Genomic DNA, 72,089 nt, shown 5'->3' on the forward strand with positions numbered 1-72,089 from the left:
AGTAACAAAGAAAATAAGACCTGTGGGCAGATGGTTTCTGAAATTATATGTTTTTCCGTGAGGCATTAGCTGTTTTAAAAGCATTAATGCTGATCTTTCTTCTGGGATGTGGGTGTATAATTTAAGATAAAACACCTTCCTTGCACAATGCAAAGTTTACCTTGCCAAGTACTTAATTTATAATGAATTTTTTTCTGTTAAAATATTTCCTCAAATAATTTTTAGTAATTTTTCATGGAGTGCCGGGTGTTCTAGAAAGACTCTTTCAGGACTGAAATAAGCTTGAAAGGATTATCCAGAGCGGAATGGAATACATTTTATTAAAGAATTCCTCCTTAAAAGGAAATTCTATAACTTCTCTTATGGACCCTTTCTCAAGTTTATCAGCTGCTCTTTCAGAAAGTTAATTTTCGTTTTTCATCTAAATATCTCATGTTGTACATCCAAGCTGTTATTTTATTTTTCCTAAAATGAAGAAGAGCCAGGAACCACATTCTGGGTAAGGCCTTTCATGGGTGTTATATGGCCAGCTACAATTCTCTCAACATGAATGGAAGCATTTCTTTTCTGACAGGCATGTTATAATAACAACTTGCTATGGGACTTTGATTCTAGTGGTAAATAACCCGCTTGTCAATGCAGGAGACATAGGAGCCCCCAATTTGATCCCTGGGTTGGGAAGATCCCCAGAGGAGGGCATGGCAACCCACTCCAATGTTCTTGCCTAGAGAATCCCCATGGGCAGAGGAGCCTGGCAGACTACAGTCCACCAGGTCACAAAGAGTCAGACATGACTGAAGTGACTTTTAGCACGCACTCACGCTAGCTCTGGCAAAAGGGCCCAAACAGCCACGGGAGGCCTTTGCAAGCAGTTGCTGGGCCACCCCGTGTTAGGACTTCCCGGGCGAAAAATGCCAGTTTGGGCCCCTAGGCCCAGGCTCCAGGTGGGCGCCCAGGGTCTTCTGCCCATCTTCCTATCCCCCTATTTCTTCTAAGTGGTGGAGATGGAAGTGGACACATTATGGAACAGAGAGAATTCCTGGGCTCATGCTCAGGGCAGGATTCCTGTTCTTGTGATTGATTTTTAGATCATAGTGACATGATGTTGAGAAGTCAATTTGCCATCCAGGCTGCCCTCTACGTGGGTTTCTTCTCTCGATGGCCCTGTCCCCGCACATGAGGCCATCTGGCTGGTTGCCCACACAGTGGGTCAGTGAGGGTGGGCTGGCCTCAACAGGCTGCCAGTGAGAGGTACCTGTATGGACGCCCAGCCCTCCCGCACTATCCTGCGTCTGTCGCCAAATTAATTGCTTCACAGAAAATCACCACTGTCTTTGGCAAAGCTGTTTCACTTGTGAAGGACTATGAACGGTGCTTCCAAGTTGGAGCGTCAGTTCGCTCTCATCTTATATGTGTAGAACACCAATTTCTTTCGCTCAGATGTGCTACTCTTTTGGTATCCTCTCTTGAATATTAGACTGGTTTTGACCACTTTTTAATAAGTGCATCTCCATATGACAAAATTCTCAAACCCTCTTAAGATAGATGTCAACTGCACATTGAGGGCCTGTGGTCTTTATTTTACTACCGAGGCCAAGAGACACAAGAACCTAGATTTGCCTCTCGTTTTGCTCTCAACGGTTGATAATGCTCATTAAGAATGAAGAGTTATCCATCTTCTTGTGTGCTGTGTAAATTTATCCTATTGACTTGAGTCTAGGTCTAGACTATGCTAGCCCCACTTCTGTTTTAAATTTTCTTCCTCTTCTCTCTCTCTTTTTTTTTTTTGATGAGAATACCATATGGCACAGGATTAGAATTCTTGCTAAGATGCTAAGGTTGGGACATTGCATTTATCTCTTCCTCTGGATCCAAGCAATCTCTTATTTTTTATCTTATAAAATTAGGTGAGTCTGATGAGAACTGGTCCATACAGATGATGCAGTCTGATACCTTTTAAGTATCTGTGAATTTATTGTGTAATGGTTTCTTCTAGCAGTTTTCTAGCCTGGCACATAGACTTGAAATATCTAGAAATACCTTTTATTTTTTCAAATATAGTTACTCTCTCTCTGCTTGTTTTTAAAAATGGAAATATTGAAAATATAGAGAAAAACATAAAAAATCTAATAAGAAAATATTATTCCAGTTTAGCTACATAACAATTTTACAATCCCAGTCTTATGCTGATAGGTGTATGGGTTATTTTCAATATTTTGTTTTTATAAATAGGAGTATAAAGAACATTGTATACAGGTCTCTGTAGCTATTCTCCCCCTCCCCCCAGAAAAAAAAAGTTTCTCTAGAGTATATACCTGGGAGTGAAATCGCTGAGATGAAAAAGTCTGCTTGTTTTCAATTTTATTAGATATTGTCAAATTTTTCTCAAAGGACATGCCAATTTATAACTCCATCAGCTATTTATGAGAGTTCACTGGTCCATATTTTTGTCAGCACCTGGGACTGTCAGACTTTAAATTTATTTGTGAATTTGATGAGTATAAAATGGTCTTGCATTGAGGTTTTAACTTGCCTTTTCCAGATTATTGGTTAGGAGGAACAGTTTTCATTTATTCGTTAGTCAATCTTGTTACTTTCTCTTTGACTTGTCTCTTTATATCCTTTGGCTATTTTTCTATTGAACTTTTTTTTTTTCCTTATTTTTCAGAATTCTTGGTAAATTCTGGATTCCATCTGTATTTTCTTCTGGTCTGCGGCTTGTCTTTTCATGTCAAGTTGTCTTTTGTTGTATTTTAGTTTTATTATTTAAATACGGTCAGTAGTAGAGGTATTTTCTTCATTGTTTATACTTTTGATTCCTTGTTTCAGAAAGCTTTTCTATCCTGTACACATAAAGGTTGTTACTCCTTCTTATACATGCTGTAAACTTTTGTTTTTCATTTTTTGATCTTCTAAACCACAATCTTTGTACATGGTGGCCTGATTTATTTCCCACATGTCTAAATAATTATCTGTCCCATGATTGTTTATTGAATAGTTTTTTGTGTGTGATTTTTATTCTTGTTGTTTACTCACCCAGTCATGTCCGACTCTTTGTGGCCCCATGGACAGAAGCCCCCCAGGCTCCTCTGTGCATGGGCTTTCCCAGGCAAGAATCCTGGAGTAGGTTGCCAGTTTTTTCTTCAGGGTATCTTCCCAACCCAGAGATTGAATCCGGTCTCCTACCTGTGTCTCCCGCCCGTGTCTCCTGCATTGCAGGTGGATTCTTTACTGTTGAGCCACAGGGGAAGCCCTTTGTTCTTTACCACTGGGTTATTTTGCCAAGATCCCATTATCTTAATTATTAGAGTTTTGTGATACAATTGCTTTCTTGCTGCTCTGTTAAGTTACTCCAGCTTCTTCTTTGTTTCCAAAACTCTTAGATTTTATTATTCTAAGTAAAATTTAGGATCAATATTTCGATTTCCACAAAAATCTCTGTTGGACTTTTGATTGGAATTACATTAATTAATGTATGAAATTCAACAAAATAAAAATCTTTTAGTTTTACTCTTTATATCCATGAACATCATGTATTTTTTCTTTCCATTTTTGCCATCCTTTTCTGCCTTTCAATAATGTTTTGAAAGTTTTCTCCATATAAATGCAACCCAACTTTAAAATTTTAAAGTCTTTAAAAATGGTATTTCTGTGTATCTTTAATGTGTGTTACTGTTATAAATGAAGTCTTTTAAAAACTGCATTTTATAATTGTTGCTGGTGTGTGGGAATACTATAAACTTTATATATTGCTTTTTTCACCTTCTAAGTCTGCTGTACTTTCTTATTATAATTTGTCTATAGATTCTCTTAGAGTTCTCTGGGTGAAAAATCATGTTATTTCAAAGCACTTATGCTTACTCTTTTTCAGTTCTGAAATCTTTTGTTTTATTTAATTTTGCTGCATTGGTTAAGACTTCCAGGATGTGGCTGAGTAGAATTAATAATAGTGATATCCTTATCTTAAAGATAAGGAATGCCTCAGGCTTCCCGTTAGTAAGTATAACAGTCACTCTAAGTTTTGGGGGTATATCCTTTTTATGTTAATAAAATGTATTTTGCCAAGAGGTTTTTTGTTATTGTTGTTGTTGTCATAGGTAGGATGAATATTATCTAATGCTTTTCCCTTCTACCTACTGAGATAATCAGGTAAATTTCCTCTTTTAATGTATTACTGTGATCAATTACATAAACATATATTTGTCACACAATCATTCTTAAGTAAATAAAACATGGGTTTTTTTTTAAACACTGCTGTATTTGGACTGATAATATTATGTTTAGGATTTTATGTCTATACTCATAAGTGATATTAAACTGTAATTTCTATTTTAAAATATCTTGGTTTTGATTTCAAGGTTATTGTTAGCTTCATTAAAAGAGTTGAATACCAGCACCATGTCACTTTATAAATTAGTGAAATAATTTGTATAAGACTGTGTGTTTTCTGAATGTTTGGTGGAACTTATCTCTTCCAACTTACTTCTTGCCATGGAACCTAGGGTTATATTTTTCATGAATGAACTTCTTTTAATAGATACTGTTACATATATTAACATCCCTGAACTTAAATTTTTGTTACAGAGAATTATTTGTGCATGTGAAGATGAAAATGCACCAATCTATAACACATGTATAACACACAAATAAAAAGATATATAATGTCATGCATATTATTTATGACAAATATCTAACCAGGAGTATAGTTTTAAATTCTAAGCCCCAACATAAATCCTGAACCCCTTCAGTTCAGTTCAGTTCAGTTGCTCAGTCGTGTCTGACTCTTTGCGACCCCATGAATCGCAGCACGCCAGGCCTCCCTGTTCATCACCAACTCCTGGAGTTCACTGAGACTCACATCCATTGAGTCAGTGATGCCATCCAGCCATCTCATCCTCTGTCGTCCCCTTCTCCTCCTGCCCCCAATCCGTCCCAGCATCAGAGTCTTTTCCAATGAGTCAACTCTTTGCATGAGGTGGCCAAAGTACTGGAGTTTCAGCTTTAGCATCATTCCCTCCAAAGAAATCCCAGGGCTGATCTCCTTCAGAATGGACTGGTTGGATCTCCTTGCAGTCCAAGGGACTCTCAAGAGTCTTCTTCAACACCACAGTTCAAAAGCATCAATTCTTCGGCGCTCAGCCTTCTTCACAGTCCAACTCTCACATCCATACATGACTACTGGAAAAACCATTAGCTTTTCGAATTTTTTATAATCCAAACAAATAAGCTGTGGTATGTTGATGGTATGATAAAACAAGTAAGATTTGTTTGGTAAATATTCTGTATCAGGAAGTGTACCTATGCTTATATTTTTATTGGAGAGATGGCTAATCCTATTAGACATGAGTAAGACCTAGGGCTGGATAACTTGTACAAAATTTCATGGATAGTGAGTGGGAGATTTGAGATATAAACTAAATGAAGAAGAGCTCTTGTCCTTTTAACAGTATTTTACTGGGAAATGGATGACAAAGACTGAGAATCAGTTTTGGTAATAAGTAAATTTTATTGCTGTTACTTTTGGAAACACGTAGATGATATAGGTCTCTGGAAAAATCTGACAGTGTAAAATGTAAATACTGCCAAGATGTTCATGTACTGTCAAATAGCCTAATAGTATCAATCCAAATTCAGCAGTGTATTTAAAGAACTCATGTTTGGTGTACAACAGGAACACAAGAATGATTGTGTATAATTGATCACATCAATAGATTAAAAGAGGAAATGTATGTGATTACTCAATAGGCAGAGGGAAAAGCACTAGATAACATTCTTCCTACCCATGACAACAAAAATCTCTCAGCAAAATTGTGCTAGGACAATACTTTATTAACCTGAAGAGGATATACCCTCACTCCAGGAAGTACCATTTATATGGGCCCCAAATCAATGATGCTTCTCTGGATTTATGCAGTATGATGACATTTAATGCTGCAAATAGCTACCAGCATTGCAAAGTTTTGAGGGAAAAAAGAAAGCATTCTAATGCAGATACGCTTCCTTTACGATTAATGAGAGGAACCGCATTGTTGGGCTTCGTTTCGGGATTCCTTTTAGTACATAAAATAGGACTCATTAAGCTTGCATTTTAGGAAACTTGTGATATGTTTTTTCTCAGTGTATTACTTCATGAAAAAAAAAGAGAATGTGTATCAGATACTGCTGCTAGATAAGGGCAGCTAATTAACTTCCAAATGTTCAGTAGGGCATTGGCTATAATATTCAAGAAAAAAGTTTAGGAAGGAAACTCAAGGCTTGATGATTTGCTTATGAAAGAATTCTTGCAATGCCTTGGAAAAAGGAAGAAAATGTGTGTGTTTTTTTTTAAAAGAAGTCCAGACTGTGTTCCCATTTAATTATTTTTCCTTAATGAAATGCAACCTGGAGTATTCAATTTAAGAATATGTGACTCAAGGTTAAGAATAAATAAATTTGACAATTATTTAATTTTGATACTAGATTTGGAAATAATGAGTAAACTAATAAATAAAATTTCATAATATGAACATATTTTATGGGCACTGAAAGAAATCTTTTTTTTTTTGAGAGTTTATTTCTGACCAATATGGTGCCCATTATATTAAATGTTTTGAAGGCAAAACTTTTGTAGTATTTCTGATTTCCCCTGACCCATGCATTCTTCTATCTTGTTTCTCTATTTTCCATTCCGCTTATACTTCCTTACCCAAGATAAATTTTTTCCTTCTAAGTCCTTTCTTCACAGCAGTATCCATTCTCCCTGCTGGCTGTTGGTTCTTTTTCTCCTCTCAAAGTCATTTCAGTCATATTTCTTTATGCCTCTCAGAGGAATAAAAGAAAGGGCTGATCTGTGAATTATTATTTCTCTTTCAAGCAAGGAGAATGCAGAGTGTGGTAAAAATCACTTTAATTTAATAGACTCCCAAAATGTGAATCTAGTTTTTTTTCCTCTCTTGCCATTAAAAACTGTATTTACCCTGTCATCTAGACTTTGTAATATATCCTCAAAACTGGAAACATTTAAAATGACATGAACACTTGGCACTTTTCTTTTTATACTGAGCTCTAGGCAATGTATAAAAACAGCATTTCACTAATTGTGGTCAGATCTTTGATTTCTCAAAGCAAATGTGTTAATATTTCTGAGTGAAGAGAAGCTAAAAACATTAGCACATTAGCTTCCCCCTGCCCCCGCCAGCCCCTGACCCTCCTTAAATTTTCAAAAACCTTTGCATGTATTCCCAGGGAAAATCTTGAAGTCTTTCTTATGTATTACACACACATGCACATATGCATGCCTCAACCAACTTGCACCTTCTGGAAGTTAAAGTGTTGGCTCATTGACTAGGATATGGAATGCATTTCCCCATAATAACCATAAAGTGGGTGGTGGGTATGTTCTGTTAAAGCTCATTTGGCCCTAATGTCAGTATTATATCTCTGTGTCTAACATTCATTGATAATATTTCTTTTTTTTGGATAGCGTTTCTTATATGAGCATCAATTCTGATATCTGGCAGTGATGATGGTTATGGAGGTGGGGTAGGCAAGGCCTGTCATTGACATGTCCCTGCAGAATGACCTTGGACTCCAATGTGAAAGGATCGTGGTGAAGACATGCTCGAGCCAAATCTCAGTTGGTCACAGCTAGCTACATATAACATTGAGGTGATTTTCCTTGTTGTGTATACAGAATACAAAGTATCATGTATCCTGGGGAAGTAGGATAATCTGAGAAAACCAAAGCCAAATAGGAGCCTCTAGTTATAGTGAAAATTAAAAGAGAGCATAAAGGTTCTCAGACATACCATAAGCAAATACATAGGTGTATTAACATAATTCAATGCAATATAATTAAGATTCCCTGAGTAAAATACTTCTATTTTTAACATTGACCATAAATGCTCCTTTAACTTCTCTTTATAGTCAAAATGTAACATTGAACTAAACTTTCACTGCCTGATTCATAAAAAATCTGCGAGGGTAAAGGATGAATGGAGCCGCAGTCTTTTCCGTCTTTTCCATTTTCCAGCTTGCCTTTCTCTTGGTCCAGTTAATGCGCCCAGTGTTCCTTGTGGAGTCTAAAGTGTATTTGTATATAGGCTTCGGATCATAATTTTACCTCCTACAATTTCCTTTCTCCCCTGCTCTTCTTTTTTCTCCTCTCCTCTCTTGGCATTTTCTGCTATATTTAATCATATTTAGTTCTCAAATTTGATAATCTAGATATTGTGCCTGTATACAATTTCATTAGATGTATCCACTTTTATTTTGTGAATTAGAGTTAGGGATATGTGATCTTAACATAAGCTATGTATAAAACTTTGTGCAAATGTAATTAATTTTTTTCCTGGACATCTAAGACCAATAGTAGCTGAATTTTTGAAAGTAATTATAACAATGGTACCAGGAATTCCTTTCTTTGTAGAGCTGGCTTTGATCTGCATGGAAAGTTTAGCCTTGATTCTCAATCTAAATTATATATTTCTGGATAAAACCTGCCCTTTACCCAAGAGTCTACATCCTACTTAAAATGAAATCCAAAAAATAGTAGTTAAAATTATTATTATCACTGTAGTAATGTTTTATGAGGGAAAGACCAATGACAAATTATTAGCAGAGGCTTATTCAATACAATTAAGAATGCCATTGGGGCAGTAGTGAAATTCACTCAGTTGCATCTGACTCTTTGTGACTCCATGGACTGTACAGTCCATGGAATTTCCAGACCAGAATACTGAAATGGGTAGCCTTTCCCTTCTCCAGAGGATCTTCCCAACTCAGTGATTAAACCCAGGTCTCCTCCATTGCAGGTGGATTTTTTACCAGCTGACCCACAAAGGAAGCCCAAGAATACTGGAGTGGGTAGCCTATCCCTTCTCCAGCAGATCTTCCCAACCCAGGAATCGAACCAGGATTTCCTGCATTGCAGGCAGATTCTTTACCAACTGAGCTATGAGGAAAGTCCAGGAGCAGTAGAGTTTCATCTTTTTATTCTCATATACTGATTTGATGAAAAGATTTGAAACCCAATTTCTATCAAGTCATTTGGGGTGAAGGGAGGACCCAAGAAGATACGAAAATCAAGAGAAAAACAGAACTAGATGTCAGCCCAGAATCCCAGGCAGCTCCAAAGATTTGGACAATAGGAATTTATTGATTTTGAGTCAAGGGTTCTATTGTTAACATGATTCAGTTGCTTTTCACGTCTGCTCCATTCTCCTCACTCTGTTTACTATATTCATCACCCTCTACTCTCTGTGTATCTTTTCTTTACGTTCTGCCTTCTGCTTAGTCATAATTTTGATTTACTTGTAATTTTGGCTGTCACAATTTTCTTTACCCTATATTTTCCCATTAACCTTCCCTGGGTTTCTCTGACAAATCTTTGTGTGTGTGTGTGTGTGTGTGTGCGCCCGCGCATGCGTGCGTGCTCAGTGGCTTCAGTGGTGTCCGACTCTTTGCGACTTTATGGACAGTTGCCCGCCAGGCTCCTCTGTCGTGGGATTCTCTAGGCAAGAATACTGGAGTGGTCCCATGCCCTCCTCCAGGGGATCTTCCCAACGCAGGGATCGAACCCACATCTCTTAAGTCTCCTGTATTGGCAGGTAGGTCTTTACCCACTGAGACACAAGCCCTGTGTGTTGGACCAAAGTGATCATTTATACACAGATGTGTAATTTTAGAAAATAAATTTAAATTTCCTAAAGTAGATGATTTTTTCATGTCAAAGCACATGATAGATTGCTGGCTACACTCTGAATTGGCTTCTTAAGGAGCAAAATGATCACTTTGGTCCAACCAGCAGACGCTGCCCTAACTTTGAAATCGAGCTACCTTGAGTTGCCACTGTTAAGAAGCTGTAGGAATGGGAAGTTTCCACTTGAATGGGCTGCAGGTATGGCCGACACCATGATTGACCAGATGAGTTAGTCTAGAATCTCTAATTCCTTGTTTATGAGTAATTTAATGGTCACTGCTTTCGTAACAATGACAGAGAAGCACAAGATTTTGAAGTTCTTCAACATCCAGAAAACAATTAAATTATGTTCAGTGGAGTTTTGGTGTTAAGTGTATTTTTCTGTATTCTATTAGTTTGAAAGTTGATGAATTACTCCATGTCATTATGCTGTAATTTTTACTTACTCCAAACCACTTCTATTAGTTAGGACATACCAATTTCCAACAGAAAGCAATTATTTCTATACTGAGAAATCTTGGCGTTTTTAGAAATAAGTTTTCCCCCTCTCAGCTGTGAAATAACGGATGGCAAAAAGCTGCTGCATGTTGCCTTGTGGATCCTTACTGTATATATACATTTTCCTTTAAGTTACTAGTCAGAGCCAATTACAATTTCTATTGCTCTGATATTAATTGTTCCTCATTATTTATCAGGAAGTAAAAGCTTGCCAGAAAGTGCTTTATCTATTAAAGAATGATAAACTTCATCTCAGAAATAAAGTCATATAAGTAGGGGTGATGCACAGGAAGAATATCTGGAATATTCTTACCTCAATTCAGTAATGACTCATCAGTGTGCAATAATTTGATTAAAATGTGATTGAAATTCTAGGAGTAAATACACTGCAATTCTTACTATTATGAATCACACTTGGCTTTTTAACCCTAATTAAAACTTGTCCTGCCATGATTGTTGATTAGCAGAATGGGGAGAATAGTTGACTATAGCTGTGATACAGAAATGAAGCTATTTTTTCCAGTAGGATACTTAGCTCTGTTTCTATGCTATCTCAGAGAAACTCAGTCATTTCTAACCCTAATTTACATTCTAGATTCTATGGAGTGTAATATGCAAGAAACCACAGCATAAGGAAGTTAAAGCTCAGTTGCCTTTAGGAAAATGAAGTAAAGAATCGTAATAATCCACTGGTTTTGGAGCAAAGGCTCTTAAATTGTTATCATATAACCTAGGTTAATTAGAATTAACCCCTTGAGGCTAAATTAGCTGGTCACTGTACAGTTAAATTTTATTTTACTTTGTAAAAGTATGATTAATTATTAGTTTTACCTTGTTTTTTTCCTAATGTTTTATTTTAGAACAAGTTTCCAGTGACCATTCAATAAAGCAGTCTATATTTTCCAATGTTGTGCTTAATCATAGAAATTCAGAGCAATGAGGCACCATAGGAAATCATGTGGTCACTAGCTTTCAAACTGATTAATTGCCTTAGGCAATGATATTTAGCTCCGATTTGGTAATCCTCCTTGGTGAGCCCAATAATCTAAAAATTACTGAAACAAAATTTTGAAAGTAAAGGTATTGACTATTGAGTTGGCAGATCTAAAAAATAAATCAACTTGAACTCTCATTAATAGAATACACATCTAAACAATCGCAGAATATGCATTCTTTCCGAGTGCACATAGAAATTCTGTAAGACATATCATTTGCTTGACTATAAAACAGTTCTGAACTACTTTTTAAAGGAGACAACATGCTCTAAAAAAGCACATGGGTCTGAGAAGAAAAAACAAGGGAAATTAGAAAGTAGAACTGAATGTTAAAGGACATATAATACATCAAAATGTATGAAATGCAGCTAAAAGAAGGCTTAGCGATATATTTGTATCTTTAAATGCTTATATTAGAAAATAAGAGCTGTTTAAATTCGGTGATCTCTGCGTCCACAGTAAGAAGTTAGAAAAAGAACAAAACAAAGTAAACAGAAGGAAGAAAATAAGAGAAGAAATCAGTGAGATAAGGATCAGACAAATGTTAGACAAAAATCAAAGGCTGGTCCTTTGAAAAAACTAATGCAATTGATAAACCTCTGACCTGACTGCTGCTAAGTCACTCCAGTCGTGTCCGACTCTGTGCGACCCCATAGACAGCAGCCCACCAGGCTCCCCCGTCCCTGGGATTCTCCAGGCAAGAACACTGGAGTGGGTTGCCATTTCCTTCTCCAGTGCATGAAAGTGAAAAGTGAAAGCAAAGTCGCTCAGTCGTATCCGACTCCCAGCGACCCCATGGACTGCAGCCTACCAGGCTCCTCCGTCCATAGGATTTTCCAGGCAAGAGTACTGGAGTGGGATGCCATTGCCTTCTCCTCTGACCTGACTAATCATGAAAAAATGAAATAAATCACCAATATTAAGGTCAGAAGACAAGATATCACTACAGATCCTTTGAGAAGATAGTAGAGGGTATTTATGGACAACTTAATGCCAATCAATACCAAAATGAAGTAAAAAAAAAATAGAAAGTCAAAATAGACCTATATCTATATTTATTAATGTGAATTCATAAATAGAAACCTTGGTTTAAAGGAAGCTTTAGGCCCAGATAGTTTTACTGGTGAATTCTATAAAACATACAGGAAAGAAATATTCCTGACCTTACAAACTCATCCAGAAAACAAAGGAGGAGGCTAAATTTATTTTATGAGGCCAACGTAACTTTATTACAGGAAAAACCTACAGGTCAATATTTTTCATGAATATAGAATACTTAAAATATTGTATATATGAACACAAAAATACTTCCAATGTTAACAAATATGTAATATGTTAGAGTGGAATCCCTGGTGGCTGAGATGGTAAAGAATCTGCCTGCAATGGGGGAGACCGAGGTTCAATCCCTGGGTCTGGAAGATCCCCTGGAGAAGGGAATGGCAACCCATTCCAGTATTCTTGCCTGGGGAATTCCCATGGACAGAAGAGTCTGGCTTCCCCGGTGGCACTAATGGTAAAGAACCTGCCTGCCAGTCCAGGAAACATGAGTCGCAATTTCAATCCCTGGGTCGGGAAGATCCCTTAGAGGAGGAAATGGCAACCTACTCCCGTATTCTTGCCTGGAAAATCCCATGGACAGAGGAGCCTGGCGGCTACGTTTCATTGAGTCATAGAGTCAGACATGGCTGAATTGACTTAGCACAACATAGCAAAATATGTTAGAATAACTAAGTGGGTTTAAACCAGAAATGCTTATTTTAGTTACATCCAACCTAGCTAAATGAGATATTTAAATTGATGTAAAACTTAAAAAAAAACCCTGCTAAATTTAAAATGGCTTACTCTAAAATATATCTACAGGTTTAAAGTTTAACAACACAATTCTTGCTTAATTACTTCTCAATCTATGTGATATATTTCTTGTCCTTTTTTTTTTTCTAGAATCTTCCCATTAGCATTGGTATTATGCCCTACTTATACAAAATTTTCATAACTGAGGAGGAGAAAAACAAAGGCGAGTAAAAAAAATTTTTTAGTCCTGCTTTTCTGGCCTAAAGTAATTTTTTTACCTTGAAGCCACACACTGAACAAATATAAATCTTTTGGAATTGAAAGTACAGTATCTCTTACTGTACAAAATGTATGAAACATAAATAAGCAAGTTCTATGCATGGAGAAAAGTATTATTAAGCAGTTAATAAAACATTTCCACTATGTTTGATTTAATAGATATATAGATGGCAAGGGAATCAGACAGAATCGATACCTTATGGATTTTAATTGGAATAAAATGGCTGTAGGACAATGAGCAAGTAACTTAATATCTTTGGGCCTCAGTTTTCTCATCTATAGAATATTTGTATAGTCCAAAAATTGGAAGAGACAATAAAGAATGTCTGATCAGTCACAGAAGTACTTTGCTGTACATCTGAAATGAATACAATGTTGTATTCATAATAAACTGTATACATAATAAACATAATGCAATAAACTATACTTCAATAACAAAGAAAAAAAAAAAACAAAAACCCCAAACCACCCCAAAATATGCAATTCTAAAGTAAGTTTCCTGACTCTTGAAGGCATAGAAATAAAAGTAACCCACACTAAACAGAAGGTGGCAGTGGTGTTGAAGAAAAGGCCTAGATTCCAATCCCAGTAAATGCAGGTGAATTGCTATACAAGGTGTTTGTACTTTGACAAAATTAATGCTGTAGCAAATTAGTGACAAACCACGAATTTAGCAGGATTAAGATATCCTGTTACAACAGTTCCATTTTTTTCTGAGTTGGTAACATCATTATATATGACATTGCTTTACTGTGAAATGAGACAGAATCAAATGTGATCACCTAAAGCTCACACAAATATAGAAAGTCACGCTAAGCTCAGAGCTTTCAAGTGAATGATAATTATTGTTATATTGGTTTCAGGTATTTTAAAAGCGTTTGCCTGGCTTCTATTAACTGACACCTTCCCCATACATATTTGCAGTTTGGCATGGTTATTTTTAGTGAGGCGAAGTTTTTCATTTTTTGTTTTCCAACTTTTTGAAATGAAGGGGCATTCAAGCATATATATTTTAATGGGCTTTAGCAGCTTATCTTTAACACTTGTTAATGGAATTTAAAAATTTGGTCTTTGTTCTCTATCTTAAAATATTTAGTAAGAGTTCAATGCTTACAGTGGGATTAAATATGAAATTTAAATTCACGATTCATTGTTTATCAGAACATACTAGAGGAATACTGTTCAATAAAGTAACTTCTTGTAAAGGCATTTGTTAAATCAAGGTTTTGTTTAGACAGTTTTTTATATATTTTGTTAATACTTGGGTCAGGTACGGCTCTCCCCAGGGCCCCTTAGTTCCCTAGATTAGGTATGGTGCTTTTTATTGGAATACTGTCCCCCTCAGCATCTTTAGGAAGTTCTACTATATGAGACAGACAAACTGACACCCTAAATTGTCATTGTGTCCCTTCGCAAAAATTTTAGGGAATATTAAACTAGCAGGGAAAATATAACCAGCCATAGCAAAGATGTCAGACACGACTAAAGCGACTTAGCAGCAGCAGCAGCAGCACAGATGAAGCATGCGGATTGCAGATTAATGCTAGCACCCTGATAAAGCCCTGTTTGATTGGCGTTTGTGTCGTTTCCACAACAGGCAGCAGGGAGAAACGAGTGTGTGTGTGTGTGTGTGTGTGTGTGAGGGGAGGCTCCAGGCATCGCAGAGATGGGCCAATGGCTTTCACGTGTGTTGACTGGCTCCCCAGTTGGTATGGCTCTTCCAGGAAGAAGGCTGGAGTTTCATTTTATGTAAGACCCTCCCCTCTCCCTTGTGAGGCCAGTTCCTCTCTTTGGCTATTATTTTCTGGAAAGAGTCACTCCATATCACTGCGCCTGGGTTTCCCTACCCCCGTCCCATCATTCCAGACCATGTATTCCCCTATCCGTGGTGACGTGCCAGGGACTCCCTCCCTCTGCCTCCAATCCTCAGTGGCAGCGGCAGTCACAGTGATCTCTCTGCCCTTCCTCAATTACCTGTTCCCATCCCAGGATTTTTAAAAAAATGTTTATTTATTGATTTGGCTGTGCTGGGTCTTACTTGTGTCAAACAGGATAGTCAGCCTTCATTGTGGCATGTGGACTGTTAGTTGTGACATGTGGGATCTAGTTCCCTGACCAGGGATCAAACTTGGTGCCCCCTGTTTTGGGATCACAAAATGTTAGCCGCTGGACCAGCAGGCAAGTTGCTTTTTTTTTTTTTTTTTAGTTACATTGAAGTATAGTTCATTTGCAATGTTTCAGGTGTACAGCAAAATGGTTCAGAGTTTTACATAAATATGCATGTATATCTATTCTTTTTCAGATTCTTTTCCTTTGTAGGTTATTACAAGATATTGAATGTAGTTTCCAGAGCTATCCTGGTGGTGCTAGTGGTAAAGAAGAGGCAGGAGACTCACAAGACATGGGTTTGATTCTGGGTTGGGGAGATTCCCTGGAGTGGGAAATAGCAACCAGCTCCAGTATTCTTGCCTGGAAAATTCCATGGACAGAGGAGCCAGGCAGGTGACAGTCCATAGGATCACAAAGAGTCGGACACGACTGAGTGACTGAGTAAGCTCACACACTACGCAGTAGGTCCCTGTTGTTCATCTTTTTATGTGTAGTAGTGTGTATCTGCCGTCTATGGGGTCGCACAGAGGTGGACATGACTGAAGCGACTTAGCAGCAGCAGCAGCAGTGTGTGTCTGTTAGTCCCAGATCCCTAGTTTACCCCTTCCCATACTTCCCCTTTGGTAACCGAAGTTTGTTTTCTAGATCTGTGAGTCTGTTTCTGTTTTGTAATTAAGTTCCTTTGTATCATTTTTCTGGATTCCACATATAAGTGATATCATATGGTATCTGTCCTTTCCTCACCTCATGGTTTTTATAGTGACATTTCCCTCTGTCTAAAGCATTGATCCTCGTGATGATTACATGACTAATTTGTTTAGTGCTCCCAAAGCTTTTTATTCTAATATTGCTTTATCTGTGAGGACATTCCAGACCATCCGATCTGAAACTGCTATTCCCTCCACTTCCACAGTGTCTCAGCATCCCCTTCCTGTTTACCATTTTATTTTTCACCATGGCACTTACTGGCTTCTAATAACTATATGCCTTACTTATTAATTTTGTTTATTGCTTGTTTCCCTATCCTAGGATGTAAACCTCATAAGGGCAGGGGTTTTTTTTTGTCAGTTTTGTTCATTATTGTATTTCCAGTGCCTAGAAAAAGTGCCTGGCCAAAAGGAAATGTGCAATCAATATTTGTTGAATGAAGATATAATCAAATTTCCTCAATTTTCCAAGTAATAATAAAATTTTTTTTTTCATTTTCTTTGAAATAGTGGAAGGAACACAAATTCAGTGAGGCAACATATATGACTTTAAAGCTTCCAGGCTGTATATTATCACCCTGCTTATTCAACTTATATGCAGAGTATATTATGAGAAATGCTGGGCTGGAAGAAGTACAAGCTGGAATCAAGATTGCCAGAAGAAATATCAGTAACCTCAGATATGCAGATGACACCACCCTTATGGTAGAAAGTGAAGAGGAACTCAAAAGCCTCTTGATGAAAGTGAAGGAGGAGAGTGAAAAGTTGGCTTAAAGCTCAACATTCAGAAAATGAAGATCATGGCATCTGGTCCCATCACTTCATGGGAAATAGATGGGGAAACAGCAGAAATAGTGTCAGACTTTATTTTTTTGGGCTCCAAAATCACTGCAGATGGTGACTGCAGCCATGAAATTAAAAGATGCTTACTCCTTGGAAGGAAAATTTTGTCCAACCTAGATAGCATATTGAAAAGCAGAGACATTACTTTGCTAACAAAGGTCTGTCTAGTCAAGGCTATGGTTTTTCCTGTGGTCATGTATGGATGTGAGAGTTGGACTGTGAAGAAAGCTGAGTGCCAAAGAATTGATGCTTTTGAAGTGTGGTGTTGGAGAAAACTCTTGAGAGTCCCTTGGACTGCAAGGAGATCCAACCAGTCCATCCTAAAGGAGATCAGTCCTGGGTGTTCATTGGAAGGACTGATGCTGAAGCTGAAACTCAAATATTTTGGCCACCTGATGCGAAGAGTTGACTCACTGGAAAAGACTGATGCTGGGAGGGATTGAGGGTAGGAGGAGAAGGGAGGACAGAGGATGAGATGGCTGGATGGCATCACCGACTTGATGGACATGAGTTTGGGTAAACTCCGGGTGTTGGTGATGTCAGGGAGGCCTGGCGTGCTGTGATTCATGGGGTCGCAAAGAGTCAGACACGACCAAGCAACTGAACTAAACTGAGATGTTTAAAGACACTTTACATGGTGGGAGGGAGGCTCAAGATGGAGGGGATATGTGTATATATATATCTATAACTTACTCACTTTGCTGTGCAGCAGAAATTAACACAACACTGTAAAACAATAAAAATGCTTTATAAAAATCTTTGTATTCATAATGTAACCAAAGAAATTTACAGAAAAATATGTAACCAGATAAGAGTTAAATTCATCTTCTACTCTATAGGCTTAATAACAGCATCATTTTGAAATACAGATTGTGTTAGTCGCTCAGTCTATAGATCACTAGTCAAGCTTCCTCTGAGGTGCTTGCCCAAGTTTTGTGCTTAAGAGTTATGTAAGTTAAAAACTGTTCTTGAAGATATTCTGATAGCAGTTTTTCAGACACTCTGAACTCTAACCTAACTGGAAAACCTTCTTTTCTTCATCAGTTCAATTCAGTCGCTCAGTTGTGCCTGACTCTGCAACCCCAGAGACTGCAGCATGCCAGGCTTCCCTGTCCGTCACCAACTCCTGGAGCTTGCTCAAACTCATGTCCATCAAGTTGGTGATGCCATCCAACCATCTCATCCTCTGTCATCCCCTTCTCCTCCTGCCTTCAGTCTTTCCCAGCATCAGGTCTTTTCCACATAAATGCCATATATAAGTAAGCCTTATTCCAAGAATCCCCCTTCTCATCAGCAGGGCTTTTCTGTCTTCATACTTTCCTCATTCTTTAAGGCTCAATTCAAAGGTTACCTCTTCTTTGTTTTTGTCTCTTACTTTCTCAGATGGAAAGTTTATCTAACTTCTTTCCACACAAAGCACTTTGACTATATCTGCATTAGATGTTAATCTTGCATTTCATGGGGTTTACAGACCAGTAGAAGAGGGAAACATATGTGCTAATAACTCTGACACAAGGAAGAGACCATTTCAGATAATCAGGTAAAGTCCTATGAGTATTTAGAGACAGATTGGTGACTTTGGACTGCTTCATGGCAGAGTTGGGAGTGAGCCTTTGAGGAATGGACACTCTTTGGGAGGCAGAAAGGAGGAGGAATGGAAGTCTTGCCAGGGTAAGGGATAGAGGCATGGGAGCAGGAGTCTTCCAAGAAATAGTAATTGGCTCAATAAATACAGCCCAACAAAGTTTGTCAAAGAATTTTTAATGAGAGATAGGACTGGAAAGGTGGGACTTGGCCAAATTACAAAGGGTTTTGAGTACCAGGCTAAGGAATTTAGACTTCTGGAAATGGAGAACCACTGATGATTTCAACAGAGTGACGAGGACAGAGGTGTACTTAAAGATTAAACTAAACCAGTGTGTACATAGGATAGCATCACTGATTCAATGGACATGAGTTTGAAGGACAGGGGAGACTGGGGTGTGCTGCAGTCCATGGGGTGGCAAAGGGTTGGACATAACTTAGCAACTGAACAACAATAACACACAGGATGGCTTTGAGAGGGAAGAAACTGTAGATGAAGAGGTCATTGCAATAATCAAGTGGAGAGATGACCAAAGTGTGAACGTAATAGCAGCGTGGTGAAAAGAAAGATGATAGACATGGCTGCTGGCAACCTGATCTCTGGTTCTTCTGCCTTTTCTAAATCCAGCTTGAACATCTGGAAGTTCATGGTTAATGTACTGTTGAAGCCTGGCTTGGAGAATTTTGAGCATTACTTTGCTAGCATGTGAGATGAGTACAATTGTGCAGTAGTTTGAGCATTCTTTGGCATTGCCTTTCTTTGGGATTGGAATGAAAACTGACCTTTTCCAGTCCTGTGGCCACTGCTGAGTTTTCCAGATTTGCTGGCATATTGAGTGCAGCACTTTCACAGCATCATCTTTTAGGATTTGAAATAGCTCAACTGGAATTCCATCACCTCCACCAGCTTTATTCATAGTGATGCTTCCTAAGGCCCACTTGACTTCATATTCCAGGATGTCTGGCTCTAGGTGCGTGATCACCCCATCGTGGTTATCTGGGTCGTGAAGATCTTTTTTGTATGGTTCTTCTATGTATTCTTGCCACTTCTTCTTAATTTCTTCTGCTTCTGTTAGGTCCATACCATTTCTGTCCTTTATTGTGCTCCTCTTTGCATGAAATATTCCCTTGGTTCTCTAATTTTCTTGATGAGATCTCTAGTCTTTCCTGTTCTATTGTTTTCCTCTACTTCTTTGCGGTGATCTCTGAGGAAGGCTTTCTTATCTCTCCTTGCTATTCTTTGGAACTCTGCATTCAAATGGGTATATCTTTCCTTTGTTCCTTTGCCTTTTGCATCTCTTCTTTTCACAGCTATTTGTAAGGCCTTGTCAGACAACCATTTTGACTATGCATTTCTTTTTCTTGGGGATGGTCTTGATCACTATCTTCTGTACAATATCACAAACCTCCATTCATAATTCTTCAGGCACTCTGTCTATCAGATCTAATCCCTTGAATCTATTTCTCACTTCTACTGTATAATTGTAAGGGATTTGATTTAGGTCATACCTGAATGGTCTAATGATTTTATTTTTGGGGGCTCCAAAATCACTGCAAATGGTGACAGCACACATGAAATTAAAAGACACTTGCTCCTTGGAAGAAAAGCTACGACCAACCTAAAGTAAGTAAGTAAGTGTTAGTTGCTCAGTCGTGCCTGACTCTTTGTGACCCCATGGACTACAGCCCACCAGGCTCCTCTGTCCATGAAATTTTCCAGGCAAAGATACTGGAGTGGGTTGCCATTTCCTTCTCCAGGGGATCTTCCCAACCCAGCAATGAACCCAGGTCTCCTGTACTGCAGGCAGATTCTTTACCGAATGAGCTACAAGGGAAGCCCATGACTAACCTAGACAGCATATTAAAAAGCAGAGACATTACTTTGCCAACAAAGGTCCATCTAGTCAAAGCTATGGTTTTTCCAGTAGTCATGTATGGATGTGAGAGTTGGACCATAAAGAAAGCTGAGCACCGAAGAACTGATGCTTTTGAACTGTGGTGTTGGAGAAGACTCTTGAGAGTTCCTTGGACTGCAAGGAAATCCAACCAGTCCATCCTAAAGGAAATCAGTTCTGCATATTCATTGGAAGGACTGATGCTGAAGCTGAAACTCCAATACTTTGGTCACCTGATGCGAAGAACTGACTCTTTGGAAAAGACCCTGATGCTGAGGGATTGGGGGCAGGGGAAGAGGACAATAGAGGATGAGATGGTTGGATGGCATCACTGATGCAATGGACATGAGTTTGAGTAGGCTCTGGGAGTTGGTGATGGACAGGGAAGCCTGGTGTGCTGCAGTCCATGAGATTGCAAAGCGACTGAACTGACCAAGACATGGCTGAGCTAGAACCAGTAGGACCAGGCAATCAGCTGGTTGTGGAAAGGGCAGAGGTGTGTCTAGTTGTAGGGAGGAAGATGTTCATTAACCAAAGTAAGTATGTAGTGTTCGTGTATGCTGAAGGTGAGGCAGCGTCAGGTCTAAGGTGCTTCCAGGGAGGCATGGAGGGTTGAGTATCTCAGAGGTTATTGTGTGCCGGTTGTCTGACCTCAAGAGCACTATTATGGAGCCACTTACTGTGAGAAGCAGTGTCTGAAGTCTTTCATTCTCACCTGTCACCTCTCCCAGGCCGCTAGCACAGTACTGAGCATATTGTAGGTGTTCAGGAAATACATATTAATTGATGATATATATTGCTTTTGGAGCCAGATCTAGGGGAAGGTGATACTGGCCTCCCTCTAAAATTGCTGACAAAAAGCCCCAAGGGTCTTTCCTCCCTTGAAATTTCCTGCACTGGAATCCCTGGTGCTGCTACATTGTAGCTGGATATTGACATGTAATTAATGTCTGGGTGGTTATAATACAGTAAGGCATGGAGCCATTATCAGTTAACATATTCCTTACATGGATGTATCAGTTCCTTAAAAAGACCCCTGAGTCCTCAGGGAATAAGAGAAAGGAAAGCTATTTTTTGAGGGGAGGAACTGAGAAGGGAAATTGTAAAGTAAGGGTCCATGGCCAGTCAGTAAAATTGTGAATTGGGCACAGATACCAAGCAGGGGCTGGAGGCAAGGTGGGGAAGACAAGTCTTGGGCAGGTGAACATAATGGACACCATGCTGAATGAATGGGATAATTTAATTCACAGTGTCATCCATCTTCTATTAAAAAAATTGAAATTGCAGTGTAACAGAGACTGGGAGTCAGGAGGGAGGGAGTCAGGAGACCCAGCTGCCCCCTGTTAACTGGTTACATTGTCTGGGACAATCGTTAAACCTTCTAATACCTCTTTGTAGAAAGAAGCTTTGAATCCAGAATAATCTGAATTAAATCTTGTTTTTTTTTTGTTTTGTTTGTTTTTCATTTACTAGTTGTGTGCCCTTAGAAAATGTAGTTAACCTTGCTGAGCCTTAGTTTTCTTCTTCATAAAACGGAGACATCATTACCTCATACTTTTTTAAAAAAAGGATAAATGAAATGACAAGTATAAAGTAATTGGCAAATACTGGGATGGAAGTAAATACCATCTTGTTTCTGCTCCTCTTTTCTTCATTTTTCCAAATCTGTGATATAATAGAACTGGACTAGAGGCAATGTATATCCCCCTCCTCATGCTACTTTTTTTTAATGATTCTAAGAATTTTTGAAATCTTTCCTCCCACTTTCCTGCCAAAAATTTCCAAGAATTATAAATTAATCCTGCCAGGAAATGAGTCAAATAAATGAATTCCTTCTTTTCTCCCCTCTGGCATGCTACTGGTCCCCCTGTTACCCTTCTTTTCTTTTTCTTCTCTTTCCAGAATGTTGCATCTTAGTCCTTCAAAAGGGAGACAGCAACTGGGTTTTTCAAAATGGTACTAAATGATCACATATGAAGACAAGGCTGCTATTTTTTGTAGTGGTCAACAGGCTAACACAGATGTTGGCAGGAGAAAAGAAAACTAAGATTGCTTTGGTGATGGTGATTCAGGATTTACGTACTACTTTGGGGGAAAAAAAATACCCTTGACCTCCCCTGAGGAGGCAAGGAAATGGGTCCTGATTGGAATCCACACAAATATAGATGGCTGCTAACTGCTAAGCCCACTTGGGGAAGAGTTGCCAAGCAGAGGTGCGCAGAGATTGTCTAGCACAGTGAATATAAGACAGGCTCTTCACAAAGTTTATGAGTCCACGCTTGATTCTTCCAGGCTGCTTAAAAGATGCGGTCTTCTCATTGTCTGATTTTGACTCTTGAATCCCAGCTGCTGAATCTTCTTTGTTTATTTTTGACCGCACCGGGTCTCCTGTTGCTGCGCGCGGGCTTTCTCCAGGTACAGTGAGCGGGGGCTGTGCTTTACTTGTGATGCGCAGCTTCTCACTGCAGCGCCTCCTCTTGTTAAGAAAACCCGGCTCCAGACACCTGCAGGCGTGTGGCGCTAGGGCTTAGTCGCTCCCTGGCATGTGGAATCTTCCTGGACCAGGGATTGAGCCCATGTTCCCTGCAATGGCAGGTGGATTCTCGACCACTGAACCACTGGAGAAGTCCTCCCCTGTTGGAGTTCCCCAGCTCCCCTCTGGAGCTTTGCTTTTTAACGATTCCAACAACTTTTCTTCTCACTCTGATCTTCAGCTTCCCATCCTTTGTTCCTGAAGTCTTTGTTCTGTAGTGGGTGCTTGATTTCTTTACTACTCCTTGTGCTTACTCTTTGACTTACTCTTATCTGTTCGGATGGAGAAGGCAATGGCACCCCACTCCAGTACTCTTGCCTGGAAAATCCCATGGACGGAGGAACCTGGTAGGCTGCAGTCCATGGGGACGCTAGGAGTCGAACACGACTGAGAGACTTTACTTTCACTTTTCACTTTCATGCATTGGAAAAGGAAATGGCAACCCACTCCAGTGTCCTTGCCTGGAGAATCCCAGGGACGGGGGAGCCTAGTGCGCTGCCGTCTCTGGGGTTGCAGAGAGTCGGACACGACTGACGCGACTTAGCAGCAGCAGCAGCAGTTATCTGTTCAGAGTCACAAATGGACTAACTCTCTTTGACTTCTGGTTCACCTCGAGGAAGCCTCTGATGTGTTTTCCTTTTCCGAGTGGGGAGAGTTCTGCTGTCTTTTGCTCCAAGATTTACTCGCCCATTAGTAATATTCAGGGTCTCCACCTGGAACTCAGCTTGGCCTACTACGTGATGAGTGAAATTGGTAATGGATCTTAACAAAAGCCAAATACCACTCCACATAAAAGGAAGTAAGCCAGTCTTCTTTCTCTGCATGTTAATTTGCTGTTTTATTCAAAGAAGAATGCTTTTCAGGTTTATACCAGAGAATCAAAAATATGTAACATTCTGCTCTTATTTAATTACTCTAAATAAATAAGTTAATCAGAAACTCATTCAAAAAAGCGGGTAAGTTGAATTTTATCTGATGAGAATTTTATGTAGGTTGACTGGAAAGAAAGCCATAACATCATGCTCCATCGCTCCTACAATTCTGATTCTGGGCTCAAACTTTTCTTTGATTGAGACAAAGCTTTCTGGAGGAAAACAATCACCTGTGCAGTTTCCCATCAAAAGTTCTAACTCCTGTGGCACTATCAGAGAATATTCTTGAGTATCAGCCATTTCATTAATTTCTAATGGAGCAGAATTAACATCTATTGCTATTACAAACTATTTTCATAACATTTAATGGACTTATTTCTGAGAGTAGAACTGATAAAGGTGATTACCCCCAGGGAATAGGAGTAAAGAATTCATATCTTAGGACTGTTGTTTTTTGTATGACTGGTTATTTTAACTAGAGCAGTTTTAGGAGAGTGTTGAGGCAATGAATTGATTTATGTCCTTATATTGAGAAGAAGTGGATAGTGAAGACAGAGCAAGAAGTAGATAGTATAAGGATAGAACTTGCCTTTGAGAAGTTTAGTGATGAAATAAGTGTACGGCTGTAGAAAAAGTGGAATGACTGATTAAAGTCATTGTTGGATTCAAGTACCTAAAAAGCCCTAACATTTTAAAGGACTGTGAGAAAGTTTGTAGATGTAGTCATAGTGAAAACACTCGAGGAATGTGAATTTGATCCTTAGAACGTCTAAATCCATTCATCAACAAGGTGTATTGTAAAGCAACACTGCTGTATGTTATTTTAAAGATTTAAACACCGTGATTTTTGTTGTTGTTTTCCTTATCCAACTGCAGACATTTCCTTTGTTAAATGCAGAGCTGGTCTGTGATAATGGTTCATGATTGTGTCATGGAGACCCCCCACTTCCAATAGGCTGCTTCCTGGCTCCTTGAGACCCTCTGAGAATGAGATTCTCTGTTCATGACATCACTTTTTTTAAGTCTATATTGAATTTGTTACAATATTTCTTCTGCTGTTTGTGTTCTGGTGTGTTGGCTGCAAGGTGTGTGGGATCCTAGCTCCCCAACCGGGGATCAAACCCCCACCTCCTGCCCTGAAAGGCAAAGTCTTAACCCCTGGACCACCAGAGAAGTTCCTGAGGGGTTGATATCTTTAGTCCCTTTGGTTGTTCATTCCCTTGACATGGAGAGACCCACAGCCTTCCGTGGAATCCCTGGCCTGCTCTTTTTGATGAGTGACGTATTAGCCATGACTATGTGTGTGTGTGTGTTAGCTGCTCAGTCATTGTCTGACTCTTTGTGACTCCATGGACTGTAGCCTACCAGGCTCCTCTGTCCATTGAGTTCTTCAAGCAAGAATACTGGAGTGGATTGCCACTCCCTTCTTCAATGACTATGTTCAAGTTATTATTTTAATAGACCTTTACCATCAGGGTTAAATAAATCATGCCTACTTCACACTGGTTGGAAGACAGATTTAGACTTAATGGGCGAGCACAACTAAATCACAGTATAACATGAGGAAAATCTACCTCCTTTTAATGTCATATTCCTTTCTAAATGGCTCTGATGAGTGGTTTTGCAGAAAGCTCATGAAAGTAGTAGAGTCTTTTTAAAAGTTAAGACTTTATGACAGGCTTCAGAAATATCTCAAAGTCAGATAAATGTATATATATAAATATATATATATATAAACTTAATAGTTCCATATCCTAATACCCATAATAGATTTTAAAAACCTTCTTGGCAATTAAAAATTAACTAATGTTAGAGAGATATTAAAAAAAAACTCATAAAACCAATGAAATATGTCAAGATTATTAGGTAGAAGTTGAAAATGAATATGTGGGTTGAAGAATGAGGGCAGACTTTTTATTTAAAGCTCTCTCGAGTTTAGACAATGCAATTATTAATGACGATAATTCCTCGCTTCTATAACCAAAGGAAAGAATTCTTCTCCCAACAGTTCGGGATCTGCCTCCTGTTTATGACATTGTGGATGGGGTGATACTAAGCACAGCTTTGGACCTGGTAAAATTTTATTTTCAGTACTTTCAGGGCCTCTTTTTTAGTCTATTTCTTCAGGACTTTCAGATTCTTTCTGGCAGCTTGCCCTGCTCAAACCCCTCTTCAGAAGAGGGTCAGGTAAGGGTAATTTCCAGCCTACTTTGAAATTTTCCATGTTTTACATCTCCTGAAGCAATTTACATTTAAAATTTTATTTTTAATTATTGTGTGAAAGAATGGCTTTGTGTTCTGTCAGATTTTCAGGCATTAGTCAATTAGCAAAAAGATCCTCCTGGGAAAAAAAGGAGCTTCCTGGCATCTTTATTTTATTTAAAAAATTTGAAAATAATTTATTTGATTTTTGGCTGTGATGAGGCTTCGTGGCTGAATGCAGGCTTTTTCTGGTTGTGGTGAGTGGAGGCGACTCTCTGGTTGTGGTGTGTGGGCTTCTCACTGCGGGGGCTTCTCTGTTGTGGAGCACAGGCTCTAGAGTACAGGCTCAGCAGGTGTGGTGCATGGGTTTATTTGCCCCTTGGCACGTGGAATCTTCCTGGACCAGGAATCGAACCCATGTCCACTGCCTTGGCAGGCAGATTCTTATCCAATGTGCCATCAGGGAGGTCCTTGGCATCTTTACTATCACACCACATAGAGAGCAGCTTACTCTACTCAAGCCAGCATGGATTTAACACATGGACTGGAAGTGTGACTGTGTATGCACCGTGTGTGGAATAAGATGCATGCATTCATCTAGAGAAAGCTGAGTCAGCTTATGGCTACTTGCTTCAGTTTCTATTTAATCCTCAGCCTGCAAAACCCAACTCCTTTTCCTCTCCATTCCCCTCAAAGTGACTAATGACACCTCAGTTATGACACATGATAGACATTTCTTTCCCTGTACTTTTCAGGGAAGCACATGCTGGTGGGGACATTTGGTACTGGTGACCACTTGCACCTTCTGTTTGATCTCCGTGACTCAGCTTCTCCTTGAGAATTCTACTGCTGCCTTTTTGGTCCCCTTTCCTTTTATCTCTTCACTCTAGGTGAGCAAACTCATGCCCATCGCTTCTGTTCTCATCAGACCCAAAGCTCTATCTTTAATCCCAATCTCTCTCCTGAACTCCACCACATTCAACATCTGCACCTGAAAACTCCACAGAGAACTCACCTGAAGTCATAAACCTTCTCTTCCTGCCCTCATCTCTCACCTGTTTTAATCAAGAGAGAAATACGCTTTGCAATTATTCTCATTTCCTGCCTCTTTCTGATGCCTAAATCCAATCAATGATCAACTTCTGTAAATCCATTCCCCTAAATTTGTGTTTCAGCAAGCTCTCATTTCTGTCTACTCTGATGCCTACTTTATTTTTGGCCCTCACCATTGCCAGCCTGGGATTCTTCTGCCTCTCCTCTGAACTGGTCTTTATTCTGTGGCTAGCATGACCTTTCCAGTTTTGAGATCAGTTAGTTTTGGTCGCATTTGTAATGCTTCTTTCTGTATCACCTGTCGTGGGGGAATTAAAAAGATGGTGCCAGCCAGGCTCTCTCGCTCCATGCTCTCATGCCCTCTTGCCCCACGTTCTGTAAACAATGATTTGCACGATTGTGTGTAACAGCTGAGTTTGCTTATGGCACTGTGCATGCACCTCACGAGGTACTCGCTTGGCCATGGGCTACTTTTGTTCTGTAAGTATATATAGGCTTGACCTGGAAAGCCCTGAAGGGTTGTGTGCAGTTATATTGTGTTATGTTATGTCTGCTGCTACATCTGCTGTGTCAGCCAAGAGAGAATGCAGTTCTCTTGGCTGCAGTTCCTATGGCTCCTTGCATTTTCTTCCAGCCTCTTTGCTTGTGCCTCACCTACCATGGGGTGAGTGAACAGGGTGCACAGTGACATACAGCAAGACAACTGGTGTCACGAACAGGATCAGCGATATACATTTAAAGTCTGAGTTCTGTAGCCAGGTATGGTTGGTCTGTTTCCTCTCACCCACTCTGATTTTCTCTCAGCTCTGATTCTCCATCCAAACTTTAACCTCCTGATGGCAACATCAATCTCTTTGCAGCACATCAAACAGGCTCTTTTATGCCTCCAGGTTTGGGCAAATGCCATTCCTTTTGCCTGGGGTGCCCTCTGATCATTTTCAGGCTGAGAAAAAAATTGCATTATTTTCTTTTGTAAATTTCTGCCTGGCACTTTCTAGGCAGACACTGGTCCTCTCTCCTTCACACTCCCACGGGACCCCTTACATTAATACCTCTATTATTTCTCTTGTTGTACTGTATTGTAATTGTTGGTTTACACGATTGTCTTCCTGTGAAACTATAAGCTCCCTGAGGAAAGGGACTGTGTATTTACTTTATGTGTCCATGGTTTCTACAACACTGCTTAACATTTTCATTAGATATGTATTCAATAAACGAATGTAAATTGTGCATTTGAAATGCATAAAAAGTGTTTTTCTTTTTTTCCTAAAAGGGTTAGACCCTTCAACAGAGGCTCAGGTTCTAGGTTCTTTACCCTAATCCCTCTATGTACATTCTTAACAAAGACCTTGTCTTCAATAATTATATGCAAGACCTACCCATTTTATGAAGTCTGAGCACTAAAGAATTGATGCTTTTGAACTGTGGTGTTGGAGAAGACTCTTGAGAGTCCCTTGCACTGCAAGGAGATCAAACCAATCAATCCTAAAGGAAATCAGTCCTGAATATTCATTGGAAGGCTGATGCTAAAGCTGAAGCTCCAGTACTTTGGCCACCTGATGTGAAAAGCTGACTCACTGGAAAAGACCCTGATGCTGGGAAAGATTGAAGGCAGGAGGAGAAGGGGACGGCAGAGGATGAGATGGTTGGATGGCATCACCAACTCCATGGACATGAGTTTGAGCAAGCTCCGGGAGTTGGTGATGGAGAGGGAAGGCTGGCGTGCTGCAGTCCATGGGGTCACAAAGAGTCAGACATGACTGAGTGAAAGAACTGAACTAAACTGACTCATTTTATATTCTTTAAAATTACTCTGGTAGTTCCACAGTTATGGACACCCAGTAAAAAGATAGAGGCCACAAAAGATGGAGTGATCAGGAAGAAAAGCAAACCCCAAATATGGCTCTGCCTGTTACTCAAAGTGGGAATCTGGCTTCTCTCTGCTTAAAAGTCAATAAAGAGGCCAGATTGGTGGAATGGAAACTTTGCTTTATTTTGGAGACTGGCAACCTGGTGAAGGGAGGGCAAACTCCTATCCTAAGGCCGACTTTTCCCACTCCCCCAACAATCAGAAAGTAGGAGCTTTCATAGATGGAGGGAGGGGGCTTTATGCAGAAACAGCACAGTCAGCTCTGACACGGATATTGAAACGGGTCATGTAGTAGTCTGAGCAGCGTCGTCTTGGTTGTTTTCAGTAAAGTTAGTCTTCACTTCCAGGGTCGGTTTGTTCCCATTACTTTGAGGCCAGTTCTCAAAACTGTGGCACCTTATGTCATAGCTAGGGCTTCCCCAGAGGTTCAACAGTGAAGAATCACCTACGATGCAGGAGCCGCAGGTTCAGGGCCTGGGTCTGGAAGATCCTGTAGAGGAGGGCAAGGAAATCCACTCCAGTATTCTTGCCTGGGGAATCCCATGGACAGAGGAGCCTGGCAGGTTACAGTCCATAGGGTTGCAAAGATTTGGACGTGAATGAAGTGACTTATCACATGTCGTGGCTACAATCTGGTGGTCATACAGTTAACATCTTCCACCTGGTGGGGGTTTCAGTATCTACAAAGCAGCTCAAAGGGGGTGGCTCAGAACTTTATCCATAGCCCTTGAGGAGGGACCAAAGGTCTTTGACTTTGCTTAATGACTGCTATTATTTAGCCTTTGTTTCTGCATTTTCTCACTTCTCTGACTAAACTGATTCTTTGACTAAAGTTTTTCTACAGACAAAAGGCAGGCTGAGGACATAGGCTGCAAGCACCACAGGGTCCTGCTCCATTTCACGACTACTTTTTATCTAATGAAAATAACATTTAATCTTCATTTCAGTCTATAATTGTGGTCAGAAGGTATTGATTAAAAAACACCCGATGAACACTAATTTATTTGATCTTTCCAAAATGGTGGCATTAAATACTTCAAAATACTTTGAAAGCAATATCTCATCAGAATTATTTCCCCTTTGGCTCTGATATTCAGTTCTTAAGGGAAGCCAACAGAGCACATGTGCACAGTTTTCATATGATCACAGACCAAGGATCTGGGAGGCACTTGAGTCTTCTCTTGAGGATCGCTGCTGCTGCTGCTGCTAAGTCACTTCAGTCGTGTCCGACTCTGTGCGACCCCATAGACAGCAGCCCACTAGGCTCCTCCATCCATGGTATTTTCCAGGCAGAGTACTGGAGTGGGGTGCCATTGCCTTCTCCGCTTGAGGATCGCAGAGAATGTTTATTGAGCAGTTTCTGCAGACAGGTAGTTTTAGTTGCTTTCATGTATTAATTCATTTCTTGAGGTATGCACTGTTATTCCTCATTCTACAGATGAGGAAATGGAGGCATGGAGAATTTAAGTACTTTGTTCAAGGTTCTAGAAATTAAGTGGTAAAGCCAGGATTCGAATGTATCTAGTTTAATCTGTGGAGAAGGCAATGGCACCCCACTCCAGTACTCTTGCCTGGAGAATCCCATGGATGGAGGAGCTTGGTAGGCCGTGGTCCACGGGGTTGCGAAGAGTCTGACACGACTGAGCGACTTTGCTTTCACTTTTCACTTTCACCCATTGGAGAAGGAAATGGCAACCCACTCCAGTGTTCTTGCCTGGAGAATCCCAGGGACGGTGGAGCCTGGTGGGCTGCCGTCTATGGGGTCGCACAGAGTCGGACACGACTGAAGCGACTTAGCAGCAGCAGCAGCAGCAGTTTCATCGGTTCTTTGACATATGAGGAAAATAACGCCCACCAAGGGCACATGCTTAATTACAAGGATCCATTCCTACATTTTTGGATTCAGGTAGTTCATCAGTGCTTTTTTATTTATTCAGGGCATGTGTTACAAATTGGTAGCAGATTGTTGGAACTGGTGCTTTTCCCTAACCAGTGTTAGCCTCCTTCAGTGGGCAATTTACAGCAACAAAGTAATTTTCTTTTGAAAATTCTCTTCAGGATCAGAAAAAAACCCCAGATAAAACACATACACACATGCACACTCTTGCAATGACCAGTTTTTTAAAGATTTTTTTTTTTTTTGCTGTGGACCATTTTTCAAGTCTTTATTGAATTTGTTACAACATTGCTTCTATTTTATGTTGTGGTTTCTTGGCCATACAGCAGGTAGGATCTTAGCTTCCTGACCAGGTATCAAACACACACCCCCTGCATTGGAAGGTGAAGTCTTAACCACTTGACTACCAGGGAAATCCCTTGCAATGCCATTCTTAATCAGTGAGGCTCTTCGATCATTGTTGGGATGTAGAACAGGCCAGACAATTCTAAGAGCACCCAATGAATAGTATCAGAAGGAGCAAGAGTATTTATAATTATTTCTTGAGATTTCCTCTGAGAATTTCTGAGTTTTCACTTTGATACAAAATAGTTCCATGTCCATTTTTTCTGTAGTTCTGGTGTAAGAGCTTAAATTCCCAAGTTCCTGGCCACATCCTGTGAAGCAGTCCACCCATATGGGACCCCATGTGTTAAGTTGCTATGGTTGTGATTTGTAAGACTCAGGAAGAAAGCGATTTCACTGTTTTCTGTGGGATTATAGAAATAATTATCAGCCTGGTTTTTGTATCTTTAAATTAGCACTTCTTTGTGGTGGTGGGCCATTCTTTCAGCAGCATGCTTCTACTTACTGAAAAGCTTTACTGAACACAATATACCCGCTTTAGTATGTAAATAAAGACACTATTGTTAGAATAATGAAGTTCACAGGATGCCTCTTCTCGTAGGCCTGTCTGTCAATCTGCATTTAGTCGACCTTCTCTGCCCACCTGTTCTAATTACTGCTTTTCAGTCTCCTGGGATGGCGCTCTGGGAAGGAGATTTATTACAACTGAGTTAGTTAAATGGAATTTTCCAAATATACAGTATCTCCTCTTCAGAACACAAATTCACTCCCCCACTCTTTCTTACTTGCTTTAGAAGCTCTTGGCAGGCTCTTATTATGAACTGAAGGACAGGTTTCAAGCACCCTCTATTTATAAGAAGCAGAAGACCCGTCAGTAAACTGCATACTTTGGGAATTACAATCCTTTATTTTAATTTCATTTTTACTTCTGGTGAATTTGAGTGTGTGATTTCTTTTAGGAGGTAAAATTCATAAATGCTGGCTATCAGATATGCTATCGGTCGTCTGGCTACGTTCGTGATTAAAATCTGTGCTGACATTTGACTTAACATAGATTATTTGGTTGATTGTTGTTGTTTAGTCACTTAGTTGTGTCCAACTCTTTTGCAACCCCATGGACTGTAGCCCTCCAGGCTCCTCTATCCATGGGATATCCCAGACACGAATACTGGAGTGGGTTGCCATTTCCTACTCCAGGCGATCTTTCCGACCCAGGAATCGAACCTGCATCTCTTGCATTAGCAGGCAGATTCTTTACCATTGAGACACCTGGGAAGCCCTACTTGATGGATGCCCTATTCTAAATATTTTGTGTCACCAAGTACTGTTGTTATAGCAACTATTTTTTGGAAAAAGATGTTAAAATGTTAAACTGAAAGTATGAAGGAAAAAATTACCTTGAAAGGTGGCAGACCTATGACATTATTTGCCTTGTTTAGTAAGATGACAGATATCTTTGCAATATCCCTACCTTTCTGGCCAGTGAATGACTCAGAATCAGATATTCAAAAGGTACAAGCAGCTGGGATCGGATCCATGTCACATCAGCAGATTTCTGTACCTATCTTCTTGAACATGGGAGCCTCAGTTCAGTTCAGTCACTCAGTCGTGTCAGATCTGTGGGGTCAGATCTGTGACCCCATGGACCCCAGGGAATTTGACTTTGAAGGCCAGTGGGATTTGATTACAGAATGTCTGCAGGACTGGGGAAATAGACTCTTGGAGGGCACAAACCAAACCTTGTGCACACCAGGACCCAGGAGAAAGGAGCAGTGACCTCACAAGAGACGGAGCCAGACTTGCCTGTGAGTTTCCAGGAGTCTCTGGCAGAGGCATGTGTTGACAATGGTCTGCTGTGGGGTCAAGAGCACTGAATACAACAGTCCTGGCATAAGTCCTTTTGAAGGTCTGCCATTACCACTACCATAGTGTGGCCTCAGGCCAAACTACAGGGAGGGAACACAGCCCCAGCCATCAGCAGAAAATTGGATTAAAGATCTATTGAACAAAAATTTATTGATGGCCCCTCCCATCAGAGCAAGACCCAGACTCCCCCACAGCCAGTCCCTCCCAGCAGGAAGCTTCCATTAGCCTCTTATCCTTATCCATCAGAGGGCAGAAAGAATGGAAACCACAATTATAGAAAAGTAACCAAACTGATCACTTGGATCACAGCCTTGTCTAACTCCATGAAACTATGAACCAGGCAATGTAGGGCCACCCAAGACAGATGGGTCATGGTGGAGAATTCTGACAAAATGTGGTCCACTGGAGAGGGGAATGACAAACCACTTCAGTATTCTTGCCTTGAGAATCCCATGAATAGTATGAAAAGGCAGAAAGATATGGGAGTCTACTCTCTTCTATTGTGATTTCTTCATAAAGGAAGCACTGGAGACCAATTTTCCTCCTTTATTACATGGATAGTTCTTTTCTACTAGCTCTCTTCGCAAATGTTGCAAACTTGACATGGCTCAAGATCCCTGTTGGCAGCCATCTTATCCTAATATTTCCCTTTCTCTGCCATACTTGTTAAAATCTATCACAGCCTGCAGTTTTCATTACTCACTTGTGTTGTCTGTCCCTTGTAGACTGGCTTCCATCCCCACCCTCTTCTCTGAGTGAGTCCCTAATGGATTCCTCACTGGCAAATCCGGTGAATGAACATTTGTCTGCAGTCAATGTCTTTCAATGTCAACATCATTTAATTTGATTGATCATTCCCCAGTGCCTTTGTATTACTTTGTAGGAAAAGTAATATTAAAATGATCAACATAATTATTATATTAATAAAAATGATATTGAAATGTTAACACAATTCTAAATTATATAATATATACTTTATAATATTTATCACTATTTTAATTCTTTATGCTGCCAAGCTCTGGTTTTCCTACTTTCAAGTCAATTTCCTGCATCTTTTTAAAGGACTCTACTTTTTTCTGCAGTCTATTCTCAGTAGGCATTTTCCAATATACTTAGCCTGGAAATTTTAGAGTTACTTCGACTCCTTGCTCTCTCTCATCTCCTCATGATTAGTCACTTAAATCTTTTGAGGGATTTCTCTGGTGGTGCAGTGGTTAACACTCTGTTCTTGTTCAATCCCCGGTTTGGGAACTAAGATCCCACATGCTGTAGGCAGTGGCCAAAATTTTTTAAAAATTAAAAAAAAAAACCTTTTGAATCTTCCTGTGTGGTGTCTTTCACATTCACCCTTTTCTTCTCAATACCACTCTCTAATCTATGTCTTCATCACCTCTTGTCTGGATCACTGCTTCCCAGTATTCCTCCTCCCAAAGCAGCTTACATATTGCTGATGGAATGAACTCCTGTTCTATTCTATTCTCTTGCACTAGTTCACACAGAAAATAATCTGGATCTGAATGTAGGCATTAATGATAGGAGTTGGTTGGAGGGAGAGGAGTAAGAGATATTTGGGTTTCATATACTCTTGTGGCCAATTGGGTCCTGGGTATGATGAAGATGAAGGTCTTGAGACAGAGATCTGGGTATTATTGTGGAGGGAGTAATTGAAGCTTGTGGGAAGACTGGAGACCACCCCAGAAAGAGAAAACTAGGGACAGAATTTCACTTCCAAAGGACAGAGATCATCATCTTTTTCACCCAGTAGTGCAACTAGAACTCTTTATTCAAACAAACTCTTAACTGGATGCCCAGATGTAAGGCAGATAAAAAGAGAAGTGTTCCCAAGACCAGGGGCCTGACTTCCCCCCCCATCCTGCTCCATCACTGGCTGGGGCTCCTGCCTGGGATGTGGTAGGGGAGGAGTAGGCGTGGGGGAAAGGGAGAGAAAATTATATTTGTTGAGCATCTCTTTTCTGCTAGACATACACTGATTTAGGCACTTCTCGTGAATTTTTTATGATTATAATCATCCTGGGAAGATAGCTAGAATCAGTAATTTTTCTTTTCCAAGATGTTAAAAATTATTGCCAGGCAAATTGTTCCAAAAGCATTTAGAAATCCTCCATTCCCCTTGGAACCGGGCTATATGCTTTTCAAGCCGTAAACAAGCAAACATAGAGATATGAAACTTCTTATACAAAATTGGTTGCTAGAAACTGTTGGACTACAGAAATGTAGCATATTCATGTCTGTGTTTCAGAAAATTTGCCCTGAAAATATAGATGTTCCAGGTACTATTGGTGGTAAAACCTATAAAGGATTATCTTGCAAGATCCTTTTGGTGCAATTGACAAATTCATCATTCTATACTCTCTTATTTTTAAGGTTCAAAAATGACACATCATAAATAGTTCTAAGCTATGTGTTTTACTTAATTTTAAAAAAAGATTTTTTTTTTTTTTGCTGGTATCTCTAGAGAATTTTGAGAGAACTAACACCATAGAGAAATTTCTTTGGCAACTTTCAGTAAATAAGCTGAGTATCATCCTGATATATATTTTAAAAATTTAAAAATTTTTGCTAATTTATACTCATAAAAATCTTTATTATGTTTATAGTTGTACTGTAATTTTCTTGGCTTTGGATTGCTTTGGTTCATCAGAATGTAGTAGAAAAGAAAAGTTTTAAAATGAAAATTCCTCAAAGAATTCAACTCATCTCATGTGTTAATTTTTAAATAAACTGTAATTTTAAGCCCTCTCTTTAAAAGCATTTATTTATTTAGTTAGTTTCTCTTTTGTGAATATTTATTTAGGCTTTTATGGATTTCCTTATGAAAATTGTGTTTATAATTTTTATCAGAACAATATATTGTATCTTTATAAGATTTTATGATGAAAAATAATTCATAAACAGAGCTACTTTGTAAATGTACTTCATGCTTAGAGACTACAGTGCATATAAATTGATGTACACGTACATAGCTAGAGATTTATATTTTAAATTTCTAAATTAACTTTTCAAAATGCAGCTTTTAGAATTTCCATATCTGAGGAAGTATCCCTTCTATTGTGCAAGGCAATACAATTATTTTCAAATGATTGTTTCATATGGAAGTTTAATTATTCATGTTTTGATGAATGTTTTAGAAATAAAATCTTTTCAATAGTAAAAAAAAAAAGTACAAATTATAAGCCCACAGTAATACATACAATAGCTTTAGGGCTACCTAATCAGAGCAGACAAGGATCTTGGAATTTTTTTCCCAGTGAGATAGTAATGGACTGTTACTGCTGTCTTCATCACCAGGTTGATTGTGGCCTGAATTAGGAAACCTTTTGAGCTTTCACCTTTTAATTTAATTAGATAATGATTTTGTAGTCAGAAGTTCCCTGGAGATAGCAAATTTACTGACCCTGTAAATCAATCTCTGGGTACAATTTTATGCTGTTCATTTCATTGTTGGTGGACAGAGAGGCAACACAGAGTGTGGGACAAATGTTAATTTTGCCAAATGTATTTAAGTCCTTAGTGGTCTAATCCTGTCTTTAAAAAAAAAAATGATGGAAAGTTAGAATAGGAAGCCCAACTTCTTCTATTCCAAAAAGTTGGAATAAGAGAATTAAAAGACGCTTGCTCCTTGGAAGAAAAGCTATGACCAATCTAGACAGCATATTAAAAAGCAGAGACATTACTTTGCCAACAAAGGTCCATCTAGTCAAAGCTATGGTTTTCTCCAGTAGTCATGTATGGATGTGAGAGTTGGACTATAAAGAAAGCTGAGTGCCAAAGAATCGATGCTTTTGAACTGTGGTGTTGGAGAAGCCTCTTGAGAGTCCCTTGGACTGCAAGGAGATCAAACCAGACCATCCTAAAGGAGATCAGTCCTGGGTGTTCATTGGAAGGACTGATGTTGAAGATGAAACTCCGATACTTTGGCCACCTTCTGAGAAGAACTGACTCCTTGGAAAAGACCCTGATGCTGGGAAAGATTGAGGGCAGGGGAAGGGGACAACAGAGGATGAGATGGTTGGATGGTATCACCGACTCAGTGGACATGAGTTTGAGTAAGCTCCGGGTGTTGATGATGGACTGGAAAGCCTGGCGTGCTGTGATTCATGGGGTCGCAAAGAGTTGGACATGATTGAGCAACTGAACTGAACTGATTTAGGTCCTTAATGGTCTAATTCTATCTTGAAAAAAAGACAAAAGATGGGAAGTTGGAATAGGAGATCAAATGCATGATGTCCTGCTGAGGATCAAGAATATTCAGACATTTGCTAAACACTGGCAAAGAATGCCCTGCGTTTCATACTATTAAATAGGGTAAAATAGTGAGTGGCCAGAACTTCCTCAATGCAAACTACAGTTATAAAGAGAAGGATATTTGTACCTGAAAGACAATGAGCTACAGTAATTCCCTTTTGGTGTTGGAATTTAGTGTTTCTCTCCTGGATGGTGATTCTTGAACTCTAATTTGGACTTTGATCCTTTATGTTTATAACATTTTTGGATATTAACATTACAAAGCTAAACTATTTCTGCCTAATCAGTGCTTTCAAACTTTTTCTTTTTTTGACATCAGAACTTTCTTTTCATCTAAAAAATTTCAAAATCCATCAATATGTTAAAGTTATTAGAAAACCTTTTTATTTTGAGTTCAAATTTAATGACATTTACTTATAAAAAGGATTCAATGAGAATGATGAGGCTACATTGAAAAATTTTTATTTATCTTCCAGTTTTATTGAATCATAATTGACATACAACTCTGTAAAAGTTTAAGAAATACAGCATGATTGGACTTACACACACCGTGAGCTGATTGTCCTAATAGTTTAATAAATACTCAGGAGAAGGCAATGACAACCCACTCCAGTACTCTTGCCTGGCAAATCCCATGGACGGAGGAGCCTGGTAGGCTGCAGTCCATGGGGTCGCTGAGGGTCGGACACGACTGAGCGACTTCACTTTCACTGTTCAGTTTCATGCATTGGAGAAGGAAATGGCAACCGACTCCAGTGTTCTTGCCTGGAGCATCCCAGGGATGGCGGGGCCTGGTGGGCTGCCGTCTATGGGGTCACACAGAGTCGGACACGACTGAAGCGACTTAGCAGCAGCAGCAGCATCTCATATAGGTAGAAAGTTAAAGAAATAGAAAATTATTTTGTGAGAACTCTTAGGACCTACTTTCTAACAAATTTAGTATATAGCAAAGAGCAGTGCCAATTATATTTATCACGTCACATATCCCATCTCTACATCCCTATCTTGTAACTGGAAGTTTATGGTACCTTTTGACTGCTTTCAGTCTCCCACACCTGTGTCTGATAATTATAAATCTGATCTCTTTTTCTATGAAGGCAAAAAGAAAATTTTCAATTGGAGATTATAGGTAAAAGTTTCAATTTATCAGCAACAAATTGATTTGTTTTTTGACTGTACCGTACTGAGAAAATAATGGCATTCAGATTAGCAGTTACAAAGAATAAAAGAGTAACTGTTCATTTAGTTTAAATACTTGTTTTGCAATCTCTGAATATTCTTCAGGAAAACCAGATATTTGAAAGAGAACAATAGAAATCATCATTTGTAGCAGGATTGGAGTAGCTGGACACAAATATATGAAACAATGGTTGTTAGACATTGGATATGAAGCAGTGTAGGACAGTGAGCTTGGGAGCCAGGAAACAACCGTGATAAGACTACAGTGAACCCAGGTCACAGTCTGGAGAGAATTTCCAAGCTTCCAAATTCTGGGAAGAGGGATCCGTAAGGAGTCCCAGCAGTCTCTAAGTTGAGATATAATTGAGTCAGACGGCTAATGTTTATAAAAGAGAGTACTGGAATACAGAGAGCTGCACTGAGAGATAGCTCCAGAAGTATACAGTGGACTTCCTTGAGCCTTCAGCTGAGTGCTATCAGAATATGCCTGTGAGAAAACTACGCAAGCCTGAAGAAAGAACAAGCCGAAAGAAGCAGAGGAAACAACCGGAACATATTGCACAGGCATGAATGAAAGAAAGGGAAAGTGAAAGTCGCTCAGTCATGTCCAACTCTTTGCGACCCCATGGACTATACAGTCCATGAAATTCTCCAGGCCAGAATACTGGAGTGGGTTGCCATGCCCTTCTCCAGGGGATCTTCCCAATCCAGGGATCGAACCCAGGTCTCCGACATTGCGGGCAGATTCTTTACCAGCTGCGCCACAAGAGAAGTCCTAAGAACTAAGCCAGGAATAGTTTGTGTTTATAGAAGCCCACACAGATGACCTTGCAATTCTTATCATTCATTAGGATATTGTCTCTAGAATGGAGCAAGATTATCCTTAGACTAGGAATTGGCAAACTTTCTCTACAAAATGTCAGATAGTAAATATTTTAGGCTCTGTATATGACATTGGCTTTTGTTGATTCTCTTTCCTCCTGCTCTTCCTCCCCCTCCACCATGTTTTTTCTTAAAAAAAAAAAAATATATATATATATATTAATTTTTACAGTGTTGTGTTGATTTCTTCCATTCAGCAACACAAATCAGCCATAATTATACATCCATCTGCTCCCTCGCCAGCCTCCCTCCCCTCCCTCATCCCGTCCCTCCAGGGCATCACGGAGCACCAGGCTGGGCTCTCCCAGCAAGCTCTCCCCAGCTATCCGTCCCACACTTGATAGTGTGTACGTGTTGACGCTACTCTCTCCATCTGTCCCACTCTCTCTCCCGCACTGTGTCCACAAGTCCATTCTCTACATCTGCATTTCCATGCCTTCCTTGCACAGAGGTTCATCAATATCATTTTTCTAGGTTCCATATGCTACTGCTGCTAAGTCGCTTCAGTCGTGTCCGACTCTGTGCGACCCCATAGACGGCAGCCCACCAGGCTCCCCCGTCCCTGGTATTCCATATAGATGTTTATATACTGTCTTTGTTTTTCTCTTTCTGACTTACTTCACTCTGTATAACAGGTTCTAGGTTCATCCACCACATTAGAACTGACTTTATTTTTTTTTTAAATGGCTGAGTAATATTTCATTGTATATATGTACCACATCTTCTTTATCCATTCATCTGTTGATGGACGTCCAGGTTGCTTTCATATCCTGGCTATTGTAAACAGTGCTGCTATGAACACTGTAGCTTTTTATTTTTTTCAGTTCAGTTGCTCAGTTGGACTCTTTGTGGCCCCATGGACTGCAGTATGCCAGGCCTCTCTGTCCATCACCAACTCCCAGAGTTTACCTAAACTCACATCCATCGAGATGGTGATGCCATCCAACCATCTCATCCTCTGTCGTCCGCTTCTCCTTCTGCCTTCATTCTTTCCCAGTATCAGGGTCTTTTCCAAGGAGTCAATTCTTCTCAGCAGGTAGCCAAAATATTGGAGTTTCAGCTTCAGCATCAGTCCTTACAATGAATATTTAAGACTGATCTCCTTTAGGATGGACTGGTTGGATCTCCTTGCAGTCCAAGGGACTCTCAAGAGGCTTCTCCCACACCACAGTTCAAAAGCATCAATTCTTCGGCACTCAGCTTTCTTTATAGTCCAACCCTCACATCCATACATGACTATTGGAGAAAACCATAGCTTTGATTAGATGGACCTTTGTTGGCAAAGTAATGTCTCTGCTTTTTAATATGCTGTCTAGGTTGATCATAACTAATCTGCCAAGGAGCAAGCATCTTTTAATTTCATGGCTGCAGTCACCATCTGCAGTGATTTTGGAGCCCAAAAATATAAAGTCTCTCATTGTTTCCACTGTTTCCCCATCTATTTCCCATGAAGTGATGGGACCAGATGCCATGATCTTAGTTTTCTGGAAGTTTAACATCGAGAATGAATGAACATTGTGTTACGTATGTCTTCTTCGATCATGGTTTTCTCAAGGTTTATGCCCAGTAGTCCAGGAGAAGGAAATGGCAATCCACTCCGGTACTCTTGCCTGGAAAACCCATGGATGGAGGAGCCTGGTGTCCATGGGGTCGCAAAGAGTTGGACATGACTGAGCAACTTCACTTCATGCCCTGTAGTGGGGCTGCTGGGTCATATGTAGATTTAATCCTAGTTTTTAAAGGACTCTCCATATTCTTCTCCATAATGGCTGCATCAGTTTATGTTCTCACTATCCACGAAGGAGGGTTCCCTTTTCTCCACACCCTCTCCCAGCATTTATTGTTTGTAGATTTTTTGAAGATGGCCATTCCGACTGCTGTGAGATGATACCTCATTGTAGCTTTGATCTGCTTGTCTCTAATAATTAGTGATGTTGAGTATCTTTTCATGTGTCTGTTAGCCATCTGTGTGTCTTCTTTGGAGAAATAGCTGCTTAGGTCTTCTGTTCATATTTTGATTTGGCTGTTTGTTTCCCTAATATTGAGCTGAATGTGTTGCTTATATATTCTAGAGGTTAATCCTTTGTCAGTTGTTTTATTTTCAATTATTTTCTCCTGTTCTGAGGGTTATCTTTTAAATCTGTTTATGGTTTCCTTTGCTGTGCAAAAGCTTTTAAGTTTAATTAAGTCCCATTTGTTAGTTTTTTTTTTTTTTTAATTTCCATTACTCTAGGAGGTGGATCACACAGAATCTCGCTGTGATCTATGTCAAGGAGTGTTCTGCCCATGTTTTCCTCTAAGAGCTTTGTTCCTGATAAAAACTCTCAGAGAACTTAGAATATAAATGAACTTCCTTACCTTGATAAAGAACATCTATTAAAAAACCACAGCTAATATCATACTTATTGATAAAACCTGAGTGCTTTCCCTTTGATCAGGAACCAAGCAAGGATATCCATTCTCACCTGTTCTTTGATGATTTGGTACTTTTCAGCCAGTACTACAGAAGTATTCAGTATTTTCATTCAACATTTTCCAGTAACTACTAGGAAAGCCCTTTAGCAAACATATAGAATTCAAGAGCAATAAACAAAAATCAATTATATTTTTCTATACTGGCAAACAATATTTAGAAATTGAAAAGAAAAAAACTATCATTTCTAATATCATAAAAATGAAACAATTAGGGATAACGTTTACAAAAATGCGGGAGACCTGTACTCTCTATCTGTAAGGCATTCCTGAGAGAAATAAAAGGAAAATCAAATAAATAGAGAATTATACTGAATTTATGCATATAAAGAAGCACAAGCTGGAATCAAGATTGCTGGGAGAAATATCAATAACCTCAGATATGCAGATGACACCACACTTATGGCAGAAAGTGAAGAAGAACTAAAATGCCTCTTGATAAAAGTGAAAGTGGAGAGTGAAAAAGCTGGCTTAAAGCTCACATTCAGAAAACAAAGGTCATGGCATCTGTTCCCATCACTTCATGGGAAATAGATGGGGAAACAGTGGAAACTCTCAGACTTTATTTTTGTGGGCTCCCAAATCACTGCAGATGGTGATTGCAACCATGAAATTAAAAGACACTTACTCTTTGGAAGGAAGTTATGACCAACCTAGGTAGCATATTCAAAAGCAGAGACATTACTTTGCCAACAAAGGTCCATCTAGTCAAAGCTATGGTTTTTCCAGTGGTCATGTATGGATGTGAGAGTTGGACTGTGAAGAAAGCTGAGTGCCAAAGAATTGATGCTTTTCAACTGTGGTATTGGAGAAGACTCTTGAGAGTCCCTTGGACTGCAAGGAGATCTAACCAGTCCATTCTAAAGGAGATCAGTCCTGGGTGTTTATTGGAAGGACTGATGCTAAAGCTGAAACTCCAGTACTTTGGCCACCTCATGCAAAGAGTTGACTCACTGGAAAAGACTCTGATGCTGGGAGGGATTGGGGGCAGGAGGAGAAGGGGACGACAGAGGATGAGATGGCTGGATGGCGTCACCGACTCGATGAACATGAGTTGGGGTGAACTCTGGGAGTTGGTGATGGACAGGGAGGCCTGGCATGCTGCAATTCATGGGGTTGCTAAGAGTCAGACACGATTGAACGACAGAACTGAACTGAACTGATTGATTCAAAATTATTAGGATACCAATTCTCCCCAGATTTATAAATTCGGTTGAATTCTATTCAAAATTCTGATTAGTTTCTTTTTTTGTATAAATTGATGAACAGACTTTAAATTTTATTTGTAAATTTTACCTTGAACAACCAAAGCAGCTTTGAAAAGGTTCAAAATTGGGGGACAGCCCCATCATAAACCTACAGTAACCAAGGCAGTATGATTACCACATGGAGACAGATTATTAGTGTAGAGTGGACCATCAGAAATAGACCCACACATAAATGATCAATCCATTGTCCAGTTTTCAAGGCAGTTTAATGGGGGAAAGACACCTATTCAACAAATCGTACTGGAGCAATTGGATTTGTTGTTGTTCAGTTGCTCAACGTGTCCGACTCCTTGCGACCCCAAGGACTGCAGCACACCAGACTTCCTTGTCCTTCACCATCTCCTGCTCAAACTCATGTCCATTGTGTCAGTGATGCCATCCAACCATCTCATCCTCTGTCGTCCCCTTCTCCTCTTGCTTTCAATCTTTCCCAGCATCAGGTTCTTTTCCAATAGGTCAGTTCTTCACATCAGGTGGCCAAAGTATTGGAGCTTCAGCTTCAGCATCAGTCCTTCTAATGAATATTCAAGACTGATTTCCTTTAGGATTGATTGGTTTGATCTCCTTGCAGTCCAAGGGACTCTTAAGAGTCTTCTCCAACACCACAGTTCAAAAGCACCAATTCTGTGCTCAGCCTTCTTTATGGTCCAACTTGCACATCCATATATAACTACTAGAGAAAACCATAGCTTTGACTATATGCTAAAGTAATGTCTCTACTCTTTTAGTATGCTGTCTAGGTTGGTCATAGTTTTTCTTCCAAGGAGCAAGTGTCTTTTAATTTCATGGCTGCAGTCACCATCTGCAGTGATTCTGGAGCCCAGGAAAATAAAATTTGTCACTGTTTCCCCATCAATTTACCATGAAGTGATGAGACCAGATGTCATGATCTTCATTTTTTGAATGTTGAGTTTTAAGTCAGCTTTTTCACTCTCCTCTTTCACCTTCATCAAGAGGATCTTTAGTTCTTTGTTTTCTGCAAAAAGAGTGGTGTCATCTGCATATCTGATGTTAATGATATTTCTTCCAACAATCTTGATTCTAGCTTGTGCTTCATCCAGCCTGGCATTTCGCATGATATACTTTGGAAACAGGTTAATAAGCAGGGTGACAATATACAGCCTTGATGTACTCCTTTCCCAATTTGGAACCAGTCGGTTGTTTCCATGTCTGGTTCTAACTGTTGCTTCTTGAGCTGCATACAGATTTCTCAGGAGGCAGGCAAGGTGGTATACCCATCGCTTTAAGAATTTCCCACAGTTTGTTGTGATCCACACAGTCAAAGGCTTTAGTGTAGTCAATGAAGCAGAAGTAGATGTTTTTCAGGAATTCTCTTACTTTTCTAGGATCCAATGGATGTGGCAATTTGATCTCTATTTTCTCTGCAAAAAGGCAAAATGGTTGTCTGGAGAGGTCTTAGAAATAGCTGAGAAAAGAAAAGAAGTGAAAGGCAAAGGAGAAAAGGAAAGAATAGCAAGGAGAGTCAAGAAAGCCTTCTTTAGTGAACAATGCATAGAAATAGAGGAAAACAATAGAATGGGAGAGAGTAGCGATCTTTTCAAAAAAATTAGAGATACCAAGGGTACGTATAGTGCGAAGATGGGCACAATAAAGGACAGAAATCGTATGGATCTAACAGAAACAGAAGATATTAAGAAGAGGTGGCAAGAATACACAGAAAATGTGAAAGTGAAAGTCACTCAGTCATGTTTTACTCTTTGCAACCCCATGCACTGTACAATCCACGGAATTCTCCAGGCCAGAATACTGGAGTTGGAGCCTTTCCCTTCTCCAGGGGATCTTCCTAAACTAGGGATTGAACCCAGGTCTCCCACACTGCAGGCAGATTCTTTACCGTCTGAGCCACCAGGGAAAGAAATATACAGAAAAGATTTTTGTGACCCAGATAACCACTAAGTGTGATCACTCACCTAGAGCCAGGCATCTTGGAGTGTGAAGTCAAGTGGGCCTTAGGAAGCATAACTTCAAACAAAGCTAGTGGAGGTGATGGAATTCCAACTGAGCTATTCAAAATCCTAAAAGATGATGCTGTGAAGGTGTTGCACTCAATATGCTTTGGAAGCAACTTGGGAAAACTCAGCAGTGGCTACAGGCCAGTTTTCATTCCAATCCCAAAGAAAGGTAGTGCCAAAGAATGTTCAAACTACCACACAGTTGGACTCATCTTACATACTAGTAAAGTAATGCTCAAAATTCTCCAAGCTAGGCTTCAACAGTATGTGAACCAAGCAACAACTGGATAGACATGTAAAAACAAAACAAGACAATCAAAAACAAAGAAAATTTGACCTTTAGCTGCAGTATATCATAACATTAACTGAAGTTGGTGTAAGAAGCAAAACTCTAAAATATCTAAAAGAAAACATAAGAGAAAATACTTGTGACTTTGATTTTTAGGAAGTTTTTTTGAATTTCAATGAAAATTCAATGTACTGGACATAATAAAAATTAAAAAATTTACTCCTCAAAAAATGTTGATGAAAGTGTAAATAAAAGCCACAGACAAGAAGACAATATTTGTAAAAATATATCCAACAAAGACTTCATTTCTAGAATACAGAAAGAATTCTTACAACTCATCAATAAGAAGGCATCAATGCCATAAAAGTAGGTCAAGGTGCTTACTATAGAAGATATATGGATGACATATTGACATGAAAATGACATATCTATATCATTTGTTTTTAGGGAACTCAAATTAAGACCACACTATACACTCACCAGAATGGCTACAATTCACAAAAGCCTTACCATCCCAAGTATTGGTGGGATGTGTAGCCACTAGAACTTCCATTTACTGCTTGTGGCAATAGAAAATGGTGAAAATAAATTTTATTAGTCTTAAAATGTTAAACATAAAAATCTAAGTAATGGAGTCATTCTGCTCCTAAGTATTTATCAAATGAAAACATATGTTCATGGATTTGCACACAAATGTTCATAGGAACTTTATTTATGATAGCTCAACTTTATTATGATAAAATGAATCAGGCAGTTGAAATTAATCAGAGTTTTTCATGTGTTAAACATTTCTATTTGATACATTCTAGTGTCCATGTGGCTTAGATTATAGTTTTAAGAATAGCTACGTATGTTTTTATTTGGCAAAAAACAAATGTCCATGAACAAGTGTATGGATAAATAAATTGTGGTATACACATACAGTGGAATATATACCATCAATTAAAAGGAAAATGTGGAGAGTGGGAGAAATGGGTGAAGGGGATCCAAAGGTACACATTTTCAGTTGTAAAATAAGTAAGTGCTAGGGGTTTAATGTACAGGATAGTGGCTATAGTTACTAATACTACATCACATGTTGAAAGTTGCTAAAAGAGTAGCTCTTGAAAGTTCTCATAACAAGAAAGAAATGTGTTTAACTAGATAAGGTGATGGATGTTAGCTAAACTTATTATGGTGATCATTTCACAATGTATACAAATGTTAAATCATTATGTTGCAAGGTGCTCAGTCACTCAGTCATGTCTGGCTGTCTGTGACCCCACAAACTGCAGCCCACCAGGTTCCTCCGTCCGTGGGATTTTCCAGGTAAGAATACTGGAGTGGGTTGCCATTTCCTTCTCCATGGGATCTTCCGGACCCAGGGACTGAACCTGTGTCTCCTGTGGCTCCTGCATTGGCAAGTGGGTTCTTTACCACTGAGCCACCTGGGAAGCCCATTGTGTTGCATACCTGAAACTATATGTTATATATTCATTATGCTTCAAGGAAAAATTTTAGAAAATAATAAAAGGAATGAAATATGGATATGTTAATTATACTGTGAAGAAGTTCAGATAAAAGAATATATATGTATAATTTTATATAGGTATGACTCTAGGGAACTTAAGTTAATCTCTAGTGTCCAAAAGCAAACTGGTGGTTGCCTGGGCGCTTTGGGGAGTTGCAGGGAAGAGGATTATACAGGGACATAAACATAATTTGGGTAGTGATATGTTTATCGTCCTCCTTGTGTGCTGGATTCATAAATGCATGCATATGTCAAAACTGATCAAATTTTATACTTTAAATACACAAAGTTTATTGTAGAGAGATTACACTCGATAAAGCAGGTAAAAAGAAGAAATTATTTCAAATTTTTTGAGGCTAAATGACTAGCACTATTAACTAAATATGCTCCTTCCTTAACACAAGCACAAGTCAGGTAAGAAGCAACTGACTCTATAATGCTCCATCTTAATGCATTCACCCGTTATTGCTAAACTGCATGTTTTGCACCAATGAGAGCAGATGCACCCATATTATTGTGGAGTACTTGTACAAAACTTGTTACAAGCATAGACATGGATAGGACTATATTTTTTATAAAAAGCATTCTATCTTCTTAAGGAAAATAAAAATATATGCCCACTCAAATACTCATTCTCAGATACTTATAGATGCTTTATGGATAATAGCTTCAGTGAATGGATAGGCTACCAGTGATATATCCTGACAATGAAATACTACTCAGCATTAAAATAAACGTACTGATATATGTAATGATAAGCTTGAATCTCAAAAACAGTTTGCCAAGTAGAAGAAGTTAAACACAAGATACTACGTTCTGTGAATTTCATGAATACGAAATTCCAGTAAAGGCAAATCAATAGTGATAAAAAGCAAATTAGCTGTTGGTAAGGGCCAGAGGGTGGGAGTAGGGGTTGACTTGCAGACAGACACATGGGAAGTTTGGAAGGTGATGGAGACATTCCACATCATGATTGTTGTGCTGGTAACGTGACTGTACTTTTGTCAAAATCTATCAAATTATTCAAAGGGGTAAAAGTAACTGTATGTAAGTAAGACCTCAAGGAAGCGGAACTCTTAAATGTGATAAAATGAGTGAATCAGGCAGCTGAAGCTAGTTAGTCGGAGTTTTTCACGTGTTAAACATTTCTATTTGATACGTTCTAGTGTCCATGTGGCTTAGATTATGGTTTTAAAAATAGTTGATATGTTTTTAGAAATGAATTAAAATGCATGTAGAAACCCTGGAGTACCATAGGATCCAGCTCTTTGTTAGTATTCTGCAAGTATGCCAGTTCACCTTTTGCTTTGTTATTGTAGTGAGTAATTCATGGTTGGGTGAGTGAGAATACTTTTAACCCCAGTGAAGGAATATTGAAGACCTTCTTATTTCATTCCAATTTATCACTGCTCTAATGTGTCTTTGGGCAGTGAAGGTGCTGTTCAACTGATAAGAAAGTGTACAAAAAGGAGGGAGTACATGGCCACTTGATGACAATCCATTATGGTATTTTTTTAAATTAATTTTTTGGAATATAGTTGCTTTACAATGTTGTATTAGCCTCTACTGCACAGAAAAAAGAATCAACTATATATATATATATGTGTGTGTGTGTGTGTGTATATATATATGTATATATATATATGTATATATATATGTATATATATATGTATACATATATATATATGTATATATATATACCCTCCCTTTTGGGTTTCCTTCCCATTTAGGACATCACAGTGCATTAAGTAGAGTTCCCTGTGGACACAGTATGTTCTCGTTAGTTATCTATTTTACACATAGTATCAATAGTGTATAAATGTCAATCATAATATTTCTATTTATCCCACCCCACCCCTTTTCCCTTGGTATCCATGTTTTTTTTCTCTATGTCTGTCTCTATTTCTGCTTTGCAAATAAGAACATCTATACCATTTTTCTGAATTCCATATATATAATATGATATTTGTTTTTCTCTTTTTTTGACTTAACTTCACTCTGTTAGGGGCTTCCCTGATAGCTCAGTTGGTGAAGAGTCCGCCTGCAATGCGGGAGACCCCAGTTCGATTCCTGGGTTGGGAAGATCCACTGGAGAATGGATAGGTTACCCATTCCAGTGTTCTTGGTCTTCTCTTGTGGCTCAGCTGGTGAAGAATCTGCCTGCAATGCGGGAGACCTGGGTTCAGTCCCTGGGTTGGGAAGATACCCTGGAGAAGGAAAAGACTACCCATTCCAGTATTCTGGCCTAGAGGATTCCACGGACGGTATAGTCCATGGGGTCACAAAGAGTCAGACACGACTGAATGCCTTTCACTTTCACTCTGTATGACAGTTTCTAGGTCTATCCACATCTCCACAAACGACCCAATTTTGTTCCTTTTAATGGCTGAATAATATTCCATTGTATGTATATACCACATCTTCTCTATCTAGTCCTCTGTTAATAGACATTTACATTGCTTCCATGTCCCGGCTATTGTAAATAGTGCTGCACTGAACATTAGAGTGCATGTATTTTTTTTTGAAATATGAGAGGAGAGGTGTTGGCCCCGCTGCCTAGTGGCGGCTGTGGGGCCCCCTGAGACCGTATTTGACCGCATTGCCCCTGGTCCATCCGCGCTCTTCCTACGACTGGCGACAGAAGCCTCGGCAATGACGCTGGCTCAGGGCCTTGTGGTCTTTGAGGACGTGGCCATACATTTCTCCCAGGAGGAGTAGGGACTTCCTGATGAGGCTCCGAGAGTCCTGTACTGTCACGTGAGGCTGCAGTACATTGCACTTTTGTCCTCCATAGGTCTTACTGTTTAAGCCACCTTTACTCTTTAACTTTGTGTGACCTAAAGGAAGTATCAGGACAATGAACAGCTCTCAGTATAAATCTGGCCTTCTTGTATTGCTTCCTGAGGCTTCCTGGAAAAGCCTGAAGGGCCCCTGCACCAGGATCTCATGCCCTGGATGTGAAGATTATTTGTGGATCCACAATCAGTTGGGGCAAATGGTTTGCAAACAGCAGTATTTGGCAGTAGCCTGAGTTGGGGCCCTTGTACTTAGTGGATATCCCATGGCAACATTGAGAGATAGCTGTGTTCGGAGGTCCACCATAGGAGCCATGTGTCCTGAAGAAAAAGCTCATGTAGGTATATGTCCAGGGACTTAAGATCTAAGAAGGCCTAGGGTGGGAAGCATTTGTGTACAGAAAGAGCGACTGGGTTAATAGGGACTAGGGGAGATTGCAGCATTGTAGAATGGATAAGCCCCTTCCAAACAGGCTTGTGTTCCAGGAACTGGCTAAGTGGGAAGAGAGTGTACAGAATTAAGGACCTACAGTCCAGTCCATGGAAATCTGGGTGCATCCCCTTTAAGAAACCTGAAAGCCACAAGGCTTCCCTTGTAGCTCAGTCGGTAAAGAATCTGCCAGCAATGCAGGAGACCTGGGTTTGATTACTGGGTCGGGAAGATCCCCTGGAGAAGGAAATGGCAACCCATTTCAGTATTCTTGCCTGGAGAATCTCACAGACAGAGGAGCCTGGTGGGCTATAGTACATGGGGTCACAAGAGTCGGACACGACTTAGCCACTAAACCACCACCACCACCAGGTATATGCTCAGGAGTATAATTGCTGGGTCACTTGGTAGTCCTATTTTTAGTTTTTAAAGGAAGCTCCATACTGTTCTCCTTATTGGCTGTATCAATTTACATTCCCACCAACAGTACAAGAGAGTTCCGTTTTCTCTACACCCTCTTCAGCATTTATTGTTTGTAGATTTTTTGTTGATGGCCATCCTGATGGGTGTGAGATGTTATCTCATTGTACTTTTGATTTGCATTTCTCTAGTTATTGGTGATATTGAGGCTCTTTTCATGTGTTTGTTGGCAGTCTGCATGTCTTCTGCCCATTTTGATTGAGTTTTTTGGTTTTTTTGATATTGAGCTGCATAAGCTGCATGTATATTTTGGATATTTATCCTTTTTCAGTTGCTTCATTTACAAATATCTTCTCCCATTCTGAGGGTTGTCTTTTTGTCGTTTTTATGGTTTCCTTTGCTATGCAAAAGCTTTTAAGTTTAATTAGGCCCTATTTGTTTACTTTTGGCTTTATTTTTATTACTGTAGGAGGTGAGTCAAGTGCTTTGTAGTATTGAATTCACCTCCCATCTTGGATTTGAGAAGCTTTGTATGCTAAATGGCTATGTGGGAAGAGTACTGAAGAGTTTGATCTCAGGAAGGGTGGTTCAGTGGTAAAGAAAGCCTGCCAGTGCAGGAGACACAGGAGACGTGGGTTTGATCCCTGGGTCAGGAAGATTGTCTGGAGAAGGAAATGGCAACCCACTCCCGTATTCTTGACTGCGAAATTCCATGGACAGAGGGGCCTGGCGATGGTGACAGGTTTCCTTGGGGTTGCAAAGAGTCAGACACAACTTAGCAAACAACAATCTAATTTTTAGGATTCATGTGCTTTGATTCTATTTTGGAGCAAAATCATTTGAGATTCTTAATCAGAATTGTGCTGTGCTCTTTAAAGCTTGTGAGACTCAGTATATCATAATAAATTTCCTCAGCTTTATTTCAATGAACCCAGTGATACTTAATAAACCCATAGGATTATTGAAGGTACAATCTAGTGGCATAATCATTCCAACTCAGAGATATAAATTTCACAAGTAGCCTTAGCAGCCCAGTGAGGAGATTTTTTCATATATTTAGGAGCTGTATCATCTAAGTTGAGTGCCATTTTAGACATTTTGGGGGCAAATCCAAAGATTAGAAGCTGAAAAGTTGAATGAGCAAATTATCTATTAATCAAATTAAGGAATCAGACATAGGCCTCTTACACTCAAGATTTTTGAGGATCTACCCAATAGGATGACCCAACAGAGGCTGTAATAAAGATGGAGAGGAAGGTTGTAGAGGTGGAGGAAGCCAGGGGAAAGAAGTTGAGGTGGTGTGACAATGGTCCTGTCTAACTCCTGGTCTCCCCAATATGGGTGAGGAGGGCATAGATTGGTGCCAAGACTGTTAAAATAAAAATAAGGGAGCTAAGACTATGTTAGTCCTTTGGTAGATGAATGTAAGATACTTAAAGGAGAGAGGTGTAAGTTCTGCTCTAATAATAATCTCCTTTACTTAAAAACCACATACACTGTTTTAGTGGCAGAAAGGCTACATAACAATAGGAGAAGTAAAGAAGAGTTTAGAAAGATAGGCAGCTGCTGCTAAGTAGCTTCAGTTGTGCCCGACTCTGTGTGACCCCATAGATGGCCACCAGGCTCCTCTGTCCCTGGGATTCTCCAGGCAAGAATATTGGAGTGGGTTGCCATTTCCTTCTCCAATGCATGCATACATGCTAAGTCGCTTCAGTCGTGTCCAACTCTATGCGACCCCATGGACAACAGCCCACCAGGCTCCTCTGTCCACAGGATTCTCCAGGCAAGAATACTGTAAGATAGGCAGGGGCTATCTTTATAAAGACTTTATAAGGCCTTTGGAATTTTTTCTGGGTTTGATGGGAACCTAGTCTTTGCAAAGCTCATGTTGATTATTATCTGGAGGCTTGAACAAAAAGGAGTTTTATCTATTAAGAATGCTTTTAGTGAAAACAGAAGAGAAACCTACAAACAACACCTAAAACAAGCCAGGGTTTTATTTGTTTCACACAATTAGAACACTGAAAGCAAGTGTCCATCCTCGTTGGGTTCGGGGATATCCTCAAGGAACCAGGCTTCCTCCACTTTCCTGTGCACCATCCTTAGCATGTGGCTTTTATCTCTTGGCTGCAATACAGCTGTTTCATTTTGTAATATCATGACCACTTTCCTGGAAGGAAGTAGAAGGAGAGAAAAGTGTAGTTTTTAGTCTGTTCTTTCCAAAAAGCTCTTTTGGAAGCTGTACTTGGGATTATTCTGAGTATTTCTCTTTGGCGAGAAGTGGGTCAAATGGCTATCTTTAGCTACAAGAGAAACACAGAAGGTGTGTATTGAGTTTCTTATTTTGTATCCCTGATCAAAATCAGGGGTCCAGTAGTAAGAAATAATGGCAGAATGGATATTGCAGACAACTAGCAGTATCTATCACAGGGGGAAAGATTTAAGCAAGCTGTCATCTTTGCAGACTACTTCAGGAGCCACAGTGAGAGATGATGGATCTCGGATGAGGGTGTGTAGAGATAGTGGTAGTGAAAAGTGGTCAGATTTATGATGTGGAAAAAAAAAAAAGCGAACAAGACCTTGATAATAGATTTAATGTGAGATGACAGACGTCGTGAGTAGTCAAAAACGACTTCCACATATATTTCACATATCCTGCTTGACAAGTGGAAAGTGATGTCATTTACTACAAGAGTGAAGACCAGGGAAGGAGCAGACTTGGGCAGAAAAAATCTAGACTTTTCTCTAACTTAGGCAGAGATGTCACCATTGCTAATGTCAGAGGTAGAAGTGCTTCACTATTTAGCAAATCTGTTGAGGCAGATCCTTAGTGAGAAGACTGATGATGGACATAATTGTTGAACTTTTCAAGCTCTCTGATATATCACCCCAGACAAAGCAGCAGCCAGTGCAGCAAACAGGTCAGTTTTGAATTAAGTATATATATATATATTTTTTTTTAGAATTAAGGTTTTCAAAAAATTCTTAAAATTAATTTTTATTGGAGTACAGTTGTTTTAGAATATTGTGTGTTTTGTTGGTTTCTACTGGACAGAAAAGTGAATCAGCTATACATATACATATGTGTGTGTTAGTTGCTCAGTCCTGCCCGACTCTTTGTGACCCTATGAACTGCAGCCCACCAGTCTCCTCTGTCCATGGGACTTTCCAGGCAAGGATACTGGATGCAAGGATACATCTCCTTCTCCAACAAATACATACATCCCCTCTTTTTTTGGATTTCCTTCCATGTAGGTCATTGAGTGAGGGCTACAGTACACGAGGTCACAAAGAATCAGATACGACCGAGTGACTAACATCCAGTAGCATGTTAGTCACATGCTACTAAAGTAGCATCCAGTGACATAGGGAATATTGGAAATTAAACCTAGATTTTGGAGGGGTTTTTGAGCTAGCTTTGGACATACTGAATTTGAGGTACTTCCAAAAGATCACAGTTGAGGAAAGATGCTGAGTAGAATTCCCTGTGCTGTATAGTCGGTTCTCTTTAGTCATCTGTTTTATGCATTGTATCAATAGTGTATATATGTCAATCCCAATCTACCAGTTTATTGCCCCCTTCTTCTCCCTCCCTGCTTGCTGTCCCTACATTTGTTCTCTACGTCTGTGTCTCTATTTCTGCTTTGTAGATTAGACCATCAATACCATTTTCCTGGATTCTGCATATATACATTAATATATGATATTTGTTTTTTCTTTCCGTCTTATTTGACTCTGTATGACACTCTCTAGGTTCATCTGTATCTCTACAGATGACACGGTTTCATTCATTTTTGTGGTTGAGTAATAGAATTGTCTTATTGTGTGTATTAAATCTGTTATAAATAGATTTAAATGTTATAATTTTAATTGTTTCAATTATGCTTTAAATATGTTATAATTTTATTTGTCAATTATAACTCAATAAAGTTGAAAATTTAAAGAATTAAGTTTGTTGCCTACCAGACCCCAAGATGTAGGGTACCTAGACAAGCTCTCGAAGCTTCCTGCATGACCTTGGGTCACAACACTGCAGCTTTGGGCTTATGCCTCGACCCCAGGCCATACACCAGCCAGGTGTTTTGCAGGATGTCATTGTTTCCTTTCAGGATTACTGGTGCTGTTCTGGTCTCCAGCCCATATGTCTCTTTCTACTCCTGTTTACCTTGGAGAGCTATACTATGGCTCCTTTAGTCTTAGTTCCAGGTTTTAAAAAGTCTTTCCTGTTGTAAATGGACAGGTCTACCAGAACCACATAGAATTCCCACTGACACTAATGTAAATAACAAAGACTCTTTTCACTATGGTCTGTCCTGTGGATTAATTCTGGTTCTGAAGTCTGTCTGAACAATACTTGTCTGTTTTTATCTTGTGCTCTGTGTTGCAAACTCTTTTTAGGCTTTGCAGTATCTCTCATCTTCCACCCCCTGGTTTAATATTATTGTGTCACCCTGGCTGATCTTCTCACTTGATATGCCCATTGTCTCCTCTGTGGGGTTTTTTTTTTTTTTTCAATAGCTATTCACATGATCTGGAAAGGGCTTCCTTTACCTTTCTATGCTCTAGAGCCTACATACGAGGTTGGTCAAATTTTTGTTCTGTTTTTTCCATAACATCTTTCAGAAAAACCTGAACAAACTTCTTGGCCAACCCAATACTTGACAAGATCCAGCGTAACTTGTTTCTTTAAGCCTTTATCAACTTCTAGCCCCAGATGATTTCGTTTTCCCTCTTACTTCTTCTAATAGCTGATCACTTTAATCATCGATTCATTTTTTGGGTCTTTTTCCATGAGGACCAGTCATGTTCCTAGGCAGGGATGTGACATTCTTGGATACTGAGCAAATAACTAGCTATTGTGAGACTGAATTAGGAAGAGTGGATGATATACTTAGGAGGCTTCTATTGTCGTCCACGTGAAAGATGAGGGTCCATGGCATTCTAGGGCTGGGGTGGAAATGGACAAGCAGTGGACATATTTGTAAGAGCTTTAAGAGATTAAGTAGGCATGCTTTTGTGATGGATTCAGGGAGAGAGGAAAGTGTTCAAGATAGTTCTGAGGTATCCAGCTTTTACCACTTGTGGCTCAGATGGTAAACAATCTGCCTGCAATTCAGGAGACCAGGTTCTATTCCTGGGTTGGAAGATTCCCTGGAGAAGGGAATGGCTACCCACTCCAGTATTCTTGCCTGGAGAAGTCCCTGGACAGAGGAGCCTGGTGGGCTACAGTACACAAGGTCACAAAGAGTCAGATACGACTGAGTGACTAACATCGAGTAGCATGTTAGTCACATACTACTAAAGTAGCATCCAGTGACATAGGGAATATTGGAAATTAAACCTAGATTTTGGAGGGGTTTTTGAGCTAACTTTGAACATACTGAATTTGAGGTACTTCCAAAAGGTCACCGTTGAGGAAAGATCCTAGTCAAACAGGCAGTTGTATAAGCAAGTCTGGAAATTAGAGGAGAGATGAGGGCTGGATATATAGGGGGCTTGATAAATTGATGCCTTGGGTCCTATTTTTAGAAGATTTTTCTTACTGTGTACCATTTAAAAAGTCTTTATTGAATTTGTCACAATATTGCTTTTGTTTTATGTTTTGGTATTTTTGCCAGGAGGCATGTGAAATCTCAGCTCCCCAACCAGAGATTGGTGCTCAGCTCACACCCCCTGCATTGGGGGAAGAGTCTTACCAACTGGACTGCCAGGGAAGTCCCACCCTTGGGTTTATTTTTGCCAACAGAGAGAGTAGAGTGAGGAGAAGAGATGACATAAGACTGAGACTGGGGCAACTCTAAGATTTAATGGCCAGACAGAAGGTGGGAAATAAATGGTTATAAAAGTAGGAGGAAAAACAGGAGACCCTTTCATCACAGAAGCCAAGGAGAGCCAGCTGAGTGGTAAACACGATAAACAAGATCACTGATTGGAGAAAAAAACATCGTTTGTATCCAGAGTTGTGAATGATCCTGATAATCTTAGTAGGGCTCTTTTGTTGGAAGGATGGGAGTGGGGACAGATGAGAGATTTGAAGAATGGTTGGTGATACTCTCTTGATAAGCTTATCCATTTATGGGAACCGAGGGCTTTATTCCTTTCTCTTTTTAATGAGGGAGAGAGTGTGGACTTAGCTCTGTGAAACAGCCTGTGAAATGCAGAAAGAAAGGTATCAAAAATAGGAAGGATGGTTTATGTAGTTGTTAAAATGAATAAATTAGATCTACACATGTGTCCTGAAAGGAAGCAATCTTTAAGATGTATTTTTAAAGAAAGTGATAATATATAAAACAGTGTTATAGATATTATCATTTATATATGAATGAGTATATGCATATTTCTAAATGGGTGGACATTTAGATTGCTTCCAAATTTTTTAAAAAAATTATAAACAATTTTTCAGTGACTACCCTCATTCATATCTTTGCAAACTTAGGTGTGCATAATTGTAACATGGATTCCTGGAAGTGAGATTGGTATAATGGGTGTTCATTTAAAATTTGATAGCTTTCAGTTCTTTCTCCAGAGAAATTATTTTCATTATATCTGCATAAGAATAATGTAAGAGTGTCTGTTTTTCTACATACTGGCTGACATAGCATGTTGTCAATAGTACCAAACTAACAATTTCTGGTTCAAGAAGGCAGAGTAGAAGGACATGTGCTCATCTCTGCCTGCGAGAGCACCAAATTCACAACTTGCTGTTGAACAACCATTGAGAGGAGGACACTGGAAACCACACAAAAAAAGATACCCCACGTCCAGAGACAAAGAAGCTGTAGCCAGACAGTAGGAGGGTCATGATAAAATCAAATCCCATACCTGCTGGGTGGGGGAGCCACAGACTGGAGAACAATAATACCAAAGAAGTTCTCCCACTGTTATGAAGTTTCTGAACCCCATGTCAGGCTTCCCAACATAGGGATCCAAGAAAGGGACTGGGAATCCCCATGGAAACTGGCCTTGAAGGCCAGCGGGATTTGATTATAGGACTTGCAGAGGACTGGGATAAATAGAGACTCCAGTATTGGAGGGCACAAACAAAATTCTATGTGCACCAAGACGCAGAGGAGAGGAGCAGTGATCCCACACTAGCCTGAACCAAAGCGACCTGCTAGTGTTGGAGGGCCTCCTGGGTGTGTGTGGGGTGGGTCAGCAGGGGCTCACCACAGGAATGGGGGCACTGGAGGGTCCGCCTTGGCATAAAACCCTCTTAGAGTTTGCCATTAACCCTACCACAGAGCCTGTGGACTACAGGGCTGGGTCACCTCAGGCCAAACAATTATCAAGGAGGGAATAAACCCAACCCATCGGCAGATAATTAGATTAGAGCTTTACTGAGCAATTCCAGTTGAGCTGTTTCAAATCCTGAAAGATGATGCTGTGAAAGTGCCGCACTCAATATGCCAGCAAATTTGGAAAACTCAGCAGTGGCCACAGGGCTGGAAAAGGTTACTTTTCATTCCAATCCCAAAGAAATGCAATGCCAAAGAATGCTCAAACTACTGCACAATTGCACTTATCTCACACGCTAGTAAAGTAATGCTCAAAATTCTCCAAGCCAGGCTTCAGTGATACATGAACCGTGAACTTCCAGATGTTCAAGCTGGTTTTAGAAAAGGCAGAGGAACCAGAGATCAAATTGTCAACATCTGCTGGATCATGGAAAAAGCAAGAGAGTTCCAGAAAAGCATCTATTTCTGCTTTATTGACTATGCCAAAGCCTTTGACTATGTGGATCACAATAAACTTTGGGCAATTCTGAAAGAGATGGGAATACCAGACCACCTGACCTGCCTCTTAAGAAACCTATATGCAGGTCAGGAAGCAACAGTTAGAACTGGACGTGGAACAACAAACTGGTTCCAAATAGGAAAAGGAGTGTGTCAAGGCTGTATACTGTCACTCTGCTTGTTTAACTTATATGCAGAGTACATCATGAAAAACCCTGGGATGGGAGAAACACAAGCTGGAATCAAGATTGCTGGGAGAAATATCAATAACCTCAGATATGCAGATGACACCATGCTTATGGCAGAAAGTGAAGAGGAACTAAAAAGCCTCTTGATGAAAGTAAAGAGGAGAGTGAAAAAGTTGGCTTAAAGCTCAACATTCGGAAAATGAACATCATGGCATCTGGTCCCATCACTTCATGGGAAATAGATGGGGAAACAGTGGGAACAGTGTCAGACTTTATTTTTCTGGGCTCCAAAATCACTGCAGATGGTGACTGCAGCCATGAAATTAAAAGATGCTTACTCCTTGGAAGGAAAGTTATGACCAACCTAGATAGCATATTCAAAAGCAGAGACATTACTTTGCCAACAAAGGTTTGTCTAGTCAAGGCTATGGTTTTTCCAGTGGTCATGTATGGATGTGAGAGTTGGACTGTGAAGAAAGCTGGGTGCCAAAGAATTGATGCTTTTGAACTGTGGTGTTGGAGAAGACTCTTGAAAGTCCCTTGGACTGCAAGGAGATCCAACCAAGGAGATCTAAAGGAGATCAGCCCTGGGATTTCTTTGGAGGGAATGATACTAAAGCTGAAACTCCAGTACTTTGGCCACCTCATGCAAGGAGTTGATTCATTGGAAAAGACTCTGATGCTGGGAGGGATTGGGGGCAGGAGGAGAAGGGGACGACAGAGGATGAGATGGCTGGATGGCATCACTGGTTCAATGGACGTGAATCTGAGTGAACTCCGGGAGTTGGTGATGGACAGGGAGGCCTGGTGTGCTGCGATTCATGGGGTCGCAAAGAATCAGACACGACTGAGCGACTGAACTGAACTGCAAGGTCCTGCCCACCAGAGCAACACTCAGGTTTTCCCACCACCAGCCCTCCCATCAAGAAGCTTACACAATCCATTTAGCCTCATCCATCAGAGGGCAGAGAGAAGCAAGAAGAAGCACAGTCTCACAGCAATTAAAACAAAAACCATATTACAGAAAGTTAATCATGATGAAAAAGCAGAAAGTTATGTCCCAGGTGAAGGGACAAGATAAAACCCCAGGAAAGCAACTAAATGAAGTGGAGATAGTCAAACTTCCAGAAAAATAATTGAGAATAATGACAGTGAAGATGATCCAGGATCTTGGCAAAAGAATGGAGGCAAAGATTGAGAAGATATAAGAAATGTTTATCAAAAGACCTAGAAGAACTAAAGAACAAACAAACAGAGATGAATAATACACTAAAAGGAATCAATTTCAGAATATCTGAGGCAGAAGAATGAATAAATGATCTGGAGGACAGAATGCTGGAAATTACTGCTGCAGAATAGAATATAGAAAAAAGAATGAAAAGAAATGAAGGCAGCCTAAGGACCTCTGTGACAGCATTAAACACACCAACATTTACATTACAGGGGTCCCAGAAGGAGAAGAGAGATAGAAAGAACCTGAGTAAATATTTGAAGAGACAATAGCTGAAAACTTCCTGAACATGGGAAAGGAAATAGTCAACAAAGTCCAAAAAGCACAGAGCGTCCTAGGCAGGATAAATCCAAGGAGGAACACACTGAGACACATAGTAATCACACTGACAAAAATTAAAGACAGAGATAAAATATTTAAAGCAACAAGGGAAAATGACAAATAACAAACAAGTGAACTCCCATCAGACTATCAGCTGATTTCTTAACAGAAACTCTACAAGCCAGAGGGAATGGCATGATATATTTAAAGTGATGAAAGGGAAGAACCTACAACCAAGAATACTTTACCCAGCAAGACTCTCCTTCAGATTTGATGGAAAAATCAAAAGATTTCCAGACAAGCAAAAGTTAAGAGAATTCAGCACCACCAATCCAGCTTTACAACAAATACTAAAGGAACTTCTCTAGAAAGGACACACAAGAGCAGGAAAAGACCTACAGAAAATAAACCAAAACAATTAAAAAAAAGGTAATAGGATCCTGCATATTGGTAATTACCTTAACTGTAAATGGATTAAATACCAACCAAAAGACATAGACTGACAGGGTGAATGGAAACATGTGCACGTGTATACTTTCACATCACTCTGCTTGAGCCCCTGCCACCCCAAATTGTATGCAATTGTATTGTTAGGTTAATCATGTTCCCATTATGGCTTGCAATTGTCACTATCTTTTATTTTTTTGTTTGGCTATTGACTGTGAAAACTGATACACACCTTTTACTATTGTGATTACGGAACCATTACTCACTTAATATCATTGTATCATGATTGGTCAACAGGAAAATAGTAGAACTCTATATAACCAAAACTAGAATCTAATAGAAAAACCTGTAATCACTTTTTAAAATCCATATGCATATCAGTACTGTTTTGAAATGTTTTTAAAAATACAAATGCTCAGGTATTGTTTTTTTTTTTTCCCCTCCAGAGCTCCAGGTATGTTTCTAATGATCAGTCATGTTTAAAAACAACTGGACTATATGATGGTCTTTTACTTTCATCTAGTTTGTTTCACTTTTTCTATTTCGTATTCAGTGTTCCCGTTTCATTTAGTTTCTGTTTTCCAGTTTCTCCATCTCTTCCTTTTGTTTTTTTAATGTTCTTTCTCAAGCCTTTATCAAGTGTAGGAGAAAAGCTTTGGTACACACATATATATGTAAAAAGGTATAATATATATATTTTAGAAAACTTATGAATTTTTGTCTAACTAAATAATTGTGACATTTTGATTCCACTTGTTCGACTTAGTATGAATAGAATCCTAGATTTCTAATTAAAAAATAGATATGCAATAAGCAACAAAAGTTTACTGTATAGCATAGGGAACTGTAGTCAACATCTTGTAATAACTTATGATGGAAAATAATTTAAAAAATAATATATGTGTACTTGCATAACTCAGTCACCTTGCTGTGCATCTGAAACATTGCAAGTCAACTGTACTTCAATAAAATATATATATATATTTTAAAAAATTGTACTGAACTAAAGAATAAGAATCTGTCAGTACTGTATTTTTTTTAATGGGATATAGTTGCTTCACAATGCTGTGTTAGTTTCTGCTGCACAGCAAAGTGAATCAGCTATATGTATACATATATCCCTTCTTTGTTGGATTTTCTTCCCATTTAGGTCATCACAGAGCATTAAGCAGTGTTCCTTGTGCTATGCAGCAGGTTCTCATTATTTGTCTATATTATACATAGTAGTGTATATATGTCAATCCTAGTCTCCCAATTCATCCCACTGTATTTATTTCTTTAATTTGGATTGAGTTTAGACACTTTTAATGTGTTTAAATAATATTTGTACTTATTTTTAAATAACTACATATTCATGACTTTTATCTTTTTCTCATTGTTGACTGTTGATATTTTTCTTAATGATTAGTAAGAGCTTACATATTAAGGAAATGCTTCCTACTAGTCGCTATATTTACTTACAGATTTCTTATCTAATTGGTCACTTGGGGTTTGACATGGCTTGAAGGGAATTATTTTTGTCATGTTGAACTTTGAAAGCATAGTTTATAATGTTTATGGGTTTGTATATTACCTTCATCTGTGAAATAATTTTAGAAATTCATTTCCTTCTGGTAACTTATGGTTTTTACTTTACTTTTATTTTTCAACAGTTGATCAATTGTAACATTTTAGCATAGCCAGATGGCTAGCCAGTTTTGGGGCTTCCCTGGTGGTTCAGATGGTGCAGAATCTGCCTGCGATGCAGGAGATCCAGGTTTGATCCCTTGGGTTAGGAAGACCGCTTGGAGAAGGGAGTGGCAACCCACTCTAGTATTCTTGCCTGGAGAATTCCATGGACAGAGTAGCCTGCAGAGTCAGACATGACTGTACGACTAACAATAACATTTAGCCGGTTTACCGATATCATTTATTGAATTTTCTTTCTTCTACTAATTTTATTTATTTATATATATATATATATTTTTTTTCTTCTACTAATTTTAAATGCCACTTTACTGAATAATAAACAACCAATGCATATAATCCTATTTCTGGACTATATATAATTTCACACTGTCAAACTGTTTTAATTTACTTTTAAATTCTATGATGATTTTTTATTTTCTATTTCTTTGCTGATTTTTTTTCAGCTCATTAGGAAAAAAACTTCTTTTGCCTTCTTATTTCTTTCTTGAGTTTTTTTATATGCTTTGACATCTTATTTCATAGAGGCCATTTTTGATGTTTGAATTTGCTAAGGACTGGGAAGCCTGGCATGCTGTGATCCATGGGGTCACAAAGAGTTGGGGACGACTGAGTGATTAAACAACAAAGAGTAGCTTGGCAAGATGTTCACCCATTCTGTGGGAAAATTTTTCTAGTGTCCCTACTTGGTTTACTTTCTATTTATGCGTGTTTCTTTCCTTTAATATTTTCCACATAGATTTTCTGTGTCTCTTCTCAGTATCTTTTTGTATACTGGTCCAATTTTTCTTGCAACTCTTCCTCAAATGCACTGTGGTTTGTCCTATCTATTTCTGTTTCTCATTTTTTGTTGTTTTTAGGTGATTTCAGAGGAAGACAGAAACACTAATGTCTTCGTTCTGCTGTCTTAAAGCTCGGAGTCCTCTGACTTTTATCTTTTGAAGTTATTTTTGGTTTCACTTGAGACTTACAGATTTAAGGACTTATCTGGGAAGGTTTTTAGGAACAAGTATCTTCATGGCCTTGTCATTGGGCAAGTATTGGAGTGGCTGTAGGATTACGGAGGAAGAGTTTGCATTTAGGAACTAAGGGTATCTTCCAGGTGCTGTTGTTTAGTTGCTAAGTTGTGTCAGACTCTTTTGTGGCCTCATGGACTGTAGCCCACCAGGCTCCCCTGTCCATGGGATTCTTCAGTCAAGAATACTGGAGTGGGTTGCTATTTCCTTCTCCAGGAGGTCTTCCTGACTCAGGAGTTGAACTCGAATCTCCTGCACTGCTGATGGATTTCTTACCACTGAGTCACCTGGGAAGCCCATCTCCCAAGTAGGGGAGATATGAATATAATAAAGAAACAGTCTGGACATTTTATTCTACTCATTTTTCAATTGGCATATAATTACTTTAAAATGTTTTCTTAGTTTCTGCCGTACAACACCACAAATCAGCTGTATGGGTACATATATCCCCTTCTTCATGGACCTCTCTCCCACCCCCACCCCGCCACTTTAGTCACCACTGTATAGCACTGTGTTGTGCAGCAGCCTCCCGCTAGCTCTCTACCTTACACCTGCTAGTGCATATACTGGAGGGGCCTGGTGGGCTGCAGTCCATGGGGTCGATAGGAGTCGGACACGACTGAGCGACTTCACTTTCACTTTCCTGCATTGGAGAAGGAAATGGTAACCCACTCCAGTGTTCTTGCCTGGAGAATCCCAGGGATGGGGGAGCCTGGTGGGCTGCGGTCCATGGGGTCGATAGGAGTCGGACACGACTGAGCGACTTCACTTTCACTTTTCACTTTCACTTTCATGCATTGGAGAAGGAAATGGCTACCCACTCCAGTGTGGGTTGCCTGGAGAATCCCAGGGATGGGGGAGCCTGGTGGGCTGCCGTCTATGGGGTCATGCAGAGTCGGACATGACTGAAGCAACTTAGCAGCAGCAGCAGCAGTGCATATATAGAGCTTCCGAGGTGGCTCAGTGGTAAAGAACCCACCTGGCAATGCGGGAGATGCAGGTTCGATCCCTGGGTCAGGAAGATCCTCTGGAGAAGGAAATGGCAATCCACTCTAGTATTCTTGCCTGGGAAATATCATGGACAGTTGAGCATGGCAAGGCTACAATCCATGGGTTTACAAAAGAGTTAGACATGACTTTAGCAACTAAACAACAAGAACAAAGTGTAAATATATGTCAATTCCTATCTCCCAATTTGTCCCATTCTCCTCTTTCCACTGTGGCCACATGTCCATTCTCTTTGTTTGGTCTCTATTCTTGCCTGGGAAATTGGTTCACCTGTATAATTTTTTTTTCTAGATTCCACACATAAGCATTAATATATGATATTTGTTTTTCTGACTTAAGTCAGTATGACAGACTCTAAGTCCATCCACGTCTCTACCAATGACCCTATTTTGTCCATTTTAGTGGCTGTGCAATTCAACTCTTATTTTTAACGTAATGCTGTTGGAATTTTACTGAAGACAAAAGGTGATTCAACATTTCTTTGGGCTTAATCACTTTGGAAATTATTTTCCCAAGGTCTATTTCCTATGTTCCATAGTTTCAGTAGTAGACATTCTGAGACCCATACAAATTGGACACTGAGATTCTTAATCTTTTCAGAAAGAAGAAAATAAACCAGAAGCTTAATAGGTGGCTAAGAAATGTGGGCACATGTTTGAGGTCTTTCATTGACAACTCTTCCCAGTTATGTAATTATTTGAAGAAATCATCCCTTAGGCTTGATGAGGGAGTGCTGACAAAATCTGCAGCTTCACCTCTACCTGGTGCTACAGGTTCAGAATTTATGTTCCACAGTTGTTTCTATGTATCCAAAATTTGTTACTAGTAAAAGTGACTATTTGAACAGTTTAACATGTATCGGCTAGAAACAAACAAAGACCTTTACCAAATATATTAGAGAAAAAATATATAATATGCAAGGGCTTGTAAGCGGACACACAAAAAATAAACTTTATGAAAATGTTGAATTGGCCAAAATGTTCGTTTGGGTTTTTCCATAACCTCTTACAGAAAAAACCCAAATGAACTTTTTGGCCAACCAAATAGTAAAAGGAAAGAAAATAGTTTAACTTTTTCCCCTAAGTAATTGGTTGTAAAATGCAATGGTAGAAAAGATAAGTATCTGAGTAGGCTCACTGCTTAAATTCTAGGAATTTTAAATTGGTTCACAAAAACTGGCTTTTTATTAAAACACTAAATTATTTTTTAAAATGTAAAAATTTAGTTGATAGACATGTTATAGGTATACGTTCTTATTGTTTAAGTCAATATATTAGAAGTGGTACAAAACACTGACTACATCCAGACAAGAAAATATCTGTGCCTCGACTTATGAGTAAATACAAGAATCTTTTTTTTTGCTGCAAAGTGCGTTGAATACCTGTTTTTCACACAGCCTGCTTTACAAAACCAAAAGCTTTCACTTTGGAATTTCTCTCCACTTTTTTTTAGTAAAACAGTGACTTCACCACATCTAAAGTCCAGTTTAAATAGTATTATTTTGTTTTTGTTTTTGCTTTTAAAAATGTGTGGCTTGTTCATCTTTCTTTCATTTTGTATCATCCCTGTTGAGAGAGGCAATCTTTTTGATGTTCACTTCTGGTGATAGGCAAATTGCACAGCTTAAAGGAATTTTCCATTTTTTAAAAAAATCTCTTCGTGATCATTTTAATCCGTTTTCTTTTACAGGGCTCTGCAAGTTCATATAAAATAAATAGATCCAAAGCGTTTATGTCTAGGACTTTTCTGGAATTTATGTACTATTCTCTATGACTCAACTTTTCTAATAACTAGAGCTGTCAACCTGTTAAAGGGTGACCAGCTCCTATAACCTCCTTGTCATTTCACCACAAATGACTCTGGCCCTGGTCAAAGCACTAAAAATTAAGCAGTGTTATAATTTGGTTTTCTCTGATTCAGAACTGGTGATTCATTGCTGATTATTGTTCTTACCCTGACACACATTATATGAAATGACTCTAAGTTTTAATTACCTTATTGATTCCCATGTACTAGCCATCAGTGATCATCCCATATAGAGCATTCAGTCTAGTGTAAAGGGGACTTAGAACACTTTATTATATTTTCTTCTAATTAACTATTTTTATTACTGGAATTAAGGGAAGGAGATCGGAGTCTTGGATCATCTAAATTAGATCCATGTAAAAGTGATTTAAATTGGTATTAGTAAGTTGTATATCATTTTGTGGATGGAAGCACATTTATTCATCTCATTTTATTTTACTGCATTTAACATACCCTTATTTGTCCTCCTCTTGCTGCAGAGAAGGGTCTAGAGGGTTTCTGCATATCCTACCCAGGAGTTAAGAGTGACCAGAGCAAAGGTTCCAGAGGAGAGAATGAATGTCAGGGTGTGGATACGAGAGAATTCATTGACAGAGATAAGACTGAACAAAAAATGGTCAGGCGCCTCTAATATTATCAGCATGGGGAGGGGGCTCAGGAGGAGGTGGATTGAGGTAGGATAATTCCTCCCTTTCTTCCTCCTCTCCTGCACTGCAGTCAGATCTACATCAAAATCTGAGGCTCTTTCAGTCTCCTTCAAGTCCTCTACATTTTTTCCTCACCAATGTTCAGCAGTCCCCAACATTTTTGGCACCAGGGACCAGTTTTGTGGAAGACAATTTTTCCACAGACAGGGTGAGCAAGAGGAATGTTTTGGGATTATTCAAACACACAATATTTATTGTGAACTTTATTTGTATTATTATGACATCAGTTCTACCCCTGATCATCAGGCGTTAGATCCTGGAGGTTGGGAACCTCTGTTGATACTTCCTTTGGTAAATTTCTTGAATATTTCATCTTGCTTTGGCATGTACTTCTGAAGGTTTTGCTGTTTGGTCAGTGATCTCTTCACATCTGGACATTCTTTTTACTCTTTCAAGCCTAAAACACTTGAGATCAGATCAGATCAGATCAGTCGCTCAGTTGTGTCTGACTCTTTGTGACCCCATGAATCACAGCACTCCAGGCCTCCCTGTCCATCACCAACTCCCGGAGTTCACTGAGACTCATGTCCATCGAGTCAGTGATGCCATCCAGCCATCTCATCCTCTCTCGTCCCCTTCTCCTCTTGCCCCCAATCCCTCCCAGCATCAGAGTCTTTTCCAATGAGTCAACTCTTCGCATGGGGTGGCCAAAGTACTGGAGTTTCAGCTTTAGCATCATTCCTTCCAAAGAAATCCCAGGGCTGATCTCCTTCAGAATGGACAGGTTGGATCTCCTTGCAGTCCAAGGGACTCTCCAGAGTCTTCTCCAACACCACAGTTCAAACACTTGAACAAGTGACTTTTGATCCATTGTTATTATGTATTACATTGGTTTCATTTTTCCAAAACCAGGCTTCAAATTGTGCTCTATAAATGCCAGTGGTAAAGAATCCCCTTACCAATGCAGGAGACACAAGAGATGCAGGTTCCATCCCTGGATCGGGAAGATCTCCTGGAGTAGGAAACCCTCTCCAGTCTTCTTGCCTGGAAAATTCCATGGACAGAGGAGCTTGGCCGTGGGATCACAGAGCTGAACATGACTGAGCATGCATGGACGCCTTTGTAACAAGGAACATAGACTCTATTTCATTCCTTGAACTTTATATTTACTTACATTCATTCACATGAAGACAGATTTTGTTTTATATGAAACATGTGGGGTTGAAATGAATGAATGGGGCATATAGTATGATGTTTGCCCTATTTCAATGTATGGCCTTGGGTTTGAGCTTTATAGTCAGAGAAAAGAGTTTCAGAAATTTTCAGAATGATGCAAGAGAGACTTTTTTTTTTTTTGAGATTTGGAGAATAAACAGAGATGCTCGGGGACTCAGGTGACTGACAACATGTGATACAGAGTTGGACAGGATGGCATTCTCTTCTCTTCCACAAAAATCCTAGAATAAATCTGAGCTCTCAAAGGTTAATAGTATTTATAGACTCTGCATGTTGACCTTGTAGGTTGTAACATGCATACGGATGTGTTTGTGTCCCATACACTGTAAGGACTTCTTGGCAGGAGAGCTATGACAAACTTAGACAGTGTGTTGAAAAGCAGAGACATTACTCTGCTGACAAGAGTATAGTCAAGGCTATGGTCTTCCCAGTCAGTGGTCATGTATTGTTGTGAGAGCTGGGCTATAAAGAAGTCAGAGCATCAAAGAATTGATGCCTTCAAACTGTGGTGCTGGAGAAGACTCCTAAAAGTCCCCTGGACAGCAAGGAGATCAAACCAGTCAATATGAAGGGAAATCAGCCCTGAATACTTTTTGGAAGGACTGATGCTGAAGCTCCAGTATTTTGGTCATTTGATGCAAACAGCCAACTCATTGGAAAAGACCCTAATGCTGGGAAAGATCGAGGGCAGGAGAAGAAGGTGTCAGCAGATGAGATGGCAGGATGGCATCACTGATGCAATGGACATGAACTTGGGCACACTCTGGGAGATGGTGAGGGACAGGGAAGCCTGGCGTGCTTCAGTCCATGGGGTCACAAAGAGTTGGACATGACTGGGAGACTGAACAACATCAATACTGTAAGAAAAAGCTGTGAGAGCAAAGAATAGGGTGATGGGCCATGGAACTAGGTTGTCCAGATATGCTTTTACTCCAGGCCCTGAAAATATTGGGAGAAGGCCCGAGCTTCACACAATGTCAATGTCTTTTTTGGGGAATTGGCACATGGAATATGGATGAGGACTGAGAGAGATTGTGACTGGCTTCATGGATGTTAGTGAACTGAAGTAGAGCTGGATGAGGAGAGCTTTCCATAGATAGCCTTCAAGTTTTGGGAATTAATTATAGCAAGTCCCCTATATACAAATGAGTTCCATCTGAGAGTGCGTCCCTGAGTCCAGTTTGTTTGTAAGTCCAACAAAGTTATTCTAGGTACCCAACTGACACAATTGGCTATATAGTAATGTATTGTAATATGTTTATAATACTTTTAACACAAATAATACATAAACAAACAAACACAAAGAAAACATTTGTAATCTTTAAAGTACAGTAAAGGGCTAAAATAATACATAAAATAATAATACATAAAAATAATACATAATTTTAAATAATACATAGTGTAAATACATACATAATAATATGTAAATACTAAAATGATACATAGACAAATCATACATAAAAAACAAACACAAAGACAGTAAACATTTTTAATCTTTAAAGTACAGTAAAGTACTTTGAAAAGACATTTCTCCAAAGAAGACATACAGATGGCTAACAAACACATGAAAAGATGCTCAACATCACTCATTATCAGAGAAATGCAAATCAAAACCACTAAGAGGTACCATTTCACGCCAGTCAGAATGGCTGCGATCCAAAAGTCTACAAGCAATAAATGCTGGAGAGGGTGTGGAGAAAAGGGAACTCTCTTACACTGTTGGTGGGAATGCAAACTAGTACAGCCACTATGGAGAACAGTGTGGAGATTCCTTAAAAAACTGGAAATAGAACTGCTATACAACCCAGCAATCCCACTTCCGGGCATACACACCAAGGAAACCAGAATTGAAAGAGACATGTACCCCAATGTTCATTGCAGCACTGTTTATAATAGCCAGGACATGGAAGCAACCTAGATGTCCATCAGCAGATGAATGGATAAGAAAGCTGTGGTACATATACACAATGGAATATTACTCAGTCATTAAAAAGAATATATTTGAATCAGTTCTAATGAGGTGGATGAAACTGGAGCCTATTATACAGAGTGAAGTAAGCCAGAAAGAAAACACCAATACTATATATACTATATACTATATCTATATATATACTATATACTATACTATATATACTATATCTATATACTATATCTATATATACTATATACTATATATACTATATACTATATCTATATATATACTATATACTATACTATATATACTATATCTATATACTATATCTATATATACTATATACTATATATACTATATACTATATATACTATATACTATATCTATATATATACTATATACTATACTCTATATACTATATATATATATACTATATCTATATATACTATATACTATATATACTATATACTATATATACTAACGCATATATATGGAATTTAGAAAGATGGTAACAATAACCCTGTATACGAGACAGCAAAAGAGACACTGATGTATAGAACAGTCTTTTGGACTCTGTGGGAGAGGGAGAGGGTGGGATGATTTGGGAGAATGGCACTGAAATATGTATAATATCATATATGAAACGAGTCACCAGTTCAGGTTCGATGCACGATACTGGATGCTTGGGGCTGGTGCAATGGGATGACCCAGAGGGATGGTATGGGGAGGGAGGAGGGAGGAGGGTTCAGGATGGGGAACACGTGTATACCTGTGGCAGATTCATTTTGATATATGGCAAAACCAATACAATATTGTAAAGTTAAATAAAATAAAATTAAAAAAAAAAAAGAAAAATACAGTAGTACCGGCTACATCACTGCCGCTTTTATGTTTGCTTCCAGACATCCTGGGCTTGAAATAAAGTAGTGTCCTGCTATACTCTATACAGTACTGTACATTAAAGAACACAAAAGCACAACTACGTGTAGAGGATGCACACGTATGACAACGTACACCAGACATGTGAACTAACCTAACTGACTGGACATGCAAACACCACGTTTGCATCTTTGAAAGTTCTCAATTGAAGTCTCATATACTCATGAAGGAAGATTCTAGTTTGAAGCCTTACTAGAATTTTCTAAATAACATAAATTCTCCATAATTCCCAAAGATATATAAGGAAGATGGAGACACGTGGAAAGTGACTTATTCAATGTTTATATTTAGCCCTGAGGATTTCTAAACAGACCAGCCCTTTGTTGTGCGACAGAGGATGTATCAAATTCTTAGTATGAGAACACTGCTAAAGCCCCCAGTTACTTTTCTTCATAAGTGTGCAGTGATGATGTCATTGCTGTGGTGGCTAATGGAATGTAGGCCTATGCTTTTTTGTTTCAAAAAATTCTGTTTTAATTTTTTATATGATAAATATCAGTAAATATTATCCAGATAAACAAAAGTCTTTGGTTATGAATGGCTTTAAGGAGACCAAAAGTTTTGAGAATCATTGTGTTAGATACTACTGTTTCTTATAGTGATATAGACAGGCAAATCACTGCTCAGAAATACACATGTTTTGCTAAGAAGGGGACCAAGAGCAATGAAATTTGGGGCTTGCCCAGTAAATCACAGGAATACTACTTTTCCATTGTGACCTATTGCTACTTGCTCAGTCATATCTGACTCTTTGCGACCTCATGGACTGTAGCCTGCCAGGTTCGTCTGTCCATGGGATTCTCCAGGCAAGAATACTGGAGTGGGTTGCCATTCCCTTCTCCAGGGATCTTCTTGACACAGGGATCGAACCCTCATCTCCTTCTTTGCAGGCAGATTCTTTACCATCTGAGCCACCTGGAAAGCCAACTACCACTTACCATAAAGACACTGTTTCAAACAAGACACATCGGGGTGAGTCACTAAGATGATTAGTGCCAACTGTTGATTCTTTGCTCCTGATTTTGGTTGATAGAAATCAAAACTGGAGAAGAAGGCCCTTACCCAGTGAAGATTTGCTGGGCAGTAGCCCTGACCCTATGGGAAAGAGAGAAGACAATGAGGCAGAGATTCAAGGGATGAAGATGGGACCACTGGCATCTCACACTGGAAGTTGGCCTGTGTATTTCTGTGAGTCTTACTCAGTGTCCTTTTATCTGGAAGACATATGAAGGACATTTCACCTGCAGGAAAAGGAACTGCCACTAAATACAGAGGGAAACGCCTACTCTGAAGAGGACCTTGGGAAGTGAGTGGAATATTCTAGATGGGGGTGACAGTGGAGAGTGTTGGCAGGACAGGGTAAGACATGGATCTGTCTTCCATGTCATGCTGTTCCTGGGGGGCTAGGTTTGAAAGC

The sequence above is a fragment of the Bos taurus genome, chromosome 17 (genome assembly GCF_002263795.3).
Source record: "Bos taurus isolate L1 Dominette 01449 registration number 42190680 breed Hereford chromosome 17, ARS-UCD2.0, whole genome shotgun sequence".
NCBI classification, from domain to species: Eukaryota; Metazoa; Chordata; class Mammalia; order Artiodactyla; family Bovidae; genus Bos; species Bos taurus.